This window comes from Larus michahellis, chromosome 10 (genome assembly GCF_964199755.1).
Source record: "Larus michahellis chromosome 10, bLarMic1.1, whole genome shotgun sequence".
Lineage (NCBI taxonomy): Eukaryota > Metazoa > Chordata > Aves > Charadriiformes > Laridae > Larus > Larus michahellis.
Window position 1 is genome coordinate 10998396 of NC_133905.1, and position 72089 is coordinate 11070484.

The 72089-nt window shown below is 41.6% G+C and overlaps 1 protein-coding gene across 1 annotated transcript; it reads right to left on the reverse strand.

Annotated features, from left to right (window-relative positions):
- Positions 1–1644: 1644 nt before the first annotated feature.
- MDFIC2 (MyoD family inhibitor domain containing 2) lies at positions 1645–48809 on the reverse strand. Its single transcript, XM_074602700.1, has 5 exons — positions 48722–48809; positions 20846–20884; positions 12059–12127; positions 6797–7018; positions 1645–1904 (listed from the first exon to the last, which is right to left on the reverse strand). Exons 1-5 carry the CDS (start codon positions 48807–48809, stop codon positions 1645–1647), a joined length of 678 nt encoding a protein of 225 aa, XP_074458801.1.
- Between the last annotated feature and the right edge of the window lie 23280 nt (positions 48810–72089).

Here is a 72089-nt window from a genome sequence, read left to right on the forward strand (position 1 = left end):
ACAGGTCTGGCAATTAAGGACTAATGACTTTGTTCCTTTAGGTGGCTACAACTCACAACGCGACGTCACAATTAAAATGAGCAAACCTCTTTTACTCCCCACCGATGTCCTGGAAGGAGCACAGAAAGAAGGTAGGCTGGCTGCTTGCTGTAATTCCAAAGTTTGTTGTCCTTAGGTCACTGAGCCTTGTAAGATACCTGTACAAAGATCACTAACAGTTATACCTTCTTCTTACTTTCTGATTTTTTTAAAGCATTAATTTTTCAGAAGTTGGGGGGGGGAAGGAAATTCACATGATTTATTTTTTTCCATTAAATATCCATGTGTCAGGACTACAGATTTGAAACTCAGATTATTAAATGAGTGGCTTCAATGCTTTCAGCAATGCTGAGTATCCCGGCATCTTGTCCACGATTCTTGTTTGGGATTCCCCAGGCGCTTCTGCACTGAGATCAGTGGGGACTTGGGGAGAAGTTTTAGCGCCTGTACAAAGCAAACACTCTCTTTGGTGTTAGTCTATAAATATCAAATGTGAGCAAGGAACTGTATTTTTCTGTGTGCTTGATACCTGCATTCTGCACCCTCAGGCAGCTGAATTTACATGCTTTTGTTGTCATATGTGTAATGTGCAATATGTATTTCCTTTTTATTAATCAGACCTGCCATCAGAAAAGAGATAGAGGGAGTTTGAAAGCACAAGCAGGATAGATACTGTCATTTTGCAATCTTTTGTGCACAGGTGGAGCTGGCTGTTTCCAGTAGAATAGGTGGCAATATTCTGCTGCTTGCAGAAATCTTACAAATGGAAATCAGGCAAAGGAGTTCCTGGCTATCCATGGGGTAATTCTCCTCTGGAAGTGTGCACTCAATTCCCATTTAGGCTAATTACACTTAAGAAGCCCTTTCCTATAACTAATGAACAATAGGCATAACCTGTTATTACATAACCATAGGCACGCACATTAATCCACTGTTGAATTGCACTACCCTGTTAAAATGCTTCCTCTACAAAATTCACTGGAGATTTTTAGAGGCATTTGCTGTAATTACCACTAGCATGGTTTCTAATTCATTTAATTTTCTTTTCTACCTAAACTGAGCATATAAGTGTGTTTTAAGAGATTGAATAAATAAATTTTTAATTATAAAATGATGTTATGTCATACATTATTAATAATAACCAACAATGTGTAATACATGTTTAGGTATGAATCCATTAGGAAGATGAACTAATGTATATATCAGTCCTAAAATAACATCCTAATTTGTCCTGTGTTTATGAATGGGGAAATCTGTGTTTAAAGCAATTAGAGGTTTATAAAAGCCTTGGATTGACAGTGGGTAAAGCATCAAGCATGCTTGGCACTTTGGAATTCTGTTGTTGTTTATGGCAAAGGAAAAAAACCCTTTTCTGCCCTTTATTGGTTTCAGCAGTTTGTGAAATCTTACAACCAGAATGGGACAGATATACGGACCTCCGGGGTGGGAGCAGTGTGATGCACGTGGTCCTGTTGGCAAACACTCTGGTTATTATTGTTATCTTTTTGAAAAACAAACAAACAAACCCCAAACAAACCCAATTCATTTGTACTCTGTCAGTTCACTTTCAGGCAGTTTTGTGGAATTTTGTCACTTATTTTCCTATTAGCGATAGCAGACTTCAGAAATCTCCATGGCAAGTTCCAGGCATTCACCAGTCTCGTGGCAGGACTCAAAAAGGCTGCAATCAATGTCACAGTCGCAGTTGCAGTCGTTGTTGGCGTGGTCTTCGTTGGAGGTCTGGTAGTATCTATTGGATGGACAACAGGTATCTGTCAGCCAATGTTCACAGGTATCAGGCAGCATTATAAGAAAGTCCCAAAATTGGCAGAACAAGCAGGCCAGGATAAGTGTTGCGCATTCATCTAAGAAAAAGGAAAAGCAGTGAGACATAAGAAAAAGGGCGTGCTTGATTAGCCAGGCTCAGGCTAGTCCGACTACACAGAAATGAGATGCGAGACAGCACACAGGGCAGGCTAAAAATACATTGACGGCAACTACTCCCGTAAAGTCAAACGAAAGGATTTGTTTGCTGTGTTGTTTGCCCTGGAAAAACAACGGCGGCGTGAAAATAATTTGAACGAAAATATTCAGTGGTAGTGAATTTCAGAGGAACAAGTATGCTGAACCAACTTTCCCTTTGAACGCGATGATCTCAAAGGTCTTTTCCAACCTAAACGATTCTATGATTCTATACACCTAAAGTGTTTGGGCTATATAATTCAGCACAGGAGTGCACCTCCCGCAGCAGGGATGCTCTGCTGGAGGGGTTGCAGCCCCGCAGGCGTTTGGAAGTGCTGCTGCTTTGTGGTGCCACATGCTCTACCTGACCATCGCACGAGACACTGGAATTTATTTACTTTTTCACAAGAGTTTGCAATTAAAGATAAAAATCATGAGGCTGCTCCTGCTAATTCTAGGAAGGCAAAAAAAAAAAAAAAATCAATGAAAAAAAAACCCCAAAACCTTTCAGGGACGCTTTTGTCTGCATACAAAGAGTTCAGAACTGAACCCTTATTTAAAACAATTGATTTCTGGGCTGTATGTCTGTTACTGAATCAATCCTTGCTGGAAGTCGGTGCACAAACACCCACAGCTTTTGTGGAGACAGAATCTGACCCTCGGGCTCTCCAGGTCTTACTTTTCTACATGGTCAGTCTGGATCCGTGGGATAGTGTGTCCCTGGCTCATGAATTCGATGTGGCATCTGGATAATGACTGAGATGCTCTTATGAACGAGACCAAATCCGCAGGGGAAAAAAAAAAAAAAAAAGAGTACAGATTCATCATCTGCTTGTAGTTTGATTTCTGTAAGTAGTCTGTTTCAGTAAAAATGTTTAATGACATCTAGATTGCCAAACCAAAGACAGGGAGGAAAGGCATGTCCGGAGAAAGCATTTATGGAGGGCAGCGAGCTGATCAATTCTCAGCCCAGGGTCCTTCTCCTTCCCCACCGAAATGGGTTTCTCACCCTTTCATTCACACGCTTGTTAATTTTCAAAAGGAGACAAAATTTTGGAAAATAGCATCCACTAGGACGTGTGTCTGGAGCCAGCGAATATTCCTGAAAACTTGGTCACCGAGACAAAAACTTTGTGTAATGTTTGTTCCCCTCAAAGATCAACTAATTAACTCCCCGCCGTTCAATCTACAGCATCTGGGGAGGCTGCCTCCGGGTGCAGCAGGGCTCGGAGCAGGTGTGAGATCCTGACGGTGTGAATCCAGTTGGAGCGCAAAGACCCAGACCTTTCAAATTTTATTTTTTTTTCCCTCCTTGTTTTTGGAAAGGAAAAATGCCTTCAACAATATGAATGCCTTTTCATTGGTTCTTTCAGGAAAACATATGGTTATAACCACATTTCTTGCCCTAGGATGACTAACTGTGAACTCATTCAACTGCATTGGTTCTGTTGTGGCATTTTCTATCTCACGTAACATAAAGTTCACTGCCAGGAAGTTTCCAGAATTATGCTCTTTTTTCTTTTTTTTCTTTTTAAGAAAGCTTTCTTGATGAAAAACAAAATTAAAAAATCATTCCAGATTCTTTATTAAAAAAAAAAGGCAGTTAAAGCAGGTAGCAAGAATAAATAGCATGTGATTGAACTTCTTTCTAAGTAGCATATCATCACCAATGTTATCAATTTTAATACGTATTTAAATATGTCAAGATCTATTTAAGTTCAGACAAGCACAACTAACTTCTGAGTCAGTCCTGTAGAATAAGAATGACTAGATTTCAGTGATACTTAGTAAATTCGTGCTTATATTTTTTTCTGACTAAATGAACTGAAATAATTATAAAATTGAAACATTTTATAAGGTGACACTGCTGCATTTAATTGTATGAAATTTACACTGTAGAAAATGCAATCATTTTATCCAGTAGTCCTTGGTGTAATTAAGACTATTCTTTTTAGATATCTTCTGTTTATGAAATTTCCTTCCTATACATAGATGTGAGCGATGAAATTCAAAATTATATAACAATTAAGGACCTCTCAAATTTTTTTTTCCCCTCTCCGAAGATCTGTTTTCTAATAACAGGGTTTTTTTTTTTTTCATGGATATGTTAACCACAAGGGTGCTTATGTAACCTGGAGAGAATAGATACGATTCTTAGGGCTTCATCCAGGAAAGAGAGCACACAAAAAAGCACAAGATTTTAATAATAAAGTAATGTTTCAGCACAGAGTCTGTGATGTGCAGTAAAGATGCTTTTAAATTCCCATCAGAGCACACACCATGAACTGTGATAATGGATGTAACACATTTCGAAAAATCTGCATGTGTGAGGCTTTTTTGTCCTGTTTTAAGTGGGGTAATGTATATAAATAATAGATATTAGCAATTAAACATCCATTCCTATGCATTCATTTATATATTTGGAAATAAATTAGCCACAAACTGCATAAAAGAAGATGCAATCTCCTGTTTTCTCCTCTGTTTTCCCTGCTGTTTGCAGAACGGCATTACTGCATTCATCTCAGTGAGAACGACGACCTCGGCTCTCATTCTCGACATTAGTTGATTAATTAGCACAAAAGTAGAACTTCTAATAATCTTGCTAGCCTGCCTCATCTCTATGTTTTCCTGCTCTTGTTGGGTGGCTGTCAGCTCACTCTCTGCCCGTGCAGAGGAAGTCCTGCGCAAACCTGGTCCAAAGCTCGCTGAAGCCACGCTGATCACCCTTGGTGAGACCTATGAGCTTTGGATCTGCTCCTCTCTGGGAGCAGGGAACAAAATAATTGCCGATTTCCTCAGCTACCCCTCTGCCTTCAGAGGTTCTCTGTGCACCAGCGAACAGGATTTGGCCTCGTGTGTGTGGAATAAGCAGTAACTTGTCAGAGTAGAGTGAGCGGAGTATGCAGTGACAACCACAAATCTGGCTTCCTTGGGTTTTCTTGGCTTCCATCCAGCCCTTAACATTATTAATTGAGCACAGATTGGTTTTTTTGTTAATTTCCTTCACTTTTTGCTTTTTTAAGGGGTATGAAATCTGTTGTTTGCATCACATGGTACACACCTGTGTGCCAGTAATGGTTGAGGGGCCTGATCAGATAGTCAGCAAACTGAGAAATTAGTGAGTGTCTGGACTAGAGGACAAGCCCCCTAAATGAAATAAATACTTCAGGTCCTTCATTGAAATTAAATGTATTCTAATAGATGTATCGGACAGATCCCTTTTATTACAGGATCAGTGACACAATAGAGATGGCAATGGTTCCTGGAGAGCACGGTGGTTTACTGTGTTGATCTGTATTTAGAAATTCTTAATTTAGGAATTGTTAAATGGTATACACGATAGATCTCAACTCCATTTGGTATAACACACTAAGCCCATTATTGCCAAAAGCACACATAAGAAACTTCAGAAATGCTTCACAGAAGCCCTTTTTTTTTCACATCCGCTGGAATAACCAGGAATAGCTGCTTCTCAGCATAATTCCACTAAAATCAGGGATGTTATATTATTTAGATCAGTGGGAGCCATGCCCCTTGGTCTGTAATGAGTGTCCCCCACCAATACTATCCCTTAACTCTTGGTTATACTATTGCCTCTGAAACTCTTAAAAAATAATGCAGGTATTTGGCTCTTAAACTTGTGCTTTTACACAATATAAAGGATCAGCTCCTTTTTGGAAAAGGTAAGACAGCTCTGATTATTAGCCCCAGAGCAAGCTCTGTTTTAGCAATGTTCATTTGTGAAAATGCACTTGGACTATTGCTGCAATTTTGGTTTGTAACTACCTTTCAGAGTGCTTTGTTTTCAAAGACACTTTTTCAAAACGCAGAGCATACTGAACTAACCAGAAGCCCTACCCACGTGTATCCACCTGCCCCAGCCATCAGAGACAGTTCTCTGCAGAAGCAGGGTAGAAGAGAGCTCCTCATCCTCACCCAGGTGGGTTTTGCAGTGTAGACAGCAGAGGGAGGGTTTGGTGATGGGTCAGCAGAATGGCAGGGCTGGATGCAATGGTCCATACGTGACTTGCATATGAGTCCATGGAAGTCATATGCCAACCACCAAACACAGCATCTGTTCAGCAACCACAGCAGCTGCGGCAGTACCAATGTCAAAAGCAACCCCGTCTGCTGTTGGGGAGAAAGGTGTCCATAGAATCATAGAATGGTTCGGGTTGGAAGGGCCCTTAAAGATCACCTAGTTCCAACCCCCTGCCATGGGCAGGGACGCCTCCCACCAGACCAGGCTGCTCGAAGCCCCATCCAGCCTGGCCTTGAACCCCTCCAGGGATGGGGCAGCCACAGCTTCTCTGGGCAACCCGTCCCAGTGCCTCACCACCCTCACAGTAAAGAATTTCTTCCTAATATCCAATCTAAATCTACCCTCTTTCAGTTTAAAACCATTACCCCTCATCCTATCATTACACTCCCTGATAAAGAGTCCCTCCCCATCCTGTCTGTAGGCCCCCTTTAGGTACTGCGAGATGCTCTGTTTGTCTGATACCGACACTCATACCTCTGTGCAGGTATGACACTCATTACAAAAGTACAAATGCTCTGTTGTGTATTAGGCTCTAGGCTCCTCTTCTATGACTTTAGTATCACTGACAATTTAAGATCACCTTCTACAGGTTCTCATCTATCACAAAAATGTCTGCAGGGCAACTTAATGCTGCTTTTGGCTATGTTCTTGAACCTCCTGTTCAATGCGTAAGCAAGTTAGATACACACAGTCCTCTTGCAATGGGCATTATTTAAAAATCAGCTTAAATGTGATCTGTTTTATAAAACATACCGTCACTGTCTCTCTGATGTACTGATGCGTCATCTTCAATGTAAGTGAATTCTCTGCATTTCTCCAGGGAAGCGATGGATGATGTGCTCGCATCCGAGAATTTCTTCCCATTTTTGGTACCTTTTGATGAAGTGTCTGTGATGCTGAATTCTGCGACAGAACTCATAACGATACCTTTCATAGGCTTTTCATCTGTATGTTTTTCATTTGTAAGCTGGTTATCTGGTGGGATTAGGAAAAAAAAAAAAAAGACTTGTTTGCGATACTAAGACAGAGATCTGAAAGAATAACATATGCAGAATTTCCAAGCCTACAGTTGTTTACTTCCAAGGCCTAACCCTACTTACCTAATGATTTCTGTCTCTTTATGCAAGTCGAGTTTACTCATAGTGTAAGTATTTGTGAACTTGCATTCCAAGGTTTTCTCTTAAACCCAGTGGACTTAGAGACTAAGTAATAATTCGCTCCCACTGGGTGGGATCAGGTTAGGAGAGAGAACAGAACTATTGCCGCAGTCGACATCTATTTTGAGTGTGATAGCCTAAATTCAATTTGTGATATAAAAGAAGGCAAAAGAATTATCACGTTTTTTCAATGGCAGCTCCGTTTCCCTAAATTTTCAGCCAACGATGTGTGTGTAGGTGGTACCTAGATGCAGATGTGCCAGCTCGCCATGGCACATAGTCTTGTAGCAAAGAAAGCCAGGTGGTCTTTGTTTAACATCCAGATTCATTATTTCATAACTTCATCCACACTTGTGTTGTTGGCCTGGAAGTCAACTAGGAGATGGGACACTTCACATGCTGTCAGCATGCCAGAGAGGCAGCTGAAAAACCAGAGGGAGAGCTTAATTTTAAGCCCAAACTAGGGGAAGGGTTAAGAAGAGTTCTGAGCTCAATTTATTCTTGAAGAACTTCTCAGGCACAGATAAACATGGGTTGATATACAGTTTCACTTACTCTCCGAAGTGATCAAGAGGCCAAGAAACACAGTCATTCTCTCTATGGTTGGGATGATAAAACCTCATCAATTCTTATCTACAGCTGATTAACTCCTGTGCCTCACATCAAGCACAGCCTCACTTTTTATCTTACTTAAATCTTGTGATATGCCTGCTCTTGAGCTATATACAGAAAATCAATCTTTACAAACACCTCAGTTTTGCAAACATTGCTTTCTGAGAGGAACAGTAAGTCTGCGCTCTGCTGCAAGGAGCCAGAAGAGAGACCCCACGTATGTCTTGTTTTTCAGGTACCTTTGGCCCCTGACATATATTAAAGAAAAGCCAAGAAAAGATTGATAGAGAGTGAAACCTTGATGAGACTGCAGTTGTGTCCCACAATATCCTTGCAGCCAAAAGGAGGACATGTGGATGGGACGGATGGATTGCAAGGTAGGTGAAAAACCACTGGGACCATTGGGCTTGAAGTAGCAGGAAGCAAGGATTTGAGGTCTAACTGGTACCTGGAGCAAGTCCGGTGAAAGCCACCAAGGTGGTGAGGGGTCTGGAGCATCTGATGTATGAGGAGAGACTGAGGGAAGTAGGCTTGGTTGGCCTGGAGAAGAGAAGGCAAAGAATGGTGCTGGATGCTGTCTTCCACTTCATAATCAGGGTAATGCAGAAGCCAGACCCTGACTCCTCCCAGCAGTGCACAGAGGTAAAGGGACAAGAGGCCACTGTCACAAGCTGCAGCAAGGGCAATTGGGATTGCATATGGGAACAAAATCTTCATCGTGGGAGGTGTAAAGCACCGTGGCAGACCCCAGTGAGGATGGGGAATTGTGGAGAGCTCAGCTGGGCACGGACCCCAAGAACCTGCTCTTTCTGCAGTTAGCCCTGGTTTGAGGCAAAGGCCAGACGAGGTGACTTCTAGGAGTCCCTTCCAGACTAATATTTCTATGATTCTATTTACTTACTGAATGAGCGAGCAATTCATTTAAATTTTTACTCATAGTCACATTTCATGCCGTTTTAGATGATCTTCACGTGGTGAAATACGTAGAAAGCAGAAAAGCTGGGTAGATGTTAGCAGTGTAAGACTTTGGGAGAGGATAAGAAGAAAAACTAACTTTTTAAACTTTAAATCACTGCTTTAAAAATGTATGTTGGCAGATGTTTGGGCTTGATGTTGAACTTGTAATAATGACAAACTCTACTATGAAGGAAACGTGGATTTTCCCTGTCCTGAAGAGTTTACAGGTTGGCCTTAGGCAGGGAGCAACCGGTGGGACAGAGAGAAGTGGAGGGAAGGAGACAGTAAGACAGCAGTGGCACAGAGAGGAGTCTCAGAAACCTACAACTGTCAGGTTTTGTGAGTGTTATGATGAAGGAAAGCCACAGGCGAGACTTGGGAAGGGCAGGAGAAGCAGTGGCTCCTCCGGGTGTGAACCAGCAGTGCAAAGCACAGTGGTGCTCGCCTGCAGGTCGTACACTTGGTCGTAGGAAACCAGCATCCTGGGCAAAGCATGTCTGATTTTGCCCATCTTTGATAATTTATTTGTGGTTTTTCCCCCAGAGTAAGCAAGTATACCTTTTCTTTTTTTTTTTTTTTTTTTTTTTTTTTCCTCTGGTGACTTCTTGGCCAGCCTCTTCAGTCCAAAATGTGAAAATTCATGCATTTTGAATGCAGGTACTTCCATGTACAGTAACCACTATTTTCCAGTGTTTACAAATCAATGACATACCATAATTTTTCCTGCACTTTCATTCAATAACATACTGTCTCCAGGAAAAGTTGTGCTAATTGAAGTTGCAGAGGTCTGGAGGAAGCAATGTCCCGCTTATGCATTGGATTTATTGGATAATAATTGATCTGTGAGTCCAAAAGACACATGCCCCACCTATTATTCAGGTGCCAATCTTACAAATGGATCTTGTTTGTCCAGGCTGAGAGTTGCACTCAGGCTGAGCAGTTGAATACACATGGATCAGACTGAAAGGCCTAGGCAAGAATGACGATTTCTATCATTTTCCACTTTCAAAATTGGCCCAAAAGTCTAAACCGGATATATTTTAAATTGCAATATATCTGTTGAGTTCCCCATTTCTGCAACAGTACAATGGCCCACAGAATGCATTTAAGCATTCAACAAACGAGACTGAAAGAAATCAGACGCAAGTAATCAGTAAATGCCAGACTAACATTTACTGTATCCACCGACTTCTACTATTCATGCTTCGAGTCAATTTTTATGCTTGAAGTGCTGTTGAAGAGAAATCAAAACCAGAAATAGAAAGGCATAGACATAACCTGAATTTTTCAATGCAGCACCATCAAACAAAAGGGTAACAAAAGCTGTCATTCAAGGACTCTTCTGTTTGTTAAAGCATACTACATCTTTGAAAATACAATACATTTTAGTGTCAGACTCTTAGTTTGAAAGGCTCCCTTTAAGTAATGTTATACTTGTCTTGTACAGCTAGATCAAGTCTTCATGCAATCACTGTAACAAGCAACTTGCTATGACAAGCGAGATCCTTGCTTCCAGAAAACAGTGCGATAGAGGCTAAAGCAGTGTACAATTATAGGTCTCCATTTCATTTTTATGCAATTACCTTCAGTTCAGCTGTGAGTCCATCTACATTATGTCTTTTATCAATTTAATGTTTGCCCAAAGTGTCTAAAGAAATAAAGATTATGCTCAGCCAGCAAGAAAAAAAAAAGTGTTTAGCACTTTTTTTTTCTTTTATAGTTTGTTGCTGTGTGGAACAGTAGTAGGTTGAGAGTTTGGAACAACTAAGCGGAGCCAAATAGGCTTTAAAAATATATTATGTACAACTGATATTATTTATGATTACTGTTAAATGAGAATGTGAAAAAAAATTAAATTACAATTAGAGATGGGCAGAGGGTCAAACTTCGTTATCGTCTTTTAAGAGCCTGTGTTCAGCTTCAGATATTCACAAATGTCTGTGTTTTTAATGTGTATAAATCATCCACTGAAGTGAATTGAAAGGGAAAAATAAGTATATCGTGATGAAGAAAGCTCAGATTATTCAGTGTTAGACTGCGAGGCAGAGGGAGCTAGAGGTGAACCCCCACAATGTGCCATTTTTAAATAGTATCATGAAGTAGCGACTTTCTTCCTCATACAGGGAAGCTGGGGCTTGCCTTGGCTGCTGCAGTAGAAGACTAGGATTGTTCACCCATGTTTGTTTTGAAGATAGAGATAGTCTCAATACTCACACGAAATTTTTATTTTTGTTAAGGTGGGTGATTTGAGTGGCTGACCACAGCGTCTAAATTCATAAAGGCACAAACTAAATCACTTCCTTTCCACTGATGCCAGCCCCAGATGCCCCTGGTTTAGCGAGGTGCAGTGATACCAAGACTGGCATCTAGGGTAGGTCCCCTGATATCTGTTTCTCTTCATTGGCTTAGGCACAAACTGGGGTCTTGCAGCCCTGGAGAATAGGAGGGTGGCGTTTCCTAGCACACTTTTGAAATTAGCTTTTACACAGTGGCATATAAGAGCTGTAAGTCTGGTTTTGGCAAGGGACAGCGGGGATAAGAGATGCTCTATTCTGGGGGATGACTGCAGCAACATGGGTAATGCCAAAGACCTGTTAGGAGCAACTGGTTAGGGGGAGCTGCCACCGAAAGAGGAGGAAAAGAACTGACCTATCACCCTGTGTAGGGCTCATACGCATCTTACAAGCAAAGGACAAGGGAGCCTGCGGCTCTACTCACTGGTGCCATTTGTTCCCAATCCATCCTGGCAGTGGCCTTTCGCCTCGCACCCCTGTGACAAGGAGTCCCAAGGGTTAATGGTGAACTATGTAGAAAACTCTAGCAGTTTAGGATGTGTAACTTTTTAATTTCACCGTGAGGCATCTTCGTGTATCAGTGCAGCAAAAGAACCAAAGGAATGCCTGGCTGATCTGCCTGCCATTCGTTATTCCATGCACCGCTATCGCTACCTGTCTATTTAATATATCACATGCTTGTCACTGAAAGAGCTGTGTGCCATGTCCATTCAGTCCTGAGATGAAGCAGGCAGAGCTACATCAGACCTGATGGATGATAACTTGTAAGTATGAAGGCTTGAACTGAACTCACTTGGTTTGAAAAGACTCATAGTAAAATGAAACCCAAGCCCCAGGTTTCAATGGCTATGCTTCAGAAAAGGAAAAGTAAAAAGTAAAACAAAATACTTTTTCTTGGCAGTCCAAAGGACACAATTTGTCTGCCGGTAGCAGTGGGAAGGGATGCCAGGGGTATCTCTGCACGATGTGACACATGCACGGGGCCAGCAGCTTACCTGGATGGTCCTCGCTGCTCAGCGTCACCCCAGGACGCGCCGGGAGAGGCAGGGAGCTGGTGCAGCTGTCTTGGTGGAAGAACAAAACAACATTGCAGAAGGACACTGTAAATAGATGTGGTTTGGCACGGGTATCACACCCAGCCACTTAGTGACAGTCACTGACTTCAGGAGTTCTTGCTTTGGGGGCAAATAGAAGCAAGTGTGCTCCCTTGCAGCGGGAGGCTACATGGGATGGTGCGCTGTTTCTGCCACCCTCTGTCTCATTGCTGAAAAGGAACCCCAAAATCAAACAAATTGCTAAGAGAGAAAGTTTCATCTGGGAAGACAGTAAGAGGTTCACTGGCAAACACAGAAGTTACTGTTTCAGGTAGGTACAGAAAATTTGAGGGTTGGGAGGTCTGCAATGAAATGTGGGGCATCACCTTAGATGAGAAACCTTAGATGAGATTCCCAGATCATCAGCAAAGGAGGAAAGAGGAAATTGCAGCCCAAGCTCCAACCTCTATTTCTTAGCCATCTTGGGGGACAAGATGCCCACAGTCCTCATGGTGGCAAGCCCATGTCCCCACATGGGTGCCGAGCTCCTCCACCTCTGCTGTGTTTGCCAGGCCACCTACTCCATGCATAGGACTTGGAGGCTTAACTCTTCCATCTTTCTCTCTCCCAGGGTCAGGAAGGCAAAGTAGGGGAGGGGGTGTGGGACCATCCCTACAGTGAGCGCAGCAGATGGAACAAACTCCATAGGAACTGCCCTCATCCACGTAGGAGAGGCCAGAGGGAGGTTGAGCGTCACAGCCAACCTGAAGCAAGCTGCTCTAGACTAATATATCATGGGCGCTTTCATAGTTTTGTGCCCATTACATTTTGCTGAGCTCAGGCATAAGGATACAGGGGATTTAGAGACTGTTTATTTTTGTCGTAAGGAAACAGGAAATAGTACACAAGGCTATAAATATACATTGGGCTCCATATGACATCATGAACTTGTGCAAGTGCTTCTCTTCTGATTTATGATGATGGACTGGTAATTCACAGGAGCTTTGGGTTTACTTTATTTTGCTGTTGCAGTAACAAAGCTAATGGTGCAATCCCGGGAGGGGGTATTCTATCAATAGTGAATTTTTGACCTCATTGCATACGTTTTAACTTCATGAATTAGTGACCCAGCTGACTGTAAAGCCTTCTATAGGCTTATTATAAATCTATCACAGGACTGGCAAAAAATTTTGGCCCAGATCCTAAACTCTGACAGGCATGTGTTGATGGACTGCATAGCAAGCACTTCCACTAATATTTCTCACTAATTACACCATATATTAAGAAAAATGAATGAAGCCAATGTTTATATGCAGCTTTAACTGCTTTTGATATAAGAAAGCAACACAATCCCTAATAAATTTTCACCTTCAACATTTCTATTCATTATAATTTTTACCATGATGAATGAAGTTAGAACTGGAGAGGGAGGGGGTTCATCTTGAAATCTGTTCAGTGAATGACTGAATTTACTTCCCTTCCCCAACTTGTGTTGAGGAAGGAGGGAACAGATGGACACAGGAAGAAGAGGGAGGCGAGTGCGGAACGAAGGAGATGGGTGAGGAACAGATGGAGTCGAGGGAAAGCGAAGAGGAGAGTCAGCAAGGATGGTAGGAAAGTTTTCCACTTGACCTTGAGTTGAAATGAAGATCTGCATACACCATGGGGCAGCTAGATTTTAGGATGCATCCTTTTTTTTTCCTCTATGGCACTTATGTCTCAAAGTCCTGTGGGCCATCCCAGCAGTTCAGTCCACCCCAGGGGATCTGCAGAACCAGAACCTAGATTTTCTTGAGGGGATGGCTGCTGCAGAAGGGCGTCTGCGCTGTGTTCAAGTCCCGTAACGGTAATAGCATGGGAGAAATGTGTGCAAATGCCGTACCCAAAATGGGTTGGGATGCGGTAAGTCTCCCAGCCAACCCAGAAATTGGAGCTTATGATTTTGAAGAGGTATCCTACGCCCTGTTTGTTAGGAGCCAATGGCCAAAATACTCAAAGTGATTTATGATTTTACCTGCTTAAAGTAAGACATTTGAGATGGCCTGATTTTCAGAATATGCTGAGCATCTGCGCTTTGAGGTGTATTGAATTATATAGCTCAAATCACTAGTAAGTCCTGGAAAATCTTGATTATATTCTTAATTCTACTAAATTGCCTGCATATAGTCCATTGGTTCTGGCTTTGCTAGCTGAAGAATGGAAGAGGTGAAAGTTAAATATTGGCCATGTGTGTCATTCCCTTTGAAGAAAATGGGAGCCATGTGCACTCACCTAACAGCAAAGTTTGGCCCCAACTATGATTTCACAGCTGGGCCCTAACTTCAGGAATGCCAAAGCACTAAATGACTCAATTGGAGTAATCCGATCAATGCTGTATTTTCACTGTGGATTTAAATTGCATACACAGCGAGAGCAGAGTTCGTTTTCTTCTCTCTCAAAATCAGTTTTCTCTGCAGATTTGATAGCATAAATACGAAGTTTTGCTCTCATCACACAAATAAGTGAAATGGCAGAAAACGTATGTCAAATAAAATGCACAACATTACGTCCTTTTTACTTTTTGGAGGCTGTTTAAGAAAATGGCTTCATTAATTTTGACTGAATAAAAGGTTCCTTTAAGGGGTTTCAATAGGTGACACGAAAAATGTTAATACGAATGATCAAGACAATGGAGGTTAAAACTGTTTTGAAAATATGTTTCTTTTATAGATCTCAGCTGTTGGAAGAGTTACAGAATAAATATATGGTAGTGCTGACATTCAGTGCTGTTTCATCTTAGCAAAAGAGTTTTTAATAAAGAAAATTCTTTTCAAGGAATGCTTTCTGCAGCCAGTCTTCAAAAAGAGGTTTTCCCCCCTCCTAGTTTAATAAAATTAAAGTAATTTATGTCATATTGATATGTCGATATGTTTTTCAATAAACTTTTTCACAGAGATTTTTTTTAAATTCTCTTCACTTTAAAAATTATAATTATATGTCTTCCTCCCACTTTGAAAATGGCACAAGGTGCTCATTTGCAGAGCTCTACTGTTCAAATCTTCACTGAGAATAGAAATGTCATGACTCAGTTAACAATGCCTTATTATTCACATTGATCTTTTTTTATAGTGTTCTTTATCTCAAAAACATTGTAAATCAGATATCTTCCTCCCACTCTTTTGTTCATTTGCAAATTTTTATTATTCTAGTTTAAAAAAGCAATGGAGTGTCAAGAGTCAGTGTATATTGTTTATGTTCTTTTTTGCTTTAAAATTACTTTTAACTATAAAAAGTAAGATGTACAGCAGAAAAAAAAAAGCTGGATTTAAAGATGCTTAAAAAAGAACTGAAGGGATCAGTGAGAATTTTATGTTGTTCGCTTACACGTTAGAGTTGTAACGGACTTTGCAAGAAGGGGAACCAAACATTTTATGAAAAGGTTTTTATGTGCTAATTCCACAGTCTCTATGGCATCAGACATCACCATCTGCATTAGACACCGGACATAATTCATGCTCTCAACGAACACAACGGCAAAATTCACAACTGCTTTTGTAGCGTGTTCACTGGCTGGTTTACAGGTGCCTGCCCAGAGACCTGCACTCTCCATCGCTCTGTGTCAGAGCTTGGCGCCGGGTCCTCAGGAGCCCTCGGCTGATAAAATCCAAGATAAATCACCGGGTTTTTGCAGGAACTTCACAGCTTTGGTATCAAGTGTTAACTGCAGCAGAAACGTAACCTCAGCTGGTCAACAGGCAATGCAGTCACTGAAACCCGTGTGCCAGGCTGTGGGATACAGCCGTGCGTCCTCCAGGAGATCTATGCCAGACCTCCCAGGGTTTGTTTCTAGACTGGATCTTCCAAATTCTCCTTCAGCCACTGTTTTCTTTCCTACCGAGTTTTTCTGTAGGTCTGTATTTATGTCCTGGCTGTTGTGACTGCATGAAATGGCCTCCATGAAATAAATCCATTATAGTAATTGGGGTTAGTCCAGAGAGCAGCAGCATCTCGTGGCATTTCATGTACTGCTTGCTGATAGGTTTTTCCTTTTTTCTTTTGCCTGTTTTGAACTAATTTACTCTAGTTTATGATCAGGGCATCCTGGCACCCTGTTGTTGCTCCAGCAGTTCTTGAAAGAGATCATCCCCTCTGAGGGTCCCCGAGAAGGCTATTTCTGAAGTTGAATTTAAGCCCTAGACTGGGTTTTTGGATCTTGTAGGTGGTGTGCGGCTCTATCACGTGAAACAGTCCTAAAAAGCTTTTGTAAAGAAAAATAAAACCTTCTTTCCATATTCTTTTGTTGCTTGCTTTCTTTCTGTTTCAAGGTTCCGCTCTTTTGACATTTTGCTAAAAAGGGATAATTAAACAAACTCGGAGCAAGTAGGTCTCAAATTGAACCCACACAGAAAACACAGAGCCCCGTCCTTCCCCCTCCAAGTGGAGGGCTAAGCATCTATCTGTTTTTATTAATGCTAGTACTCACCCCAGCCACCACAGGGCCCTGCCAGTCCCTGACACCTCCCTGGGCCACAGGGATTTGGGATGAGCAGCCCCATTCAGAGCCCCCGAGGCCACCCAGCTGATGGGGCTGCATGGACACCCCCACACGGGTGCTGGGGCAGGGACATCCCAGCGCTTGCGGGCAGCTGCTTGTTGTATTGCAGGGATAATTCGAAACTCTCAAATTCCCTTTATTCCTCACTGCAGAGTGGGAAGCTGGAGATTTTGATGCAGTATCTTATCTGAATTTTTCACGTTGTTTTCAAATTAAAGAAAAACTAAACCTTATTATTATTGTTATTATAGTCCTTGCCTTGACAGGGCTGCGGCATTAATTCAGTCTTCCTTCCTCGCTCTCACCCCATCATTGAGGTTAAGACTGTCTGCCAATATGATCAAGTTTCAGAAACAAAATTCTAACCAGAACAGAGTAGCCAGAAGTGGACAGGCCTTTATTTAATACGTTTGCACAGTAACTAAAGGTAGGTCTCACCCACGGACATGCTTGTGTAATTGCTCGCTCTGTTTAGTTTGGGAAATTTATAGATAATGTAAACCAGAAAATACTGAGTTTATTACAAAAGATTTTTTTTTTCCACATAAAACTCTGTGTCATTGAATTTAGAAAGCACATAAAATTCTCAGTTTTATTTTTGGTAAGCACTATCTATTGAAAAGTGAAAATATCAGAGGGATCTCTAGGCAGAATTTGTGAGCTTCCCAATGAAAAGACAGCACAGCGCCTTCCTTTCATGTCCCAAGGTCTTTGGCAACTGTGCCACTTTCTGAATGACACTGAAGGTATGTGCCAAGAGTTCATTCCCAAAGCAGGTATTATACGTGGTTATGGTCACAAAGATATCCTTGCACAGCATGAACGCCAGAGGAGCTCTGAGGCTGTCAGCATTTTGATTTGGTGGGGGGAAACACCATCAAAACCACATATATTCTTAAAATATACCCAAACAGTTTAAATGCTGTCAAACAGAGCGGCAAATCACAGAAGATGTAGCATTTCTCATAGGTGGTCCTTAAAGTTCTACTCCGGGTAAATTGGCATGTGATAATATATGACTACAAAAAACCACGTCTTCTAATAAGTTATAAAAGCTTTTCTTTGATTCAAATCCAGCGATAAGTGGCAATCTGTGAGAGTCTTATCCTTCTAGAGACTTTCCTAGCAAATACTTCCATTTTTTTCTCTCTCATCTGCACGTCATACTGGAAGACAACTGGGAGCTGGACTTGTGCACTATAGGAAACATTATTAATCTTATTACCATCTGAGCACCTCCCCGGGTGCTGCTGAGCAGCCTTTGCTGGACCGTGCTGGAAAAACCATTTATTTAGCTCCTCAAGGGCCAGTCCAGTATCAGCAGATGTCAATGGAAAGACTTCCAGGGAGCTCAACAGATCAGGATCCCAAACAACCTCCAATATGGTAGCCTTCTCTAGGTTTCTTTGCTCTTTTCCTCAGAAAGAGTCATAGCCAAAGCAATTAGGAATATCTGAAGTAGGAGATGTATCATGCTATACATCTTTTCACAAAACATCTTTTTCCTGGGGGACGCCGAAGTTGCAGAACATCTATTCTGGGGGCACACAGATGACACCCAATGTTTCTTAATTATGTAATAAGTACTTTTAGGACGGTGTAGTCTTGCCGTCTCCGGCAAAGGCAAACATGGTAACTGTTCTGCTCACAGTATTAAATACACTTCTCTCGCTATGCAGTGGAAGGATGTGTTTAAACTCGCAGTCTATCACTATTCCTGGATAGTGTAGGAGAGTCCAGGAACACTCAAGATGTCTTTTCCTGTGTATATTAACTTGCTGAGAACAAAATAGTGTTCTTAGAAAACATGAGTCTTACAGCAGAAGAAAGTTTCCTTCATGACTGTGCTACAAAGGTTTCCCAACAGCTGCTTGTTCATTTGGGTGCATGAAATATTAGGTTCAGCCTGCTCACAAGCGCAAACACGTAATTTCTTCTCACTGTGGCACCTTCACTGTGGTCATTTCCACCTGGCTTTGTAAAGTTGGCAAGTGCAGTACTAGCACAATGTCTTCATTGTACGAGCTGTCAGAGGAGAGCTGCGGAGTTCCTGCGACCTCAGTGAAATGCCAGCCTCCCCCCAACGCCAGCTGTTTGTCCTGCCTTGCAAGGAACCACAAGGAACCCAAAGAGTTTTGCTGGTGTCCGATGTGAGTGGTGAACACCAGCGGCTTCAGGTGTTGCTAGGTGGTAGGTCAGCACACCCAGGGATCAAAGGGTTGGTTGGGCGACCTTCAGCACACTGAGCTCGCCAAAGCCCCCAGAGCAAAACCCCTCGTCTGCCCAAGCAGGGGGGTGGGTGAGAACTCAACCCTGCTCTCAACACTTCCTCACGTCAAAACTTTCATGGAAGCTTTTGCTCAAGGCTCAGGTGTACAACCCCTTCCAAGCAAGGAGGTCACAGCCCAGGCCCTCAGAGGAAAAAGTGAGTGTCAATGAAATGGAAGAGGTGTCACTGTTTTAACACTGAGATTAGGCAAAATCTAACCCCCATTAATCCTTCAGAGCAGGGCCTCTGGTTTGTTCTTTTTTCAATCTATTCTGTATTCAAAGCAAGTACATTTTTTCTGTCACTATACCGCTATTGTTAACAACTATAAATGTATTAAAAACACAGGGGCATTTTAGTATGTGTATTGTGCATAAGAAATATTGTTACATGACAAGCTCCAATTGGCAAGTGAAAAGAGGTTTTATTGAAGGAAATAGCAGTAGCAAACAGTGAACTATGCAGAATAATGGTAATTGTTCCTTTAACATTGGCAGCGCGCGTTCACTTAATATGACTGCTCCTCTGTCTCTGCCTCATCCAGACCCAGAGGACCTGTTAGACAAGCAGGCAGCCACCTCTCTCTGGGATCAAGCTGTCAATGCAAACTTGCTTTCTTTCTATTTCTCGGAGCTAAGCTATACCCCCAGAGCTCCCGAAGCTTTTCGTGAGTGAAAGCTTTAAAAAAGCTCCATTCTAAATTACATCACACGAGCTGTTCTCTTCAGACTGACAGAACAAAAGCGGGGGGGGGGGGGAGAAATGCCAAAAGTACCATCTGAATGACTTCTGAGTTGCACAAAACGATTTACCTCCTCATGCTTTATCAGAGCAGACTAGTTGTCTTGACCTTGCCTACCAAACCCCCAGCAGTGTCCCCTAACTAGCAGAGAAAGTTTTCATTGTCTGTGTTCGCAATACAAAGAAATACAGAGCTGTTGGGTGCAGGCTTTTTGCTTGCAACAGTGGGGCCTTGGATGCCCCATTAAGAAAGGTCCTAATGGGGGCATGGTGCTTTCTAAACTTTTTTAGATGACATGGTCTCTAACACAGCCAGTTCATTGCTACCGGTAGAGACCAGCCTGTGGGTGCTGCAGAGCCTGGTGTGCTCGCCCTTTAATCAGGGACATCCCAATTAATGGTCATGGTGAAGACTGCTGAGGGCCACTGGCAAAATCTGAGAGGTCTCTCAGGTTGGCTCCAGCTGGGACTCTCCAATTAAAGGGCATCAGCAGAAGTGAAGGGAGCAGATAAGCATTACCAACTTCTGTTGGGGTTGAATAGGAAGAAGATATTGGCCTATCTCCCCTTTCCAAAGGCTTTCAGGTGGTACCAATTGGTTGGAGAACCCACACTCAGCAAAACATCCTCAGCTGGGAAGGGAGGCGGCCATAGGCCTTTCTCCTTCTTCAGCAGATAAATAAAGGTAAGAAGAAGAAAGCAACATTGTGGCTGTTCTCCAGGTAAGGGTGGAATCAGGGGCCTTTGTAGGTGACTAGGTGTCAGTTTGGGGGTTGCCTGATCCCAAAGTAATCTACTGAGATCCTGCAAATAGAAATGAGCAGGTTCTGAGTGGCTCATAGGCTGGCCCTTTTGGGATTCTTACTCAATTTTCATAAGAAAGTGGTTGTGTGGTTAAGAGCTTGTTATCCTCATAGTCAAAAACTTGTAGGCTTAGCCCGCAGCACTTGTTCTGCTGTTTTGAGTAAACCTTAAAATGTTTAAGTCATTAATATAAAGAATAGTCTCATTTTAAACATGGCCTGAAATCTGAAACAGATAATGGGCTAGTACTAAGGCAAAAAATATTACTCACTGTCCCCATAGGATTAGAATAATTGACCTTGTTTTCTTGCATGAAAGGGGCAATTTCAGTAGCTGCAAAGATATGGAGCCATGCCCTACATACTGTGGGGAGAAGGAGCTGAGAAGGTGGGGGACTTACCTGAGCCTCCAAGGGGATGTAGAATGGGGCTGTCCAGTTCTGGAAAACAAGAATGGAAGAAGAAGGCTTGACTAAGCAGAAAAAGCTCCTCAGCTGCTGAGGTAGCTTTGTTGTCCCCCATAGGCTTCAATGTTTTGTAAACTGCTCAAAACAGTATTGTTATCACAGGAAAGAGAACAGTCAAGGTACTGGGGCTGGAGACTTAGTTTCCTAATTAACTTCACAAATATGGAAAAAAATAGATATTAATAGAAGATGGGATATACCTCTTCCCCTTAGGGATCCGGTGCCCTCTGGCTCTCATTGAGATGATTTCTTCCCCCCACAGGGGACGCAGCCAGTTTTCCTGTGGTCAACACAACTTGTCTTGCACAGAAGAGCAGAGACTGCCCAACCATCCTGATTCACTGGTGCAGCTTTCATCCCTGAGTTGCTGGTGAGTAAAGCTTACATTTTTTTGCTATGCCTTTCTGGTGGCTCATGTCTGAGTTGTCTTCGTGTACCTGATCAGCAAAATGGCTCTGCCTTGATCCATAAGGGACCATCCTAATGCCCATTAAAGCTGATGGAAATGCTTGGCTTCAGGGCATACTATATCAGGTGTTGTATCTGCTTCCTACGCCAAATCGTGAAAATCTTAATTAGGCAAAATCTTCATTAAAATAATTTCAACCGAGGAAAACACTGGTAATAAACCTGAATACAGACCTCATCACTGTGTGCTTCATCGCATCCCTGTTCCTGCCACTGGTACATATGAAGATGCTGGTCTTTCAGTTTTTGAAGCTAGCAGAGTAAGTTATTCAACATAACCACTGTAATACACGCAGCCTAGTTTTCTGAACCATGGTTTTAGGATATGCTGGGGGTTCAAGTTTAGCTCACCCATCTTTATTTTTCTGTTGCAGCATGGCAATACTTGCTATGCTTTAGGTATATTGAAGCTTTGCAGTGCCTTTCACCACCGTGGTATCTGAGTATCTCAAAAATGACGGCAAAGCAGAAAACTTCATGGTGTTTGTAGCATTACACACTTCTCGTTTGCTTGGTGGGGAAGACATAGATCTTATCTAAATGACTGAATACTTGGGTGGCGTTGTGATCCCACTGGATGTGGGATTTTGTGCCGTACAGGTCACTCAAAGAATGTTCTGCATTTTTTCAGTATATGTTCTGCAGTTTTTTCAGTAAATCTGGATTTGGGTGCAAATTGTGGAAAAAATGCTAGCCTACCTTGTAAATTTGAAGTTGTGCTTGTAACAGTGGCAACCAGAAGCTTGCTTGCTTATCAAATGAGGAAAATATGATCTGGAAATAACTTTCAGACATCAGGCAGGGTACCATGGTCCTATTTCCAGGCTCTTGATTCAAGCACAGCTGGTGTCTCAGCAGGACAGCAGCAAAGCTCCCCATGGCATGGGGACAAGTGTGCTTGTAGGCGAAGGCTTGTGAGTCTCTGACAGTAACACAAGCAAGACCTGGAGTCCCTGGGGCACTGTGTGGCTGAGAAGAGATTAATTTGCTTATGCCACTGTGCAGACCACGCTACCCTCCACTCCTACCCTGCAGTGATTCATGTCCTGTATTCCTCTGCCTGGTACGCTGCTACGTGCTTTGGGGATGTACGTTGTGAATTACTTGCTCTCATCTGGACCAAGGTCCAGAAAGCTTACTTAAAAACCTGTAGATAACTCTTCTCCCTTTTCTTCTACAAGTATGTGTAAGCCAAGCTTTATGGTCTCTTTGAACTTTACTAAAAAGAGAACACAAACATTTGCCTCTTCCCATGTGTCTGTTTCAAGCCATGACTGTTCTGGAAGTGTGATTTGTTTACATCTTTCCATAACAAATGACAATGGTTAAGGTTGCATCTCTGCCAACCTCTTTCAAAGTGGTTTCAAGTAGTTTACTTAAAGAGGGATTATTTCATCTGCCACAGCATTTGAGGCAGCTCTGAGGTAGTGTCTAGCTTGCACAGAACAAGACCACTAAACATCAGCTTGAGGTAGGAAATTTAAGGTCCAATAGACAGTAGGATCACAAGAGCATAGAGTGATAGTTTCAAAGTGTGCTGCACCTGAAGAAAAAAGAAATTGCTTGACTTTTCCTTTCCTGATAGTAGCAGAAAGACTGGAAAAGGCTAGCAACAGCAACTACCTGTTGGAGGTGATGACTGCTTAAATCCTGGCTGTCCCTCAATGGTGCTTGCAGTAACCACTTAATTCTCTTGTGCCTCAAATAATCCCCTACAAAGCGGGGACATGTATAGTTCCTGATAACACATGATTGTTTAGGTGCTGAAGTCATGTCTGTAAGTTAATATACGCTCTGTAAATGCAGTTGTCAATGTCTTGTGGTTGCTTTGTTCAGCTTCCGAGAGAGTCTTAATTTTTTACGCAGTGAGCTTCTACAGGTATTACAGCTTATGGTCACTAGTTAGCTACAGCATGAGGGTCAAACTTTGAAAACTGTAGTTTTTTTCCAGCCTGTAGGTTTCCTCCCCCTTCAAGTCTGTTTTCTACTCTTGCCAGTACCCTGCCTTCTGTTTAAAGGCATTAGTAATACCAAATAAAGCTAAAGATGCTCGTTATAACAACTAAGTTGTTTCCTTTTTAATCAGATCACATGCTCATGCCAAGTTTGGCACGAAGAATCTGTGTATGTGTCTGGTTTAGGGTGCAGTAAGCTGATCGTTTGTTAGAAGACTAGTGCATTTCATAAACTTTTGCTTTTTGTTGTACAATTTACTGGGAGGTTGGTATGAGCATTGGTAATCTAATCTTTGCTTGGCTGGAGGTGGTGGAAATACAAAGAATGGGAAACAAAAGGCTATTTCCATGTGTGCTGAATTGTGGTTTGGTGGCAGCAATTGTCTTGTAGCTAAGTGGCCATCAAAACCTTATTTGGGGTGGCAATAAACTTAAAAAAAAATCTTCAGAAAATATATCAGTTTTCAAAGAGTAAAGAAAGATGCAGCAATTATTGTGACACAGGTTTGCAGTCTGTTTCTGATTATCCTTTTGGCTGGAGAGCAGGGGTTTCTAATTGTAAGGTTAAGGAATCCTTTTTATCTATCTCTTGCCTCCTAATCCTATGCTAGACAGTATTGTTTTCTGTGCCTTTTGTCTTCTGGGGAAGGAGACAATCTCTGGCTCATGCAAACATCTTGTTAAAGTCTGCCGAGGATTAGGGGGTGTGACAGTTTTCTTGCTGAGCCTTTTTATTGGGGATTTTTATGCCTGCTTTTCTGGGAGGTCTTTGAAATGTCTTTTATGTAGCAATCATTTCACTCTTTCTTTGTTGTCTCAAATGTTGAGGCTGTATTCTTCTCATCTGTTCCTGTTTATATTCCATACTAGCTGGTCATAACAGTTTAGCTTGAAACTATCATCGCGCCGTGCGCTTCTGAATTGCAGGAGCGCTGTTCACTGCTCTAGGACAATGGCAAGTTTGAGCTTTATTTCAGGGCTTCTGAAGCTTTAGCATGGTTGTTTGGTATGAAATGCTGTTAAAGAGGTTCTAGATGAAAAATAATAACCTAGGAGTTGGACACTTCCAGTGTCCACAGGCACTTAAAAATGTTCCTGCTATGAGGTTCCCCCTTAGAGTGGAGTTCATTACCAGCTGTTTGGTACGATAGGTGCTCAGTCTGGTCTAAACGCCTGCAATAATAAACGGAAGAGACAAGCCCGCCCTGCTGGCAAGTCATCCCATCTTGGCAGAAGGGTTTAAGCCAGGGAAAAAATTGCTCTTTGGAAGACTTGTCCCTGTTCTCAACCCCTGCAGTTGCCTACAGACAAAATATAGGTAACGACCTGCACCAGAAACCAAACTTCTAGGTAACTGAAGTTAGAAAATACAAAGACTAACCCTGGCCAAAGAAATGAAAGAACTTATCTTTTCCAAGTTTTTCCAAATTTCTTGTGAAATTTCACACTTCAGTTTCAGAAAGCTGTGGGGTTGGTAAAGGTACTTAAGGACAGATAAAACACGAGATTTTGCTTCCTGAAGTTTTTATTAAATCAATGTTTCTATATTTTGAGTGGCTATCTTAAGGCACATGGACTTCTCGTCTCACTTTTAATGAGATGGTAAGCACATTATTGCCTGTTTCCCACAGTGCTTATTTCTGATGCTGTGTACACTCGGATACCAGCTGGGGAGATCCCAGGTTCAATGCTAAGTAAGAAGCCAGGGTTATGCAGCCTTGATGAAAATGAAGGTATCAGAGGCATGTTTCTGAGACATTTGTATGGAAAAACTGGTTGCGTCACCTCCGCCTTAAGAAGATTAAGGTAAAAATTGTGGGGTTTGTGAAGTCGTTACTAAAACTGACTAATGTGCACAAGATGCTGTTTCAATTTTTTAATCTATCTAAACCCTTATTTATTTCACTAAAGAGTGTATTGTATCTTCACAGAGGAAGAAGCTACCAGCTTAGATGTTTATCTTTTGCGTCAATAAATACCTTCCTAAAAGCTGCGTTTTCTCTCCCTACCAAAAATTTGCCCCATGTAACACAGCATTTCCGCCTGCCTTTGCTTGCAGCCTCTCTAGCCTAATTTTTAGTGTCTAAAGCCATATATATCGTTCCATTTCACACTCAACCACAAAATCCACTCTTCCAGATATGACCTCAGTTTATTTTATGTTGCATGTCTTTTTCTTAAAGTATTTTATACATAGCATAATATGCAATGATACGGCACTGATGTTTATCAAAATTGTTTCACACTATACTTATTTCGATTCCTGTCTTTTTGGATCAAGTACAATACAGCTGCAGATTAATACCACCTTTTAAAATAGGTTTAATGTGTTTATTTTCTTAACACATACACTCCATCCACTAACTTGTTATATGGATTATATTCAATGGGAATCTTGTGGGACTATCAAAGGGCATTTATTTTCTATTGAAATAACAATTAAGATAACACGCAAACTAATACAGTAATCAAATAAACCTGGCAAATAACAAAAACTTTTTTAAAGCTGCAGAGGCACGCTAACAAATCTATTTGATCAATATATGGGATGTGAAAAAAGAGGAGACAAGATTGACTGATGAATAAAATGGAACTGACACAAATAGGCTGACAGCCAGTCGCAAGTCTCTTTAGGGCAAATGCAATTAACTTAGAATAATAGACTCAAATTTGATGGTTAGAAATGCATTTTTATTAACAATCACAGCCTGAATCATTATGCACTCTTATGAATAAAATTGTAGTTATCCTGAAAGTCTGTGTATATGTGTATGCATGTACATACAAAAAAGCCTTGTTGAAGGAGAGCTTTATTTTTGTGACAGAATAGATGTACGAGATTTAAAATATAAAGCATACACAAGTATAAATCTAAATATTCAAACCAGCAACGTAAAAATCACATATGTGGTGTGCTAGTGTTAATGATAAAGGCAATAAGCATCGGTCCCAGGACTGCTTGTTCTTTTGGGATGTGAAATTGCAATCAGGGATTTACAGATTTCATTCTGAGGCAGAGAAGTCATTACTAGAAACATAAGCTCATTCTCTTTACTTTAATAGCTATTTTAAATCATTCATTTAGAAAATACATTAACTGTTTATTGTATAGGCAGTACACTTCTATTGGTATTCCATTTTCATGCCTTTTTATAATCCTTTTTAACAAATTATTTTATTAAAAGAAGATTAGAATTAGCAAAAGGATTCTACCAGTTTTTGAAAATTCTACTCTTGAAGAAGGATATTTCCCATTATTAACAGGTATGCAGTATTAAAACTTTAAAGGGAGGGAAGATATTCAATTGCTAATGTGTCCTTTTTCTTTTGACCTTCATTGCGGAGGCTGATTGCTATTTGTAAATTACTTTCAAAATTACTAATCTCATTTAATTTCTGAATAAATACATAATCTTCTCTTTTTTTCCACAAAAAATCCTTGGGATTTAGATATGAAAAGAGCTGTCTGTAGGATATGTTATGGTGCAGATGTCTCTTATTTGTGGGAAACGATAAAATACACCACTTAATGCGGAGAAACTCTACATGGTATTAGGGAAGTATAACACGAATATGGAACCATGATACCTGCAATGCTTGGTGCTGAAATATCTTGAGGAAAAAGGTGTAATGGTAGGAAGTAAAACTGCACTGGAAATGATTTAAATCTAGTGTTCTCCAGCTCAGCGTCCTTGGTGGACCACTGGCTGGCCAGGGACAGGATAGCCGCAAAACATGGTGCTCTGTAGCTGCCTATAGCATGAAGAAGCTGGTGTAAAACGTCATTGTGGTTCTCAGACAGTTTCTGGGGTTGCTGAGCTCGATCCAAGAAGCAACCACACTTGGTTTTCTCCACTTTGAAGGTGGTTTTAATCCTCCCTGTCTCTCAGAAGTGAGAAGTGCACAGATGTAGTGGGAAAGCAGACTGTCTAGTGCCTGGTAGGGGAGAGGCCCCTGAAACCATTGAGAACCAGGATAGCATGTGGCTGGGGAACAGTTTTTTCTGGTAAACACCTGATGTCTGGGGAATTTGTAGGTTGCCATTTTGGTTTTCTGCCTTGAATTAGCCCTGAAGTCATTGCCATGAGGGGAAAACTGAAGAACTCCAACGGTTGCTGGAGACTTTCCATCCATTTCTTTTTTTTTTTTCTCCTTTCCTAATCTATTCTAGATATTCACAGCAGCCCACCACAACAGTTCCTGAGCTGGCTTCTTGAATAGCTGGTATTGCCTAATCTTAGAGATAAGATGGATGGATCTCACATGTTGTTCTAGCACCACCAAATCTGGTGTGTGCCTAAAAAGGGAATAAACCTGTTGAGTCTCACATAGTTGTTTTACTTTGACACAGAAATTGTTGCAAAATGCTCAGACTTGGACTGCTAAAGACTTCTCACAGGTCTACATTTGGTGTAGAGGGAGTTCGAGTAGTCAAATTTATGTTATCTATTCAATTCCTCCTTACTGTGTCTGTAGATGTGTCACTGGAGACTGATGGTAGAAAAGTTACTTCTTGGATGTGATGCCAGAAAAAGAGTATGTGCTCTTTTATGACCACAGTTACTTAATGTTTTAAATGAGAAACAGGTCTTAAAATAACTTAGATGAAAGGTTTAGTAGGTAAACAGACTAAGGAAGAAAGACCAGATATCGGCTGATTTAAACGGGGGCAGCTTCTTTGTAGTCAATGCACAACTAGTATAGGGGCTGGGGCTGCGGGCTCCGTTCTTCCATCTTGTTGGTTTTAGGCCAGTGAAATACTGCTGAACTTCACACAATGTTTCCTGATGTGTGGTGATGTAAGAGAAAGGAGGCTCAGGCCCTGCTTGATGATAGACTAATTCTCCACTGATGTAATCATCCAACCAGAGCAAGAATGACTCACTCCATCCATAAATATCTTGGGGCCTGCTTCTGGTCACGCTTAAATCTGTTCACACCAACCTCATCTCACTCGCTTGAATGGGCTTACTCCTGACTTAGAATGATACACGTAAGAGAAAACACAGGCCCTTAAAAATCAAATCATAATTAGTTTCCCTTAATAGCTGCTCTATTAAAAAAAGTCAGATCTTCCAAAAAAAAAAAGTATTAGAAAGCAAAAGAAGATGCTTTTAAGCACATTAGTTTTTTTTTCTTAACCCAGCAGTAGTAGACTTGGTGATATATCTTACTTACAATATGTTTCTATTGGCATTCAAATTCCATATTTTTATATTCCCTCTTCAGAAGTTTATTTCATTAAAAGAAGGTTAGAACTAACAAAATGAACTTCCATATTTTGAAAATGCTTATCCTGAAAAGGATATTTCTCCCCAGCACCTCCATCTTAAACCTGTTCAAGTTCAGAACTCTGGTTTCACCATTTCATGCTCTCAAAAATATTAAAAGATTCAATTCCCCATTGGTTTACACTTTCCTTGCTTTCTACCTTCTACAAATATGGCTTGGCCAGGATGTTCTCGATGAAACAAAAATACTTTTGCTTTACTTTCTGTTCACCTCATCCTCAAGCAGGTGCCAGGCAATCTGCAGTAGCTGTTCTGCTACCTGAGAAACGTTCATATATAGAAACACCAGGCCAGCCCCTGTTGTTGCAGCATGGGGAGCCAAAAATAGATGACATGAGAACATATTTCTTCCCATGAAGATTTCTGCAGCTACGTGATGTCTTCAGACAAGCGGGTTTTAGTGGTAGAAAAGAATAGTGTTGGATTGGAGAATCTAGATGCTTTTATAATATAAAAATAGTCTCCAGAATATATGTTTTATTAGACAGGGATAGACAGACATATTTGAATATTTCTCTTTCCCCCAGTGATGAAGAGTTGTGCCAACAACTGGTCCTCCGTGTCAGGTGTATGCCAATTCCTCCTATTAGCATGATTGAAAAGTCACAAAAAGTGAATTGTTTACAAAAGCCGCATTTGTAACTTATTTAATTGCACAGCATTGGTTTCCTGTGTGATTCAAGACTATCCTGAAGGCTGAGTTGCACTAGACATCAAGTTGTGTTAGTGCCACTGGCACGGGGGAAGATGGTATATCTTAAAGGTGAGGAATGATGACAAAAAGTGTTACAGATGATTCATCCGGAAAGGACTCCCTAGTTCAGCTAGCCCCAGCCTGCATGACACGAAAATATCTGTAGGCTAATCCCTTAGGTGTTTTCCCTCTCATTTTCTCTTGACACCATCAAGTGACAGTGCCTGAAAAGCTTCCTGGGGCAGAGAATTGCCTAATTGTCCTTGCTTGGAAGATAGTTCCCTACCATTCAAGCTATATTTTCTTATTTTCCCAAATAAGTATAAGGGCAGGCATCCTGCTGTGGAAGCCGAAAGAAACTTAATGGGGTAAGTAACTCCAAGTGGAGTAAAGCAGTCCACACTGCAGGTTTTTCAGAACTTGATTTTTCTGGAATAATTTGTTTCCTCTCTGATCTTGGTGGTGCTAATTACGCTTTTCTTCAAAATAAAGGGTCACATTTTGTTCTCTCATGTGGGTTTTTATTAAACCAAATTGCTCTTAAAGACACCAAGGCAATTGCCTTTTCAGTTAGGACCTAAATTTGCTAAGGTTTGATAGGTATTTTATTTATAATAGGCAGTGTCAGTGATGATAGAGCAAGGGATTGGTTCTGCATCGGTTTTTATGGCAGTGCTAATAAAGTTCTCTGGCTCCCAGATAACGTCTAACAGGCCCTATACTGCAGCGCAAAATTATGGTTAAGACTCAGCTGGTAGTTACTGTCCAGTAAGTGTTCGATATATTTTTAGTAGAGTGTTAGTAAAAGTTAACTCTAGTCACTGGTGATTTCTGCCATGGCCAAAAATCTGTCAAACTAGATGCTCAGTGCACATACTCTTGAAATGCTCTTGTCCCTGAAAACTTGAGTTCTACGTAGGTAGCTGAATCGGGATGATTTTACAGATGATAAGCTGCAGTGTGGACACAGGTTTGAGGTTTTTTTTTTTCCCCCTAAAGAACATAAAGGCAGCCTAGGAATAGCCAGGTATGAAACTTTGTTATTTTGAGGGTTAAATAGATAGTAAAAAGCATATTTTTCTCCAGTTTTAAATAGGCTTTATCCTCTATATTTCTCAAAAATCCTTCATTTTCTTCTGTAATCAGGGAGACAACTACATTGATACAGAGCTGGAAAGCCACCTAAAAAGTGTGTCTTTTTAATTCCTTTAGGTTCAGTTTGAACTCTTCATAGAAGAACACTTATGTAATTTCAGTGAAACTTCTAATGTTCCCAAGAGAAGGCGAATTGGTGAGGGTTACCGTTATGCTTCTCTTCAAACAATCTCTCCCAAAATATTAAGGAAGGAAAACCACGAAATTACCCTAAAATGTCAAAAAAACACCTACATAAAGTGTTACTTTCTTGTGAAACTAAGCAGAACTGTAACTACCTTGGAATTCAGAGTAGTCCATAGAGTTTTGTGATTTTTTTTTTGGGGGGTGGGGTGGGAGCAGCTAGTCCAGTACAAGTATCGTGTCTGACCAGAGCTCATAGAACCGTCCTCAGTAATTTTTCCTTCAGAGGGGTTTATTCTTTGTGCGTCAGTGAATGCAGTCAGACCCCACCGACTATCACCAGAGGCCCCCATCTTTAAAGCTAGGTGCTGCTCCCTGAAAGCCAAAGGGAGTTTTGCCATCGACTTTGATGAAAGTAGGAACAAGCCCTTTATTTGCAACTTAAAGCAAGTAGGTTAGAATTATGAAGAATGATTATTTAAAATAGCAATGATGTAATATCAGTGTCAATTCCATTATTTTAACAGATGTAAATTTGCTCTGCTCTTGAACTCTGAATTTTAATGGCAATATTAAAGAGATACTATTAAGACTACTTAAAAGAACTATTTGTAAAACGTGTCTCCAGTTAGGGGGGGAAAAAGTTTAAATTGCTTTTTTATTCAGTCTGCACAATTATTTATTTGAATGGGTTTGTATATTACAAATTAATATGTATTAGAAGCTGAAAAGATGACACAATAATTCCAGTAGTCACTGGATATGGGAGAGCTTGCACTATTTAGACAAAGCAGATAGACTTCTTAACCAACCATAGCTTAGGTAGCCTTCACTATAGGGCAAATAAGGATTTTATGATGTACGTTATGGACAATATAGATGAAGTAGTTGAAAATCAGCTGTCTAAAGAACTTTAGGGTAAACTTACGTACATTCCAAGGCAACTTCCATGTCAATAACTCCAGTGTTGTACCTGGCTGATGATGACTACTGTCACTTTCCTGGCAGTCAAAGGGAACTGAGGATTTGGAGGTACTCTACAGGATCTAGTCCTAATTTTACGCTCAATCTGCATTCCCATGGGACACCGATGGGAGAAGCAGGTCAGTGTGGCCAGTCCTGGAAACGGACGTCTTAAAACTTATGTACAAGGCTGTTAAGATCTGCTGTCTCAAAAGCGTATTTTCTGGAGGGAAAGTTTAGTTGTTTTAAAACCAATTCTAGGGCCACAGTCCAGAGCTCATAAAATTAAATGGAAGATTTTGAGCAGGCTGGCATTGTACAAACTAGGTTATCACAGGCCAAAAAAGGTGCTGCCACTTGGGTTTGGTTTTTTTTGGAAGAGCAATAAAATATACTAGAAAATGAGACTGAAAATCAGGGAAACCCAGATTCTAATAATTCAGTACTGCCTTAATTAATACTGAATAATTCAGTATTAAGGACTTGACCTTTCTGTCAGTGCCAGTCCTTTGTGATCTTTACCTCGTCTACAGCTACTAACTTTGGGTGTTAAGATTTTTTTCTGTTTGTTTCTTGGAAATATGCAGAGCTCATCTTCATTAAGAAGTGCTGGGCACTGGCAACCACAGCCAAGGGTCTCAGCTACCCAGAAAGCTGGATATTTAGAATGTCTAAGTATTATGTATATCCAATATATATCTAATTTAGTATTGGGTATAAAATTTACTTTGTTACTGTCTCAATCTGTAGGATGCCTCAGTTCCTCAAGTGGTGGCATAGGGGAACGTGAAACAAGCCTGCAAAGTTGGGATCTGAACTGTTCTGAAGTTTAAAAAGGCTCTGGGCTGAGCTTTCACTTGGCTTGCTGTAGAGCATGTTCCTGTCCCGATGCCCAAATTTAGGAAATAACTTCATACTCCTATGTAATTGTTTAATCTCAACTCCTAGTAATCACCTTCATGGAGCAAATAGGCTGGTTTAGTGGTTAATGGCTAAAAAGCATTTAAGACTATCAGATGAAAAGTAAAAATTTGTCATATTTTTTACCTGATTAGGAAAAATAAAGTGTCTGAGCGGAGCTGGACACTGAATCATTTGACCTAGCAATTGTTTCCTCTAAGTATTTGAGCACAGTCTGAGAATGCCTTCTTGGAAGTATTCAGTTTTGATCCAAGAAGAAACGTCTCTTTCCATTAGTTTTTATTTCCCCTTCTTGCTGCAGACAAACCAGAATATTACAAAGGGCAAAGCCATGAAACTTTCTCTAACTTTCCCTCGGGGGAGAAAGCAGGCTTTTTCATCTTAAAATGACAGTCGTTCAGTTGTGCAAAAAATGCCTTTCATTTCTGTAAAAGCCACCAAGTTGAAAAATCTAAGCTGAACTATTGTGGCAGGAGAGAAGGTGAGGGTGTATTTGACTGTAGCATACTTGTGTAAACTCGCATACAGCTAGATTTAGACATCACTGTGTACAAATACAGTCTCCGTGGGCAGAGAGCGCTTTTTTCTTTCAATGGAAGCACACCCTGACTAACGTTTTCTGTTGTTATCTCTGGATATAGCAAGATTTACTATGTTATGCGACAAACCATAGCGGTTAGCTGCTCAAAGCACAACTCCTTGGCCACCGGGTCACCATGGTTTTGACACAACTGGCCCAGAGCAGAGTGCTCAGCGCAGCCTGTTTGTAGCACAGTTGACCAAAGCAACTAGAGCTCAGCGTAAAGTTTTAAAGCAGAGCCAAATGCAGCCTAACAGGCAAGCTTGGAAGAGATCCCCTGCCAGAATTCAAACCCCGTTCTGCTGGTCTACTTGTAACTAACTGGTACAGTCTACACAGTGCTCTTGAGATTAATAAATATATAATCCCATAACCCACAGTCCATTACCACAGTGTTTGAAACATTTCCCATTAACAAAACACAGTTCATGCAGGTAAAAATATCAATGTGTCTCATTAGAGAGGAAAAAAAAAAATGGAAAATATGTATTATATTAAAGCTAAGTTTTGCACTCTTGTGCAAAGTTTGAGGGGGGGGGAACTGTATTTCTCCAGGTGGTCTCAAGTGGAGGGAAGGATACCGTTTCTTGGCTACAGCAGCAATTAGAAAGAAGGCAACACTATACCCAAGATGTGTCCTTTAATCTAGGCCAAGGCATTCTTCATCTTCTATCAGAAGCAGTTTTGGCAACATGCCGAAGCACAAGCCTAACATCAAGCATATGAGTAATCCTAGTGACTCTGCTCTTGAAATCTTGGTCAAAAGAATCATATCCCATGTTTGCTTTTGTCAGCGTTTCAGGTTGCACAGCAACCCATACAGTCCTGTGTTCTGATTTTCTTCAGCAATAATAAAGAACTTTTGTGTGACAAAGAGACGAAGGTGGGGCTAAAGTATGGGCGGATTGAACCCTTGGGAAAAATAATACAAGAAAACTGTATATGATGAATACGTACATTGCAGACCCATGACACGAAAAGCAAGCAGGCCAAACCACTTGAACCTTTGTGCAATAAAACCTTTTCTTACCATTTTATAGTAATTCTTGACTAAAATCAGTACTACAGAATACTGTGGGTGGAAATGGAAGAGGAACACTGACGTTATTAATGTCAATGAGCAGCTCAGTCAATCTCTAGGCCTCAGTTGTTGACCCCCTGTTGAACCAGTTTATGTCTGGGCACAGCAAAGCAGACCTTCAGTTTGTGTATCCGGTCTGGAAGGGAGCTCAGTAGTTACTAGATGCTCTGCCTGAGAGAGGAGATTCAAATGGACTAAATTCCTTTTATTCGTGTGAGTAGATAAACAGCTCTTACCTTCTCTTTCACTCCTTGGGTTGGAATAATCAAACCCATAATTCAGTGGGAATTTTTTTATGGAAGCAGATCTATTTGGTATAGATTTGTAGAATTGTGTACACATTTCTTGGATAAATGCAAGCATGTAGAGGATCCCAACAGGTTTCCTTCCATGCTTTGGGACATCTTAGGTAAAACCTGGTGTATCAGTTTCTACCTGGGATATTTCCTTTCACTGTTAATGTAGTGTTTCTGGAAAGTTCTATAAACTAGGGGAAAAAAAAAAATAGCCAAAGAAATTAGAAGCTTGGAATGGGAGGTCTGTTGGTTTTCTGCTCTCATAAATTGCCTGCAAAACACACGTGGCCCTTAAAGGGCCGTGTTGGGGGCAGAATTCCCCTGGCAGCGCAGCACCACATGTTTCTGCTAGCCCATGCACTCCGCGCAGCTGCACAACGTATCACATAACGCCGACAACGGCGAGCACGCTAGCTTGCCATTCCAGTGGGGCCCCAAAAGCTGTAAATAGCAATAGGCAAGAGAACTCTGAGATGCAGCACTCGCTTGAGCCAACTGCCCAGGGCTTGTACTCAATGCATGACACTTGACAGGCGGCCATGCCTGGCCCAAGGCACTTAGTTTGTCCCAGGTTCTTGCCCTGGTTGCGTACTCTGGTCTTGAGGCCAGAGCCTGGGCGGTAGCCAGCTTGGCTACAAAGTTGCTACGGCTTGGCTGGGGGCTGAGGAAGCGCTGTGGCCCACAGACCGAAGGCCCCACTCCTCCTAGGGCGCTGAGAATAATTGAGGCTCCAAATCCTCTTGCTGACAACAAACTGAAAAATCTTTCTGTGGGCAGCTAAGATTTTACTGTTAATCTAGTTAATGTTTTAACAGTCCAAATTCTTTATTTGAGAAAAGCCTTGATTATATAGTCAGGACTGTTGTTGTGCAATCCGCACCTAACCTTCCCAGTACCTACCCCCTTTATGTGGTGGTGTGCTCACCCTACCCATGGAGTCATCCCACCACCGGATGATGTCCTATCCCACGTGATGTCCTGAAGCTCCTGCTGTGTTTCCACCTTGTTTGTCTTTCCCTGTCTCTCGGTAGCCCAGGTAATGCCTACACAGGGATCCAAAACAGACGAGGGCACCTCTCTAGAGCCAGCAGGGCCACCCAGCTGGGGGTGTGTGACCTTGAGTAACTTGCCTGTCAGGTCAGCAGGAGAGCGTGAAGAAGCAATGTTGAGCACTGTGCTGTGACAGTGCAAAGGCAGTAATAATAGGGTGTTTTCTCCTGTCTGTCGCTTTGCCTCCATCCTTTCTCAAACACTTCAGGAAGTTACACGTGAATCAGTGCCGTGTTGCCAGTAACAGTTATCTTAGGCAGCCAGTAGTATCTCATATCTTCAGCCTGAACCGTTGCTGGTGACTGCACGCTGCACAGCGCCATTCAAGAGGTTCAAAGAGTAGAAATGGCAAATGGTAGTGACTTGGACTGTGCAGCTTTGAAGAGGACTTGCCCCAGTATTGGTGGGCAGCAGCAAAGAATACTGCAAAGAGGAAATCCTATATAGCCACCATCTGCGCTGTACGCGGTAGAGAGCGCAGTTCTCTCTCTAGATGCTCCTGTTCACATCCAAGTGGGCAGGAGGTGGGTGGAATGCAGCTGAGAGCTGTCAGAGCCTTGGCTCTGCTCCCCTGAGCTTCTTGCAAGAGTAACTGGCCAGGTATGAGACAGGAGATAAGTTAATTTACACCTCTCCAGTGCTATGGGAACATACCTTCTGTTGTGAAGCAAGAGGAGGAGGAGCGGTGCTGTGCTTGTCGGGGCTTCTGGCAGGCAGGACGGGAGCCAAGGGCAGGTTAGGTTAGATGCTGGCCCAAAAGGCACTACCTAGACATGTGCATCGTTTGTTTTCCCAAAGCTGATGAGAATATATAATTATAGTTCAGTCATTCACTGTTCAGTTATCTGACAAGTTTCTGTTTTATGAAAAAGTATGTTCACAGATTTAAAAAAAAAAACAAAAACCAACTTGGGAAAACTATGGCATTTTACATATAAAACTGTTTTATTTTGTGTGAAATTTAACTGAAATGATCTTAATGACTTATGTAAGGTGAAATATTGGGTTTTCCTTTTTCTTTCTCTTTTAGCCCTGGTCTCACACAGGCATATTAATGATTATTTGTCAAAATCACACTGTTTGCTTACAAGGTACGAAGGCTTTTTAGACACTATAATGACAGCTTTTGATTCACTTGATAATATTTAGAATAAGCCATAAAAGCCAATCTCCGAACAAACAGACCGCTTTTATTGGCTTTTAGTGCTATTACTGCTATCATAAGTGGTAAATTGGCCTAATGCAAGTAATACTGCTGTGTCATACTGTAAAAACTGCTGCTTAGTTTTATATTTTATTTATTTTTCATGAAAAATTTTGAAGGCATGGAGACTGTCCTATCCTTCTACAACCGTTGGTGATTGCCTCTGAGTGAGAACTGGGGAAGCTTCTCCTGCTGTTTGGACTTTCCTCGCTTAGTGATTCCCATCTCTGATGGGACAGGGCCGATCACCAGGTTAGGGACCAAGAGTGTGAATCAAGGGAATATCTACCTGAAGCCCATAGGCTATTTATTTAAATCATAAGTAAACTAGAAAAAAAATGAAATCATTGCTTAACTTTAAGCTGAAATGGACGTAATTCAAATACTTTATGCTAGATTTTTTATATGTCTTGTTTTGTAGTAATAGCAGCATTTTAAAAATATTGAACATTTAAAATAGCTAAAGACGACAATACATTTGGTCACAATTTCGTCTAACCAGAATGACTACCAGGTGCCATAATTGCTTTTTCCTATGGTCCTTTTGGCTTTCTTCTCCTGCCTCTCACCATCTGTTCTACTGTTTTTGCCCACTCCTGGAACATAAGCATGGACTTCAGAGATTTTAAATTCCAGTAACACAAAACTTGTCTTTTGCTTTTAACCAGGAAAAATAAAAGTTTATCATAGAATTTTATTCATTTTTGCAATAGTTATATACAAGGGAAATTGTTTAGAAGAAGCAAAGTGAAGAGGCTTACATTTACCTAAAGAGTCTCCATTCTTTTATCTTCCCCTTTGCCTACATACTATCAAACTGGGACCTCTTCAGTCAGGAATATTGACTGATTTGTCATCCATGATGTAAGTTTAGGACCAGCAGTCAATCTTAAAGCCACTAAATTTCACCTTGGTCTGTGTCAAGTTGAGAACTATTATACGTGTAGTAGCATGGATTGCCCAGCATATTGGGCTTCTGTTAACCAACAAGCGAGAAGCTGTGATTTAGCTTAGTATTGACTACTCTGGTATTCAATGAGTGTGCAGAGCAAGGGCAGCTCACGTGGTGGAAGGCTGGAAGAACAGCGTCTGATAGAATTGTGTTACACGAAGCAGTCCTACAAAATTGTAATTAGCTGAGGATGCGCTCTGTTTTTCTAAGACTCCTCTCAACTTATTTCTAAGGTCTCTGTAGTAAGAGTGAGTGTCACGCAGAGAACCAGCATGAAGCGTGGGTTAACAGTGTGAAGTTAACCTCTTAGACCCCTTTTTCTGACTGTCAACGCACGGAAGTCAGAAAACCTAGGAAGGCTGGAGATAGGGAATACCATTCTGAATTTAGCTTTAGTGATACATAATAAGAACATGTGGTTGGGGCTGCTTTATCTGAGAACCAACAGTGAGGCAACAAAGATGACAAATAATTCTTGTTTGGGGGGACAAAAAAAGTGTAGTGTGTTAAGTTTAGCTAAAACTGAATATTCCAAAACCAAATATAACTTCGTTATGGTATACTGTGTGGCCATTAAAAAATTAGTGTAATGACAGAGAAAAGCCTGTCTGAGTAATAATCACTAATTTTACTGAACGCATGCTTGAAATAATTATTTACTTTTAATGCGCTGAGGGAACAGGAAGAATCACATTCCAACTTTAATTTTGGCATCCAAATATTTGTGGATATGTGCTAGCATTTTGGCACATATTGGGTGTCATGGGCATATAAAAAAAAATCCAATTTGGTGTTAAAAGGGTTTAACCCCTTTTTAAGATAACTTTTTTTTGTGAAGATCACACAGCAGAAAACTGTAAATCTGATGTCTGATGAGCTTACTTCAGTAGAAGATACTGATTTGACCTGTATTTTACTCTGAAGAACTCAAGTGATCTTATTTACCCAAAATCTACACCTCTGCCTTTAAATTACAGTGCAGTGATATAGCAAAATACTGTTCCTATCTGCATCTTTGCTGCTGCAATAGCATTTTTCTTTCTTTTGAAATGGCATGTAGGCATATTTCAGCAAGAGGAACATCATTTGTCAGTAATCAGTTCTCACATGTCTCAACACTCTCATGGCAATGTTTGTGCTTTTCTGCGGAGCACAACAATGAGCGGTGCCTCTACTTCTGCAGCCTGCTGACATATTCAGGAAGAAGTTTTCCTTCCTGCACATATTTCTGCACTATGTATATTCATTTATACGTGAGAGAAGAAAACATTATCATGTTTAACTGCTGCAATCATAAGCACATTAAGTAGACAGATAATAAACAATCCATCTGAATTTCTGATTAAGTTAATTGTGTTTTTCTAATGTGTTTATTCAGATTAAAGACTGAAATTAGAATGAGACTATATAATCAGGAGACCCTAAAAGAATGTTTGACTCCTTTAAAATAAAAAATAATTTAGTTTAGGGGGATAACAAAGATCTCTGTATCACTTAAATATGGCTTACGTGGTAAAAAGGCCTTGTGCAGTTCTCTTCAAAGAGATGAATCTCAGTTGTAGTATGAGCTATAAAGAAACTCAGCTGACACTGAGGGCTTTGGCATCTAATTTTTGCATATGCCCTTCTGTCCAGCGGGCACCAGAGTCCCAGATTCAACCTTCTGTGCAGCTCATGCAGAGGATCAGGTAACTGGGAGAAATAAACTGATGGGAGAGGTGAGGAAACAAGAGGAATTAAAGTAGGAAAACTACTGGAAGGAATGGGGAGAAGGACCACCCCAATGTAATTACGGCTGTTCCACTTGCATTGGGCACCTCTGCCAGCCACGGCTCCTGACACAGAGCCGGAGGAGATGCTCTAATCCCTTCCCAGCTATGTGCGTGAGATCCCTGCTGGTGAGAGCAGCTAGTGGATCAGGCATGGCCAAGGCTGAAATCCATGTCTGCCTGCTCTCAGCAGTGTGTTGAGGTCGCCTGTCAAAGGTTTTCCACATTTTCCTGGATAGCTGAGTACTCTCTCTAGCAGGGACTAGAGCTAATCTCCTGCCCTTCATGCAGATGTCCTACCTGATGGGCTATGGTGTCCTTTCCTCTCTTAAAGCAATGAGCCTTAAGTAGTCCATCCGGACACAGACACTGGGGAATCTCCATACTGCGTATGTGTGATACCGCATAGAGTACCTGATAGCCGGGGACAAGAGTTTTCTTCTGCAAGGCGTGAATTTGAGTCCTCTCATACAACCATGTGCTCTCAGCCCAGATCTGAAGTCCCAGAACTACTCACTAATCACTGAGCTGTTCTGATAAAGGGGTTTATATCCAGTATTGTATTATTGGATGTTTAGAGCGGTCACTCTTAATGTCTAAGTATCTTTCATTTGGATTTAGTTCTAAATACTTATTTAAAAAATAGATGGAAAAATAATTCCTTTGAACCTCAGTGAACAATGGATATTAAAACTAATTTCAATTCTGTTCTTTCTCTAAACTTTTCCTGTAATATCCTTCCTAAGCAATAGATAACCAGCATGCCCCAGATTAAGGCCATCTACTGCATTTTGTTTGGAGTACTTAGAAGCAGTTGTATTTTGGAGAATGATTGCAAATCCTCAATGAGGACGGATGCCTATTTTTTTCATAATCTAATTATCTTTAATCTAAATATTTCATTGAACCCCTACAACACTAAGGATTTTGTTATACCTCTACACGACTGTCAGTCTGGCTCTACGTATCAGTGAATAATCTCACAGGCCTATAAAACACCTTCTGAAAACTGGCACTGACCTGCTTACATCCACGATTATCCTGCCTTCGAGCTCAGGGTAAAAGTAAATCAGGTCTGCGTAGAGGTTGTTTTGATGGGATTTCTATCAAGGAATTAAGTTCTATAAATGCACTAAATGCTCATTAATAGGTTTGAAATGTCTGTTTTTCATAGCTTTTAAACATCTAATACCCAATTATATTCAAGGTCTTACTGTCTCCCTCCAGAAGAAACTGGTAATAACCCTGAGGATGTTTGCATTACTATTCCAGATTAGAAGGAATACAAGTAATTAAATTTTTGAGCTTTCAGAAGTGTAAGGTAAAGTTGACCAAAGAAACTGATAGTGGGCTCCACTTCCACTTTGAAGGAAGAAAACCATTCTGTGAAGACGATACAGGTATTGGAATCTAAGGCCAACAACATCCGTAATAGGGAGCAGATGTACAATCAAACACTAAAAATTATCGAGGTTTCTGAGGTTACTTGCTGCTTTTATTAGTCCTGAATTTTCTTTATCATCTAGATTACTTAATTCTGTTTAGTAGAGGCATCTTTCTGGCGTGTGTTGCTGTAGAGGAGACCAATTTGGCATTTCACCCTTCCCTCCATGAGATAAAGTGGTAAAAATGAGACATGCTTCTTCATTCCTCCTGCCTTGTTGATGCTATGAGATGATTACAGGTATCCATCTTAAACATACTGGGACAAATGAAATCTTTTGCAAGCCAATACAGCTCCATTGCTTTAACAGAATTACTCATTGCTTTGACACTGACCCTTAGGCTAAGATTTTCCGTGCACCCCAGTTTGCCATTGTGGTGGGTTGACCCTGGCTGGATGCCAGACGCCCACCAAAGCTGCCCTATCACTCGACTGGACAGGGGAGAGAAAATACAACAAAAGTCTCAAGATAAGGACAGGGAGATATCATTCACCAATTACTGTCATGGGTAAGCCAGATTTGACTTGGGGAAAACGGATTTAATTTATTACTAATCAAATCAGAGTAGGATAATGAGAACTACAACAAAATCTTATAATACCTTCACCCCAGTCCTCCTTTCTTTCTGGGCTCAACTCCACTGCCGATTTCACTACCTCCTTCTCCCTCTGCAGTGCAGGGAGATGGGGAATAGGGGTTGTGGTTAGTTCATCACACATTATTTTTGCTGCTCCTTCCTCCTCAGCAAGAGGACTCCTCACACTCTTCCTTTGCTCCAGTGTGGTGTCCCTCCCATGGGAGACAGTCCTCCACAAACTTCTGCAATGTGAGTCCATCCCATGGGCTGCAGTTCTTCATGAACTGATCCAGCAAGGGTTCCTTCCGCAGGGTGCAGTCCTTCAGGAATAGACTGCTCCAGCGTGACCCCACAGGGTCACAAGTCCTGACAGCAAACTTGCTCCAATGTGGGCTCTGCTCCACGGGACCACAGGTCCTGCCAGGAGTCTGCCCCAGTGTGGGCTCTCCACAGGGCCACAGCCTCCTTCAGGCATCCACCTCTTCTGGTGTGGGGTCCTCTGTGGGCTGCAGGTGGATATCTGCTCCACCGTTAACCTTCATGGGCTACAAGGGGATAATCTGTCTCACCATGGGCTGCAGGGGAATCTGTGCTCCAGCAGCTGGAGCACCACCTCCCCCTCCTTCACTGACCTTGGTGTCTGCAGAGATGTTGCTCGTACGTATTCTCACTCCTCTCTCTGGCTGCAGTTGTGCAGGGTTGGGGTTTTTTTCCCTTTAAGTATGTTGTCCCAGAGGTGCTGCCACCATTGCTGATGGGCTCAGCCTTGGCCAGCAGCGGGTCCGTCTTGGGGCTGGCTGGCATTGGCACTGTTAGACGTGAGGGAAGGCTTCTAGCAGCTTCTCACAGAAGCCGCCCCTGTAACTCCCCCCTGCTACCAAAACCTTGCCATGCAAACCCAGTGCAGTGATCTTAAGTAGGAAGCGCTATGGGAGGCCCTTGGACATGTGGATTCTGCTTTAACATGTATGGTGCTGAGAAATTCAACAACTAATGAGTGCCTATATTGTTATTCCATGTTTTGCTCTACTGACAACTGAGGACAAAATCCTGAATATTTTGCCCAAGTACAGCAAAGAACAGAATTGCTCTGGAAAACTTCCAGGGGGTGAATGAAACAACATCTTCAGGTCTTCCCCAGCATTGGCAGTTAAATGAAATAGACTTTTCCTTTGTGGAACAAATTTACTTAAGGCAATAAAACCTAAATAAACCTTTACTTACATTTTTAGAGTCAATATCCAGCATAGGAGTGTGACTTTAAACTTAACCCTACCACCCAGAGAAGTATCACTGTCTTTTACTGTATGTTCATTCCCCTTTTGTGGCAGTACTCAAAGTCTTACATCTCCAAGGACCCGCCAGTTCAAAGATCAAGGACCACTCAGTTTATAAAACTATAATTAGGAGTGGTGAGCTGGGACCATTGCAGATTTCATATACTCCCTCTCCATTGGAAGAGAGTCTTTAAATCTGCTGTTTTACAACTTAAAGGAAGGGTTGTCTTGATTAATTCGTTTGGTCATAGTCCTGAAGCTGACAAGGCATCTTCCAGGAATTTAAGCCCCCTGGGATCCTTGTCATCAGTTTTTAAATGTGCTTTTTTTTTGTGTCTGTGTGGTGTTCTTATCTGGAAACAGTCTGCTTGGATTACAGCATTCATCTTATAAGCATTTGGCATTTTCTGTTACATGAAACTGAGAGGTATTTCTTTGCTATCAGTCTTCTATAAAGCTTTTCAATCCAATGACTTAATTCAGGCTGGAAGAAGAGAGTGAAAAAAGCTTCTGGACCCAAGTCAGGAAAATTCAGGAAACAAGTGTCCAAGCGTGTATGTAAAATTGCATTCACCGACTTCTGAGTTTTTAGAAAGAAAGAAATTCTAAAAATGTTATTTAGCTCCCCAAACACAAGGATGTATATCAGATCAGAACACTCCGCTGAGAATAATCTCCCTGAAACCAAAGTATAAGCCTTGTAATGATTACTCCAGATCCTGCAAACCAGGTAAAAAGCTGGAAGGTTATGAAAGAACTGGGAAATTCCCCGAGTGTCTCCAGGACAACTCTCCTTCTGCGAAATCAGGCTCATGGTGGTGTGTCCTCCCTGCTTTATCACTTCTTGTAAAGTCTCTTAAAGCCGCTGGGTAACCAGGGAGGGGAAAAGGTGTTTCTGAGTGCTGCGATAAGGGAAAGTTTTTCTATTATGCCCAGGAATATGACCCCGGGACCAGGCTGTGCGATGTTTTGGTGTGGTGCAGTTAGGAATAGTCTGCTCCTGTACTGGATTCCTGGGATGTACCACGAAGAACTGTGGCACAATCTCACCCAGTGGGATTACTTCTGGAATAAAGTCTTATTTGAGTAATGTGAATAATGTCACTGCCGCCAGGTCTATGATATGAGTAAATCTCCCTTTTCATATGAACTATAGTCCTTGGAGGGGTGAAATATAATCCTGAACAGAGGCTCTATTTACCACTTAAGCCCTATTTTATGGTTTAAGTGCTGACCTTGTCCTGACCCTCAGTACAGGGCTGAATTTCACCCTACAGCGAAAATCTGCTGGCTAGAGCAGCCGATTAAAGAAATTGGGGCTAGACTTTTTACTATTTGCAAGACAATGAAAACAGCCTTATTTTAGACAAAAATGTTCCTGATTTATGAGAATTTTAGCGCAGAAAGGGGCTATTTTGGAGAAAGTCTTGAGATTAGCATTTCAGTTATATTTTTGGCAGGAGAGCAAGGAAGCCATTTCATTAACTTTTCACTGGAAGTTATATATGGAGGGCATTTGTGTACACAGCTGGGCAGCATAAAACAGGAGGGCTTTGTGTGAAAATATCCTGAAATGAAATTTCATTTCTCTCCAACTTGGATCTGCGTTCCTGGGCTGCTGTGGCCAGTTTGGGATGCAACCGGTGGAGGGCAGTATTAGGCCCTCACACGTTTTCCCTTGCGTTTGCGATGGATGCAGAAATAGTCAACAGACCGCTGCTGGCCCCTGTGCAAGATCAGTGTCACCTTTTACAGCTTTATGTCAGTCAGATAAGCTCCTGCCTGCTCCCACGTATCCATATGGCTGTAATCATCAAGTGATACCAAGAGATTAAATGTTTGTAAGGAACTCCAAAAGCCACATGCTGAGGCTGGTGTGAATTTAGCTCTGCTCTGACCTCCCTTCCCACCAGATGGCTGCTAATGTGGCACTAAATCACCACCACGGTGGAAAGAGCCCTGGTCCATGTGGAAGGGGCAGCTCTGTGGTCGTGGCTGTGCTGTGCAAGGTGGGAGCATCCCTGAGTCAGCCTCTAGGAGTGTTTCTCATCCTTGGGTATGTATTTCTAAAGGCACGTCTTCCATAGCTTTCCAGATTTCCTCTAAAACCTGCGCTTGATTAGGAGCCCAGAGATGTTTCTTTCTTGGGGTGTGATCGTCTGCTTGTTGAACATCTTGTGGGTGCATGAAACAGACGGGCATGCAGGCCCGTGCAGAGGACACTTCTTCAATACTACCTCCAGGTTACGTTGGTCGTTCTTTACTTATACATGCATATTCATATTTTAAACACTTTGTCATTTTGTACGTGCCAGGGCAAAATGTGTATAAGTGGGGATAATGCGTGTGCTGAGGATTCCTACTTCAGTTTTTCAGGGCAGAAATGTAGGTAACTCTGCAGATATTTCTTTGCAAATAAGCCCATGTTTCACTCTGCCCCGATGTCTTGTAGGTGTTGGCATGGGGAACTCTCCATCTTCATCCAAAACTGCCTTCCACCTCCAAAAATGAGCTCTTCTCTGTGGGAATAGGCAAGCAGGGATAACTGCCTCTACTCCTACAGAAAATAGGAGTCATTGTCTGGTTTTAGTCTTATGTCCCAGGATTTCCTGGGTAGGTTCTCACCAGTTGCTAAGATCAGACAAGCAGAAAAAGAGGCCCACAACTGCCTTTTCTCAGTGCTCATTTGTACCGACTCTGGTTGATTTGCACGTGATGGTCTGATGCATACCCTCCAAACACAGGTTTTCTCATCTGTTGTGTGATCTTTAGAAATAATAGTCCTGAGGAACCTGCCATACTATCAGAAAAGATTGCTGGTATAAATTCTTCACCCTGAGGCATCTTGGTATAGGACTGTGATCATTTCACCATCCTCATTTGCACTCTCAACCCAGGGAGTCTCCCATGTTGTCCACATTCACACTTAAGTGCTCGGTACCTTAGGGAGGTACAGAGATGTTTTAGGACTTTCTAAAGTCTAGCAAGCCTAGAGCACGCATTTGCCGGTCTGCTTCCCTGTTTACATTTGTATTATTATTTTATTACATCTCTACGATCTGCTAGGTGCTGGGGAGGACCTCAGGCCCTTCACCAAAAAAAGGCTTGTAGGGGAAGCAAGAAATAAAAGGAGAGGGCAAATGTGCCAATGTCCATTTTAAAAATACAGTCTAGGGCCGTGATCATGTAGATGTTTCTCTCCAAGACTGTGCTGGCTTGTGCAGCATTATTTTTTTCCATGTCATCTTTGATTCCCGTCAGTCTTCTGGCGCACTCGTGGCAGGGGTGCAGGAGCACAGCAGTGGGTGCAAATGACTTACTGAGGGATAGAGGCGTGTGTAGGACCATTTATGCTCTCCCTGCTGATACAATAAGATACAATCCTGTACGCATAACCTAATGTTTTTCTGTAATACTTTTCATGAGGCTGGTTTGGTTTCTCTTTTGCTTTGTGGAAGAAGTTTTTCCTCAGAATGAGGCTTTGATTATTTTTGCTTTTAGAACCTTAAAGATAGAAGCCAAAATTTCTTCTTCCAAAACAAGTGGACGATAAATAACTGACAGCCAGATTAAGGTCCTCCTCTACCCTTCCCTGATTAAATAGCTTCTAATGCTGAAAGTCAACAAAAAAGTAATTGGTACCTTATTTTGATGTCGACCCGCTGCACTACCGGTCCACAAGTTATTACTTTGCAAAGCATTAGGAAAAAAAGAAGTCTAGGAAAGATACTAAAGCCATAGCTTAGTCTATATTTTTTGTTTATTTCTGATACTATGTGGTTCATGATTGTTTCTTTTAGAAGGAACAAATAATCAATACAAAACCATGAATAAAAATAACTTTTCTTTAAAACTGGATGCTAAAAGAACATATAGTCTTCTTACTGTGCCTGATGGAAACAGTACGAGTCTGTTCTCCACAATTCATTGTTTATTGGAATGCCTGAAATCTATACATGAGGTATTTTTAAAACATTTAAACATAGAAGTTAAGCTTCTGCTCCAGACAATTTGGTTCACCATATTCTAAAAACCTACTGTGTGCTACAGAAGTGCTTAAAGCAAAGAAACTTTAACAAAATTTTTAAAAAGTAAACTTCAATATAAGATAATGTCCACATTCTTATCTCAAGGAAAATTTCCTTTCCTTATGAGACACGTTTCAGCTATTTATTGACTCAGCTTCTGTACAAGACCTTCAAGGCCCAATTCTACTCTATGGCAGTTCAGAGAGAAGAGGATAGACACTGATAGACAGTGTTTGGCTCTTTCTGAGAGAGATCAGCTCTTCCAAGTACAAAACAGTCAAAACGTTACTAATGATATAGAAACTCTGGATGGTGTCTCTCCTTAGGAAGTGGAAAACATTGTGGATTAGCATCACTGAAGTCAAATGAACTCAGGAAGGTACAGGTGTGAGAGATGCCACCTGGCTACTGGAGTAGGTCTGGACCAGAGGATAAATAGCCGTATGGGACTCTGAGGGCCCGTGCCATCGGTCTTGTCCTGCTCAGAGGCACGGACCGGTTAAAGTCCCCCGTACCTTTTGTAAAGTTGCAAATCTCTTGTGCACTACTCTGTTCTGACGGAATGCCTACGCGGTTCGGTTACCTGTTAGCTGTTGACAAACTGAAGTGCAATGCTGTCTGGTAGGATCAGACCCAGCTCTCGCTCAGCTCTCTCGCTCTCTGTGATGCTCAAACTGCAAATCTTCTGCTTGCAGAGTTTTTACTGAAGTTAGCTGCTGCTTTGCAAGCAGAGGGGTTTGGGTGACCGGCCAAACAGAGCCTGCATGTTGGTTAGTCAGCTCTGCTCGAGAGTGCTGTTTTCGTTCTTCAGAAATGCTGCATAAACCATGAGGACTGCGAGGCAGAGGCATTAATTTAGGCCTACTTCATTGCAGCCCCTCTTGCAGCTAAACGATCTAACCTACAATTAACTACATGAGCTTAAAATAGTGATGCACACTTTACAGATGACATAATAGTGGCTATAAATGAGCCTTTTCCTCAATACCGCCGTAGTTAATATTTTCAAAATATGAGGTCACTTGTTGAGTCTTCCCCAAATACTTTTGTTAGGATTAGAATGTAACTGTTCTCATTAAAAAAAACCATAATTTGCACCTAACCACAGATATTTAATTTGTATCACATGCATCTTTAAAGTGTCTGCTTTGAGACTTTATTTAGATTCACGTTCTTGTGTGTGTATGAAATAAAATAAAGTAACTCCGCTATGACCAACAAACATACATAAAGATGTAATAAGCTATGTACTAACTTGGCAAATCGATTTTTCCAGCAAGAAAATTATCCTAAGAGCCTTTGTCCTTTATGCGTACAGGCATGTGCGATAAGAAAATCGTTACAATCGTATGTCTGTCTTCTAAATAGCTTAACTAATAGAAAGTACTATTTGAAATACCAGTATCTGACACAAATTATTTACTTAACACCTGCCATTTTTCAGCCTTTAAAACTGGAAAGGTCTCCTATACTTATTTTTTATAACTTTTCTGTTTCTGAGAGTTTATATTTCATAAAGTGCTGCTGGACCGATGCTACTTTATTCTAAGATAACACACTGCCAAATCCAAAGATTCAGGGCTGATCTTTACTCCTGTTTGTGAAAACCAAACAAATATTAATCTGATTCAGCAATAGCTTGAGTTAATAGAAACTCTTCATCAGAACTAAGGTGATGGTCCATACTTGTTAATGGCTTATAGTTCGTGTCAAATAAAACTTCCCCAGGAATGCAAGGATATTAGAAAAAAAAAAGAGCTTTCAGTTTACTTTAAAATTTGGTAATCTAGGCCTTTCTGTAAGCAAATGTACATGCACTTTTCGTAGAAGTCAAGCTATGGAATTCATGTGGTAGAAATTCCTGGCCATATTTAAGCCTGTAAAGTATTCTTATGCCTTTTTCTTCAAAAAATAATTGTCAATAAATGAGAAATATCTCTGAACACAAACCAGTAACTAATAACTCAGCAATGGAACTCACCTTTCTTCAGCCAAGAAATATTTTGCTTGTCATGCTCAAAACTTTCTGCTGGTTTGATTTTTACCTTGTCTGTCTCGGCTTCTGACATCTGCGGGGAAGAAAAGAATTTTGGGATGTCAAGTTCTTTTAAAGAAAGTTTCTGACAAAGAAATATGTTCTCTGTTTAGGTTCCTGTTATAATAAATTGTGATTACTTATACAGACACATTTTTTTTTCTGCAGATTATTGATACTAGGTAATACCTCAGTCGTTAAATTTATGTTCTGTTCCTAAATGCTTTATCAATATTACATAGTTGCTGTTTGTAGATGGATTCTGTTGTAATGTAACTATAAATTACATTATGAAACGGATGAGTGATATGCTCATAGCGTGCTGGTAATAGACGTACGTACAACACACAGAATAGACACGGTCGGGCTAAAAAGGAGGCATCCAGTCTGCCTGTTTATCGTGGTTCAAAGTTGCTGTAGCGCCTGCTGTCAGAGAGGTATAATTATGTAAACAATGATAAATATTTATAGAGGCAACGTGAACAAAGTGTGTTTAAAAAAAATATAAAATCTTTAATGCCACTTGCAACAATTTATTTGCTGTAATGCGAAGAATCACATGCAAGTTACAGTACCTGAGGGTATTACGTATACGGTAGCTATCAGCCCGTACGCTGTGGTTTACTTCCATTGCCTGCTAGGAATCAGATTAGGCTGTCCAGGCTTCTTGTAACTGCTTTCTATTTTCACTGAATCCAGTTAGCTAAAGCATTTCTCTGTTTTTACCTGTATCTTTCCAACCGGGGGTGAAAGCAGCAGGGTTCAGACGCCAAGGAGGAGTGCTTTCGGCCGAATCCCTCGCTGTGTGTTGATGTCCAGCATTCCCATACACTGACAAAACCGAAAGGATGAGCAGTGCACTCTCTGCCTGCCTGCTGTGTGGTGCTACATTTGTCTTGCTGCCAGAATCAGCCAACTTATTGCTGAGGGTTGGTTTTTTTTTTTTTTTTTCCCCTTTTTGTTTGCATGCACTTCTAGAGCTGGGTAGGGAAGGAGGGGGGTAATCAGCACCCCAGCACTAGTAGAGTGATAAAAAAATATATCAAAAGCTTTAAAAAAAGAAAAAAAAAAGAAGAAAAATTGGTTCGGAAAGGTTATTATTGCAGTTCATAACCCAGTGAATCTGCAAAAGGAGGAAGAAAATAAAAAGGGAACCAGGAAATTAATAGTGACAAATCAGATAAACGTGTCAATGTTTTGGCTGAATGTAGGTTAAAATACTGAAGGACGTAGAAATTAGACTCTAAAGGTCTATTTACAACTGCTACTTTGGCAAAGAAAAGGTCTAGTCCCGTGGTGAGCTGAGTGCTGTGACTCTCCCGAGCTCAGGAGGGTGAAATCCGTCCTTACGGAGGAGGGCAGGTCTGCAGAGATGAACAGTTGTCACCTCCATTGCAACAGGGCTGAGTGGTCTCTAGTGGGGACAGCCCTTGTGCTGGGTGGGCATGATGGTCAGCAGCACAGAGGGCAGGGTGACAGTCTGAACTGACCCCTACCTTGAAGGCACTAAAAATTTAAGGTTTTTAGTTGGTTTTAAAAAGTCTCTTGCCATAGTTACCAGGAATATTGCTCTAAGATTAGCAGGAGTATAGCCAAGACCAAAGAAAGCAAGATTTTAGGGTGCTTAGGTGTCGCATATTCCTTCTTCTACAGGACAAAAAGAAAGTGTCACTCTGCATCCCAGCACTGAATTTTGAAAGTGTTGGCTGCAGAGCACATTCAGAATTACTCAGTTATCTTACCTTTTAGCAATATTTACAAAATTTCAAGCAGCATTTGTCACCAGATACTATAATCCAAGATCCCCGTGCTTAAGTGTGGCCAATAAATAATAACATATTCCCTTTGTTATGACAATTATCTTCCTCTACTCTCCCATCACATGTCATTCTTACAAGAAAAAAAATGTTTTCTTTCTTTTTTTAAATCTCTTGTGCCAACATGACTGAGATTCTTCTACCATCTTTAGCTAATTGTGAATCGCATGGTAAGTGCCTACTTACATCTCCAAATTGCAATGATTAGTCTTGCATGGTTTGAAAACCTATTTTAAGCAGGGTACTTTGGGAGTAATTGCAACCACAGGGGGGAAACATCGAGGGCTAATATTTTAAGATCTTTGTTCCATTCCCCTTGGATGCGGCTTTGAGAATCATGTATTTTCAATTGCAGTTCCCTTCTTTCTCCCAGAAACACTTACCTATTTTTCCCATGTTATTGCACCTGCAATGCTTTAAATTTATCAGTGGTGCTGATTCTTCAGCTGGCTTTGTCAGGGCAAGCTATAGAGCTCCTGGTTGGGTCCTCATAAAATCAGCTGGGCTCCACATACACCAGCCTAGACCTGTCTGATTGCAACGTGGACCTGGTGCTACTGTGCGCTTCAGAGGCACTGTTTAAAGTGAAGATATGGGTTGTTTCCAAAACAAACTAGAGAGAAAATTCTTTCTCTCTAGTTCATTCAGCACCCCTTCCCTGCTTTTCTAGAGATTTTGTCAAAATCCTCATGTCTCGCAAAGAAAGTGAAACAGACAAGAAAAACCCCTCCAAAACCACAGCCCTGGAAGCCGCTGTCGCTTGAAATTATGGCCCCTGAAGTCTGGTCCTTAAGGGTCTTTTTTTTCCGAGCAGGAGCTAGCAGCGAGTCCAGCCTCGGCCTCCAGGGGTGCAAGAAACCAGCATCGCTGACAGCCCGTTGCAAAATGCATCCCCCAAGCCGTGACAATACCAGTTTGACAAAACCAAGCAAACACAAAGCTGGCTTTGTATCTGTGCTTCCACGAAGGTAATGCAGGCTTCTGAGACGTTCTGAGATGATCTCTTCATCTGCTGTCCTCAGCTGAGATGCCCTGTAGGACCCCTCTGTGTGTTGGTAGCATGCAAATCTGCAGAAGTTACCTAACCTGAACCTCAGGAAATAGCCCACCAGCAAGTTAAGAAAATATTAAATGAGTTTCCTATTCAGGATATTCTCCATTGCTGACATTCAGTTAATGGTCCTAATGTTTTCAATGCAGGAACACTAAATGTAACCTTTCTTAATCTCGATCAACTCCAGTTTTCTACTGAGACATGCTTCTGTGTGCTATTTTTTGCCTCATTTAATTAAGGTATTTTGGACAAATGCATCAATAATTCTGTTTCCTAATCAATCTTAAAGTAGTTAAAGGAAAGGCAGGCTTGCCATGCATCCTCGGTGATGCCAGCCTTTGCAAACGAGGAAAAAAACATTATGAGAGAAGGTCATTAAAATATTGAGTAAACTTATTTCTATTAAAGCTGTAATTGAATTTTTAAAGCCATGGCCCATTTTAAACACCAAACTTTAGTTTATGGTTTGATAATTCATTTCACTTTTATTTTATAGGTTTTATTTTATAGCTATTAAATAGCTATGGGCCATCACTTGTTAGTTTTCCTTCCAGATTGTGAAATAGGGCATTTATATGGAGGATAAAAAAAAATATAAAATCATAATGCCAAAATAGATGTGATATCAATCGGTTGCCAGATAAATGTACTGTATCAAGCGCTTGTTGAGATTTGAGAGTGTGTTTTTCTGGTCTGCTCAACTGGGAGCGCATTCAAGTCTTTGCAGAGTTGGAGAATAGGAAACTTTAACAAGTTGTAATAAACATCAAAGCAGAGGAAAAAACCTCATTGTTGGTCCTAGCAAGCATCAAAACTGCCAAGGTTTCTTTGCGTGCTTAATGTTAAGTCAGGAGTCCAGAATCAGGTCCTGTCCTGAGACTAAGGGAGGATGTGTAGTCGCAGCCAGGAGAGAGTTTTTGGTAACCTCTATGGGTACAGCATTTACAACACTCTATTTTACTACCTGAAGTGACTTTGTACTTGAGGATATGAACTGTGTGCCCAGAAGTTGAGTTTTCCAGTGTGAATTTTCCACAGCACAGCATTAGATTAAGCAGTTATTTCTTTCTTGCACTATCCAGGTAAAATTTAGCTGCTTGTCCACTGGCAAGTGGCGCTCTGTAGCTTTGGAATACCCTGCACTGCAGTAAATGTGGTTTAAAAAAAAAAAAAAAAGATGTTGAAACTATGCCTTTGCTCCCTTTTGCACCCTGGGGTGATCATTTCCAATAATAAAGTGAGTATAATGTGATGTGCCCTGTCAAAGTCAAGGAATCTCTTCTTGATCATGCATCTGTAGGTAGAATATTAAGTTGTGGGAACACGATATACAGCCAAATTATCCTGGTGATTACATGTAAAATGCATGGTTTTTTAGCCGAACCATCATGTCCTGCGAGTGCTTCAAATGCAAAGCAGCCTGTTTATAGAGACTACCTCAAACTGGCGCTGACAAATGATCTATATGCTGCAGAGGCTCTAAGCAGTACAAAGACAGTAGGATTTTACTCCCCATCACTCTGCCTCATAGACATTCTAGATAATTTTTCAATAACTCCATGTCCTGCAAGGGGAGACATGGGGCTTTATTTTACTCTTCCACTCTGTGACACTGTAGGTCGGTGAACCTCTGGCAATATGCTTAGACTGGAGGGTGGAATAAAAGCTGGAAAAGGATTGCAAAGGTGGGTTAGCATAGAGGTCACTAATAATGTAGAGGAAGCACAAACCAGTAAGATTAAGAATGTCCCGTATTTCCACTGAACAGTAAAGAAAAGAGAGAGACGGCGTGTTTTTCATCTTCCAAGAGGGCAAGAGGGGAGGTTACTTGGTGTCTGTGCTAAAAGCTATGAAGAGGATGAAGGGCAAGTGTGAAATAAAGTTGGGAGGATGATAGCATGGTGCTGGGGTGGGGAAGGCAGAAAGAACCAGTCTCCAATCCTGGAGCCATGAAAACCCTGTCCAGGCTGGGGAAGGGTCGCTGAAAGCAGCAGTACGCTTTGGCTGCTTTCCCTCCTACTAGCAGCAAACTCTTAGAGGCCCCAGTCAAAACCAAGGCCCACAGTTTATAATTGCTTTACAGTAACACGTGAGCTATGTGTGCCTTTGTACAGCCTGGCTTTAAGCAGAAAATCCTCCTGTGCTGTTTAGTGTTTTGTCCATCATGGGCCAAGTTCTCCTTTACCTCCCTGTGTGCTGTCTTTATAGGTGTTTCCGCATTGCCCTGGCACTTTGGTGGGTGTGTTTGGGTGGAAAGTGCCTTAAACCCAAGAGCTTTTAAAAAAAAAAAAAGATATATAGCGTGTTATGGGACAATTGGCCCATAGGTTTGATGTATTTGGAAAGGTGGGTAAAACAGGTCCTTCTGGGCCAAGGAACACCTCCTGCAGGAGACCTTTCCAGATGAATATTTTAAATCGTCTTGAGTATTACAGCAAAAATTGTGAAAGACTTGATGAGATGGTAAATAAATAGATTGGATGTAATTGCTCCATATCACAGTGTGTACTGGTGTAAGAGGGACAGGAATGTGACCATCGTGTGGAGGGGATGTATCCTTTGGCAGATAGGTGTAACCAACAGTAGTTACAGGGCTTTTGTTGGGGGCATACAGGAGTTTGTGTAACAGGTGTGAAAAATGAAGATTGTATCTTGATTGCAACAGTTCATTACTACTGTCTAGAAACTGTCTGTCTCAGATTATTACAAGGGTCCTAGTTGAATATTTTTACAAGAATTTTAAAGAATCTCAGGAGACTGTTTACGCCTTGTTTAGCTCAGTGCAGGATTGACTTTCTGTGTGTCTCCTTGGCAATACTCAGACAACCTGTTTCTGCAGTCCCACGAAGACATCTAGATACATGGCCTTTCCAGGCGGTTTACTCCAGGGCTTTTCTGTCCTGATAACAAATACAAAATCTTTTCTTGATGACACAAAACTCCTCCTTTGCTTCAGAGTCAACCCATTGCCTCTTGTGCTTTCTGTTCTGCCTGTGCAATGCTGAGTTTCCTGTCCCTTTGCGACAATCCTTTCAGCAGATAAAGGAGAGTTAGCACATTTTCCCTCAGCTTTTTTCCCCACTTACATGTAGATCATACTCCTTAGCCTATGATCATCTTCGTTGGGCTTCATCTTCCTAGTAATGTGGTGTCCAAAAGTGGTCATGTTCCACCTAAGACTCTGCGCAGATGGGATGGAGCAGTGAGGTTACTGGCATGTTTCACAAGTTTTCTTCCTGTTTATACATCCCAGTATGATGTTTGTCTTTTTCAGGACAGCATGAAATTGTTGACTTATGTTTGGTTTATAATCCGTCCTGTTCCCCAGATTCCCAGATTCTGTTCTGCAGCATAGCAATGTAACCACTTTATTTTTTTTTAACACAACTGATTATTCCCACCTAAGCATAGGATTGTGCAGCTGTGCTTCCTGAACTTCATCCCCATTTTCCTCATGCTGTTTCTCTGATTTATGAAGATTGTTTTGAACTGTTGTCCTGTCCTCCAAAGTGCTTGTTAGCCCCGACCTGTTGTGGTTGGGCTGGTAGAAGTTTGCAGAGTTCCTGTGAAATCACTTGCCTCTGCTATACAGGCATTTGGAGTAGGTCAGAAATGAAGATTTACATTTCCCAAACTGCACTTTCGTGGATGGCACGTGCGGCCCCGCAGTTTGTTCCCTTGCAGGAATCCGTGAATACCTTTAATCTCTGGCCCCTCGTGGTTTGATGAACTACAGATGCACCTTCTTGAGTATCAGTTGACTCATCTGTGTGCATAAGTACGTACATGGAACCATTGAGAAATATCACTCACATTTTCAGCAAGTGCAGAATGCATACTGGGATTGCTGACAGCCGGATCACTCTGTTTTTAACATTATTTGCAAGCCAGGTAGGCGCAACAGCGATTTGCTACATCTTCCATCATATGTAAAAAGCCAGTGGCAAGTATTTTTTAATGAAGAGGAATCTGAGCACTTATGGACTCCTTTGTTGACTGGCAAAGCTTGACAGCACCTCCCTAAACAGCTCTATCCCAGACAAGATGTCAGTGAAAGCACTGCACTTTTTAAACAGGGAGAAAACCGACTTAAGTGTTTTCCCTTTGTGCTTTTAAGTAAGCTGCTTCCCAACAGTGGTTGAGATGTGGTAGCCTTCTCGGAGGTGATGAGTACAGATGAGAAGGGGGGGGGTTGTCTAAATTACTCTTATAAGAAAAGGACCAAATTAAATCTGTACCTTATTTTCAGGAAGACGTCAAGGGAACTTGTAGCTGCCTTGAATTCAGCACTACTATTTCTCAGCTAACTGTTACTGAAATGAGTTTCTTGTTGTTTTGCTATGTTTGTTTGCCTTTGTTTAAATCCTTATAAGGACAGACAGAAAGCAGCAATAGAGAGACAACACCAACTTTGTGAACTCTTATGTAGGGTCTCCCTGGGGTGCAAGAAACCTCAGGTCAAGCTCCTGAATGATCGTGCTAGTTTCTAGCTGGAGTCAAACAGGACTAACAAGGAGAGATTAAGAACTTGTCCTAAAGGAACCGACAGGTTGGTGGTTATGGGAATTACTTGGGATCTTTCTTGCTAATGCTTCTATGAGATGCTTTGTAAAGGGCTGTGATTTGGACTAGTGAAAGAAGAAAAATTGTTAAGTCTTAAAGTTTTGTGGAAGAGGAAATATGTTTCCTGCCTGAGCACATACAACTGCGGCTGAAGTCAACGTGAGCTCTGGGAGTTCAGCACCCTGAAAATGAGGCCTGATGTCTAAATGAAATTGGACTTCAAAAAGAAAAGTAGTTTTCTGGCCCTTTTGGAGCCAAAACAAAAAAGTATTTATTCTATTTGATCAGCTATTCACAAATGATGCCTTTGTATCTTTAAAATAACTACAAACCAAATTTAAAACTGGAAGCTCTCATCTTTGATGTTATCTGCAGATAAGATAGAGCTTTGAAGCACTAACAGAGACTAATTGGAACAGAATACCAATACAACCGAAAAGTAATGGAAAACACAAGAACTGTTTGGAGCGCTATCACTCTAAACTGGGACCATTTCTTTTCAAATGCTATAGAATTTCAGGAAAAAAGTGTAGTTCTCTGGAGTGTAGATGAAAGAGGAGAATTGTCTGATTCCATGTAGCATGATACTTCAAAAACAATCATAGGGTTTAAAGTTATTTGTATGTATTCATTGTATTTTTGAGTATCAAATTCTTTCAAATGTGTAACAGGCTGGAGCAGGGTAGGGAAGGTGTGTCACAGGTGAAATAGTATCACATTCATATTTTTATTTGAAACAGGCTCTTTTTTCTTTTTTTGTTTTGAAGACAGCATTTCTTTCCATCCTGAGCTTGAAAAGAATTTGTCAAAGTTGCTGGAAGGGAAGGAAAAAAAAAATAGTCATGCTATATATAGAAAGCATGCAGATGAGAATAGAGCAAAATTATATCTGCAATCAACCCTAGACCTGAACATAGATAATAAATTGTCATCAGTCCTAACGGTATGCAAGTGATACAAAGGAGACTAAAATTTGCCCTGGAGTTTCAACTCCTCTCTTGTTTGCCAAGCCTGCTCTGATGCTTTACGAGGTTTGGTTGGGTCATGGTGAGGCAAAAGGGGGAGACGCAAGAGAGGAGTGGAAATGTGCTTTGGAGCTGTTCTGGGGAATGACTTGCCTTGGTGCAAGCTCAGGCAGCGCTTTGGATGTGCTGCTTTGCGCTGAGGTGGGCAACCTCAGACCCTAAGCTGGGATGATCCTTTTCAAATTTGCTGAGGAAGTGGAAGCGAATTACGTCTGTTTGCGTCCTTGCTCCTAGTAGCATCTGAAGGCAGTGTGCTCTCCAGATCTGTCCAAGAAACCCACTTGATATTAAAAGAAAACTATTCAGATTGCTTAGCCAAGTACCCTGATATTAAGCAATGCCAGAACTGAGGTTGCTCAGGCAACCTTATTTCAACTCCCTCATTCATTAACATACTAGGTGATCACATAACTGAAGGTATTAATTTTTAGTTCAGACTGTATCTTGGGTTTAGACAAGGATTTGTGCAAGATGGCTTGTCCTACCATGGGAAGTCCAGGGACCGGGTTTCAGAGAGTTTTTCAAATACTGTGCATGCTTTGCTGAAAACGTGAGGAGCAGGAGGTACATGTCTATTCTGAACAATCTGTCAAATGTGAGTGAAATCTCCTCTGAAGAGAACTGCTCATCTCCCAGCATGGAGACCCTCTGCCTTCTTGGGGCAACACTTCCACCTCCGCTGTCTCACCCTCGCAAGGGTTACCCGGGCAGCCCGGCCTCTGTACCCATGGTCCCACGTACCCCTGTCTTTAGCTGTGGTTCTCACCTTGAGCAGCATCTCTCTGACCTGACAGGTAGCCACTGACGTCTGGGGAGCGGTCAGCTCTTTATCTTGGTTTAGTTGTGAAACACCATCTATCCTTGTCAAAACTGCAATCAAAAACATTGTTGATGTCATTGCCTAAAATGTTTCAAACCACTCACAGTGGCTGTTCTGTTTTCTCAACTGGTTTTCTACCTAAATAGTAATTAGTTCTTGGCTAATCCAATGGTTGACTGTATTTTCAAGTATTTCCTAGGTGATAAAACATAACATTAGTGTATCTTTGCAAAGGTGTCCTGCTGTGCAGTTTGGACAAAAAGCAGTCTAACACTCTTATTCAACTATGCTTAGTTTTTGTCTTGAAAGCAAAAAATGTCTCTTATCTGTAATGCTAAAAAATAGTACAGTATCAGCAGCTTTTGGTTTAATGCCTTTTGCTTTTTCTTCTTGAGAACCTGGAATTTTGCAATCCTGTTAAGTGCTTGTTTTCTCCAATAAATATTCTGCACTGTTGCTATATTTCAGTTGTTAGGTTTCTCAGGGGATAAAGGCAGTAAAGAAAGAAAATGAATAAATAAACAGCTCAAGTCTTGAGTGTCCAAAAATATTGCAGTATCTTGATTTGAATAATCGAAAGTTGAGACACTTATTTGGGTACATTTCATCACATTGAAAGCTTTGCATGCAAATCTAAAGGCTGCCATTCCCTCCAATTCCTTTGAACATTTTCATTGGCGTTCTTTTTCTGTTTTGTCTGCTCCAAGAGAAGGACAAGTCTACATGTTATGTACAAATAAAGTTAACAATTCTTAAATTTAATGTAAAAAAAGATGACCCACAGAATAGAATGGGGGGGAGGATTATCTTCCCAGGTTTTTGCAATGTCTAAGTAAGATCCCTTGAGTTTCTTCTTTTGTTTTACTGTAGGAATATGAGAAACATCTACCTTTGTTTGATGTATATCTCTTTCAGAACATTTTAAGCTACACTTTTCTTAGTCTTATCTGGAAATACTGAAAATAATTAATCTAATTAAAAACAGCTACAAGACCCCCGCTCCCAGTACTTTATTGGGAAGTTGAATTTAGGGGAGGCTTAATGCAGTCATCCCAAACGAGAGCACTTTAGTGGACTACTTCTGTTTCTAATTAAACTCTGCACAAAGCCAAGGGTCAGCAGAGTCTGACTTCTCCCAACATCTGAGAATGCCAGTTGCGTTCATTCAAATTATGTCTTTGTTTCTTTCTGTGTCTGATCACAAAACCAAGGAAAACATCACAGGCAAACTTGAAGAATGAGGGGGAGAGCCTCATTCCTACCATCCAGCCAGGCCTTGGTTCTTCATGCAAGCTGTTCCCCACAGCCTCCCTCTGCCCGATCCTTTATTCCACACGCCCCATTCCCTTTAGTTTGTGCCATGACCTAAAACCCTGCTGACACAAAATACACTGAACAAACCCAGGAGCACTTCTAAATGTCCTCAGATACACCCGTATCTCCAGGTCTGTCCCAAATACGTGGAAAAGAAACCCAAACTCATGGGTTGGACGGGGCGGTGACATGAACAGAGGGAGCTGGCTGGGTCTGGGGCTGCACCGTGCGTCAGCAGGGAGCCTGACGCAGCCCTTGGAGATGATGCTGAGTGACAGGAGTACATTGCAATGGGGGCCTCCAAAGGCTCTCATTGCCTGGCCCAGCTTGTTCGACAGTACTTAATTTTTAACATGTGGAAATTTCTGAAATATGCGTCTTAGAATATCTGCTTAGCTTGCCTAGAAAGCTTTAATAATTAATGGAAATTCAGAGTTGAGGTATAGTAATGATTTATATGGGGAGCTGTCTTTACACAATCTGCTCTCAAAGCTTTCTAGAGTATTACTCTTAGTGTCTAATTAACTTCCGAAGAGTGATACCGCTCCTTTCACTACACTGATTGATCAAGGGCTTAACTGCAAGTCATATTTTCCAAGTGATTCCCCAGTGTCCTCTCAGCTCTTATGAGTTCCTGCTGAGGAACAGAACTGTCTTGGACATCAAGAATACTTTCAAGTTTTCAGATATAGTATCTTAGACGTCAGGGTGTTCCTGTTGCTGTTTAGCCCACATAGCCGTAGCATAGAAATTTCTAGTCTTTAGATATGACTTTGCATGGTGTGACCTAAATATTTTTCTTTTCCCCAGTAGCAAGTCTTCCTGCAACATCTTTTGGAGCATGTTTCTTTCACTCTTTGGAATTCATGGTGATAAAGATACACTAATGTACTGAATTACACTAAAAATTCAAGTAACTAATAATGATTTAGAGCTAAGATGTGGTATTGCAAATACCAACTACCAGCTAAGGACTTTGAAAATACAGGGTCATTTCTTTGTTCTGCCATTTGCGTGGTGAGTGATCTGGGTAAATCACTGTATTTTCTCCATCTGTAAAAGAGACAGTGATCATATGTTGTGATGTAGCTAGGAAAAAAAATAATCTATAAGACGGTTATAATTAGTGCCGTATCTGTTTTCAGGCTGTTGGGCATTTTGTGGTTAAAGCTGTGTGAAAGTGAAAAGAGAAGATGATGGGACACTGAACAGGAGAAGGGAAGGTCTCACGTACCTCAGGGCTTGTTCTTACTGCCACTAAATTTTGGCTGTTGCAAGTAATACAAAGTCCTGGAGAGCCATGTACACAGGAAACACGAAGTGCAGCACAGCTCTTTCAGACTCACTCTCTTTTGAAGAACACATCAGTCCCTTCCCAGAATAATTTTTAGGGTCACCAGAGGATGCTGGGCAAAAATGCCAATTTTCTCAGCATTTAATTCTCCATTTTAGACCTGTTTGTCCCACCACTTCCCTGTTCCTTACTTGTAATCTCAATGGATCTCTTAGTTTTTGGCACAAGTTGCCTTGTTATAAGTAACCAACGCATTTTATAAATATTTGCTCACCCATAGTTACATTTCCATTTGATATTGGCAGCTCATCGTTAGCGGGTGAAGTGGACCTTTTAGAGAGGCCATTCTTTACAAGCAGCCCAGTTCCTCTTGGGCTGCAGACAGACTGTCCTGAGCCCAGGAGATCATCCTACCACTCTCAGCTTTCTTCAAATATATTAGGTTCTAAAATCTACTGTTGTCTTAATCCGTTCCCTCCCCACTCATGGTGGTGAAAGAGTCTTCTGCAGCGCAGGCTGCTCTTACACCAGTACCGGGTGTGCCAGGTATTCCCAAGATATTTTTTCATCCTTTCCACAGAGGTACTGTCTTCACCTTGCACCTAAGGGCTTTGCGGTGATGACACTGGCTTTGGAGGCTGTGTTTGGACTCATCTATAACTGACAGCTACCAGCTTGAGAGTATCTACTTCCTTAGGATCCAAATATTCCTCTGACAGGATTAATGGCCCCACCTTTTAAGAAATTAGCTATATCTCCATTTCCTCTTTCCATCCAAACAGCGTTTCTGATACTAATAACATCAGCCAGAGCAAAAGAGGAGATAAAAGCACTGGTGGCAGAGTTCCACGTGTGAAGGAAGGTGTCATAAAGTCTTGGAGGGCTCATCCGATGTTTGTACCAAAATTAATAACTGGCTTTGTCATTTAAATCCGCCTGGAACCCTAATGTATTTATCCTGAAACTTCATCAGGAAGAAGCTAGTCTGAGAGTCCTGTGTTGGAACTTTTAGGGTGTTTAGTTTCTGTGGAGCTGGACTGAAGATATTTAGTGTATCTCCATGAGTTACAAGCAGAGGCTGTTAACTAAATTCAGGCACTTTGGAATTTTTTCTTTCTTTCTTGCATGGAGTTATGTTGTTGAATGTTCAGCTCGTTCTGTTCAGGTATGAGTGAGTTCGGGGGCTGCTTTGACAAATGCCTTATGCCGGATTTCCCCAAGGAGAGCTACACAGGGACAGATGCACATGTTAGTCTGGTATTTCTTCCAAGATGAAGTATTAAGACTTGATGCAAATTACATTAGAGCTATCCTACGATCATGCTTCAACTAAATTCTTACCTACTTTATCAACAGGAGAAAATAGATGGAAAGTATCTAAAGAAGAAATAAGGATCTTCCCCAAACAGTTGTCTTATTAAAAAAACCTAAAAATACATAATTTTGATATCTGAGTATCAATTAATGATTCATCCTCCTATTTGTACTATTATTTACAGAAAGAAGTAGCTTGTCATTATAAAAATGTGGTAGGTACAGGTGGAACACAAATATAATTCATGCCAGATAATAACGCTTTGTCCAAATATGAAAATGTAAGGCTGGGATTGTGTAATGTTCTGTGTGGGAGGATAAAACTGGGGTTAGCTCTTCTGCAGGTTTTGTAAAGCCAACCTCTTGTGAAAATCTTACCCAAAATCAGTTACAGAAATATTGCCATGTACTCAAAGATTTATAGTTGTTTCTTATATGTAATATCTTATCAGTATTGGAAGAATCCCTTTAAAGGTCTGTGTCCTAAACCAAAATTTTCTGACATCTGGCACGCCAGCCATACCGAATAGGCACACAGGCTGATATGTCGCTGCTTCTGGTGGTGCCTCCAACCTCTGAGTTACTACCGATGAAACAGTTGTGCATCCCTGTGAAAAATAAGCGTTGGCTGGGTAACAGTAAATATTAGCTCATGTAAGAAAGTAGTTTCTTGATAACATATACCTGTATCTCATGATACAGATGAGTTATCAGCCTGCCTCCCTCCTTGTGGTATAGCATAGAACTGCCTTGGCTTATAAGCAAAAAAAAGTGGGAGGAAAACCCTTACAAATCCAGGCGTACAGTTGTCTGGGTGCAAGTGACTAATTTTGAAATGCTCACGTTCCTATTACAGTAATTTTAAAAACAAAAATGCATTGCCCGTTAAATGCATGCAGCTCTTTAGAGGAGACGGGCTGCAGACAGCAACATTTAAATTATGGGGCTTCTCCAGGGTGAATCTACAGAAGAGCTGATCAGTAAAGCAAGAAATCACTGCTCTAGTGTGTGTAAGGGAAAGAGGTAATAGGGATGCTGCTACCTGAGGAAAAGGGCAAGTCCTCTTGCAGATAAGGGAAGAGAGAGCTGTAAGGGGAGAAAACCATATAAGGAAAGATTAGAGTTTTTTAAAAAGTGGAAAATTATTTAACATTGAAGTTGTATCTCAAGCCAGTCCTGTCTATCCCAAGACCACTGCACGTTTGTAACCTCAACTTTGCAGACCATGCTGTTTCTCTTAGATAACAAGGATATGCAGATAGTAAGAGGCACAAAAATAAATTAGAAAAGGATTTCTTTAATGCTTCTAATAATGTATTTGGACATGATTATCATAATGAATCTTGTAAAAGGAATTCACTGTTCCCCCTTTTGTATGATGTATTTCTGACCTTAACCCGCTTGATATGCGATTCCTATTCAGCGAAGGTGCCCATAATAGAGGGGCAAGAAGGATGATCAGAGTTCAAACAATAGGGTAAGAAATGCAGAGTAGTGGGAAAAAGCTTCCATTTTCCCATAAGCTGGGGCATAGAAGATACTGCAGCCTCAGCTCTACAGTATCTTATGAACAAACAAATTATGCATGAGTTTGCTCAGGGGACTACTCAGCTACTCAACAATAATGGGTAATTGCCCTCACAAACTTATCCTCATATCACTCATACACACCAACACTTATACTGAAAAGAAAAGACACGAAGAACAAATTTCAATATAAAACACATTATTATTATGAAAATGACACATTTCCATTTAACCCTTCTCTAACAAAAAGAACTCACTGCATTTCAGAGAAAATGGGGCTAGGAAATTTTAAATGTTAGTTTCAGTATTTTCCCTTGGAAGGCGTACTCAAGATTGTTTTACTTGGCACATTCTGTACTCTTCATTGTAGCAAAGGCTTGCGGGTATCTAATGACACAATCACAGAATGCCATAGAAATTTGGAACAAAATCCCCATCTTCGATACAATTCAGCAGATTCACGCCATATGGAAATCCTGCTGTTTAATGTAACACCATTAAAAGCCACATATTGCTAAATTCATCTCTCAAAGATTTTTGCAAAAGTTGCAGGAACAATATTATTTCTGAGTTTTTAACCTTTATTCAGCCTCCAGCATTCTTAAGAGTCAAATGCGTGTTTCATAACTGGAAATCCAACTACTTCATATGCTGGTGATATTTTGATTTCTCAAACATACGTAGTAATATAATGGTCTTGCCTCCTTCATAAAGAACTAGTAAGGTACAACTCGATCAATAACTGGGAGAGAGGTGAACCATAGCTAGAGCTCAGTGTCCTAAAATATGGTAGATTAATTTTAATTTATTATATACATCTTCACCCCAAGCATCTTATTCATTCCTTTTGTTTTCCGTATACTCTCAGTTCTAGGTGGTCACTTCCCTGGGCCTAAGATTGTGTGTTACTATTTTGAATTGCGAAGCTCTTTGGTATTTCTGGACTGCAAATGAAATCATTGATAAAGCTATTTGCTACACAGCTACTTATATGCATTTTTAGTTCGTCCCTTTAAGAAAATATTCTACTAAAGGCAGTTGTTAAGGACGTGCAATATGAATAGAGAGAAGGAGGTTCTGGCTGCTTTACCAAAGCTTCACCCAACCTTTTTAACAACATCTGCATAGATCCCAGCTGTCCTTACCAAACTGCTCGTAGGTGCAAGGATTTCCCAGCTTCATTGGTTTGCAAGAATTGCATCAGAAAGGATACCGGAAATTATAAAGAATCCCCTTGTTGCAGTGTGTTTCCCCCAAACCCTGCCGAAGTCTGAAGCAATGTTTCTACCCAGTGTGAGAGTACGTGACTAATACCACCACGGAGAGACACCATGAAAAGGGAGCGTGCATGCTGTTTGCTGTGCTAAAAGGAGTATCTTTAAACTGAGAAGCACTTTGTGTAAGATCTACGTAAGGCCTTAGAAGCACCTGAGAAGAGTCCTACATGAGCTGTAAGCTACCTTTTCAGTCTGAACCTATTTCAGATTTATCAATTTTCTTTTCCATGTCTAAAGCTGGGGTAGGGATTAGCATGAGAGTCCAGGTCAACATCTCCAGGTGTGGCAGTCATAGCCAGAATCCCAAAGACTTCAAGATGTTGAGCCCTCCTGAACATGTAGTGATCACAGGTGTCTAGAGAAGGGCCAACATCTTTCTGAAAATATTGTTCAGGAAGGATTCAAAATCTCTTCCAAGTCAGTAAGAATAATGGCAGATGACTCAAAACCTGAGGTGTTGCAGAGAATTCTGTTGTTTGCATAACCATGTCAGGGGAGAGCAAGATAAGCTGGGGCCAACACCTACAAGAGTTTAGAGAGGAGGAGTGAGTGGACCTAAACTGGGAAGGGAGAGGAGACACAGGTAGCTGTTTGTCTTTTGGTTGCAAATTCATGGTTTACAAGAATATTGACCCTGATCTAGGTGGCCAAACTTATTCTGGTAAATTTGCAGAAGTTGCTTTACACAGCTGTTGGCAGCCTTGTAAGTCTGGAGTTTCAGTTCTAGAGTTGCAACAAGAAAATTACTCTCTCTCACTTTGTCAATATGAGCAAAGTGGGCTTTGCATCTCTTTAGGGAAAACTAGCATAGGAGCAAACAGTCATAAAGGAAAGAATAGCTCTTTTAATAAGATCAGCGCACTCTGAGTAACAAATTACCTGGATGAGAGACGCACCGGTCCTAGAAACCTTCACAGATTCTGGCTGGTGCACTTCTAGCAAGTCACAACGTGTCTCTGTAGCAGGACCCAGTGAAGCTGCATTTGAGGGTTGTGATGACATTTGTACGTCCCTAATATGTTTATAACTTAGGACAGAGTACCTGTGTGTATGGCTCACATTTTTTTCCTAGTAGATATGCAGAGATTTAAGCAGGTGAAAATGTGCCCACAAAGGACCATAAAGAAGAAAAGGAGTTATAAGGTAATGCAGCAAGAGCACTGATGCATGGTTATTGAAAGTAAAAATGGTTAACATGTGGAAAGAGGTATATAAATGACTGCAAGCCACTTTTTCAAATGTCTTTCCCTGTTGCTCTTAGCAATATCACTGAGTACGATCAAATCATTTTTCCACTCCTTTGCCACAGTAACTTTTGCGAGTTAACAGCCATCTTAGAAAGCGGGCACGGGGTCCACAACAGATAATGCGCATTCTGTTGTGCGATTCTCAAACGCTGTGAGGGCTCTTCATGGGGGAGTTTAAACCCCCTCACAACTGGCTTGCCTTTGCTCCCACTGGTGTCAGTGGTTAAGCGTCGTGGGGGCTGTGCACAGGCCCCCGGGTCTGCTTATGTGGGGGCTGCAGGATGAGATAGGTTTAGTAGCACCCAGTGTGCGTCAGTTACCCATGTGTAAGCCTTGGTATAGTTTTAATTTATTTTTAAGAACACAAAGATACATGATTTAAATATTGTGAAATCCTGTATATATTTTGGCTCAGTCAGTCATATGCCTGTTTACTCACAGATTCCCCAAAATCTGCATTTCCTCAGGCATTCATGTCTTTCAGATTCTTTATGCTGCTTTTTCTGCCTCAGTTATTTGTTAACACCGTGCTGCCTGCTTTTCCTTAGACCCAGTGGAATACGGCCTTTTTTGTTAGCCTTGGTTTTAGCATGCGTGGTCAAGTGATCACTGCTGGGCTCCCTACAACAGGGAGGCCAACAGCAGGTACTGCCAAGGCGGAAAACACCTTTTGGCCTCTGCCTGCCTCCATCCCCCTCTGGGGAGAAAAAAAAAAAAAAAAAGAAACCTAATCGTGAGCAATTTCATAACCTCATGATAAACCACATGATTCCAAGCACAAATACAGGCTGGGTGGAGAATGGATTGAAAGCAGCCCTGAAGAGAAGGACTTGGGGGGGTGTTGGTTGATGAGAAGCTCAACGTGAGCCAGCAATGTGCACTGCACTGGCAGCCCAGAAAGCCACCTGCACCCTGGGCTGCATCAAAAGAAGTGTTTCCAGGAGGGTGAGGGAGGTGATTCTGCCCCTCTACTCTCCTCTGGTGAGACCCCACCTGGAGTATGGCATCCAGATCTGGGGCCCCCAACATAAGAAGGACATGGACCTGTTGGAGTGGGTCCAGTGGAGGCCACCAAGATGATCAGAGGGCTGGAGAACCTCTCCTATGAGGACAGGCTGAGAGAGCTGGGATTGTTCAGCCTGGAGAAGAGAAGGCTCTGGGGAGACTTATTGTGATCTTAAAGGGGGCCTACAGGGAAGATGGGGAGGGACTCTTGATCAGGGAGTGTAGCGATAGGATGAGGGGTAATGGTTTTAAACTGAAGTAGGGTAGACTTTGATTAGATATTAGGAAGAAATTCTTTACTCTGAGGGTGTCGAGACGCTGGCCCAGGTTGCCCAGAGAAGCTGTGGCTGCCCCATCCCTGGAGGGGTTCAAGGCCAGGCTGGATGGGGCTTTGGGTGACCTGGTCTAGTGGGAGGTGTCCCTGCCCCGGGCAGGGGGTTGGAACTAGGTGATCTTTAAGGTCCCTTCCAACCCAAACTATTCTGTGAGGAATGGCACGTGAGCCCTGGTAGCTGGGTATGGCTGAGCAATGTAGGCTTGTGTCCTCCCAAGCCAGGAGCAGGGTCAGAGCTTTCTCACATCCTGGACAAAAATATGTTTAAACTTCAAGGGGGTTTGTGAAACATCTTCATTCTTGGTGTAGTCTTTTGTGTAAGACAGGCTCATGCTACCGGATGCTGGAAGGGCTGGATTTTGGATTGTGTTTTGCTTGGAAGTACCAGATGAGGAGCACAGGTAGATTGCTGAAGGATTGGGTTTCCGTCCTAGGGGATGGGCGCCCTCCTCCATACCTGGCTCTCAGCCTCTCTGTACCACGCTTTCCTCACTGCAAAGCGGGCAAGCCTCTTCCTTACTCTCCAAACATACCATCCCAGGGACAGGGCTCTGTGCCTGTGCTGCACCCCATGTAATGGGATTCTGCTTTAGGTTGAAACATCCTGATGTTAATACATAAACACACATTAAAAAGGTTTGAACGCTTTTGGTTCCCTGGGAAAAGCGGACTGCAGGAAAAATCCACACCTGCAGACTTCAGTAAATGCGGTCTTTCCTGTCATTGAGCAATCTCTGTCATTGAATTCCCCTTTCCTTCTCTTACCAGAAAGACTTTTTTTTTTTTTTTTTTAAATAAATAACACAAGTTTAGGGCACTTGCATTATCAAAGAGTTTGCAATCCTGATTAGGAAATCTATTTAACCTGGTGTCAATTGGCCTCCTTGATGTGAAAATCCACCCGAATCCTGGGAGAGAGGGCAGGCAGTGCCCTGGTCCAGCTTTCTGCAGGAAAAACTTGTTTTGGGAAGAAGCAGAGTAAAAGCAAAGGTGTACCAAACAGTCAAGAAGTGAGGGGAATGTCTCGGTGGAGCATTGAAGGGAATAGACGCTCATGCCGGTGATGAGATTTTGTTTTAATCAGTGATAAACCTTTTAATTTTGGTGCACAGCAACAGCAGCTTTAAAAATGAAATAAAGGGTTTGTGACTAGCGAGAGTCCTTGGTGTTGCTTCCAGAGCATTGCTTGGGCTGTTATTAAAGCCCTGCCAATGGTTTCAAGTGGAACAGCTAATGTTTCAAGTGTTCATAAATAATTGTTTAATGTTCCAAGCACTTTAGGAGCAGGTTTTAAAAACTAGCCTTGCACTGATTATTTCCACTGCTGTAAAAACATTCTTTTGACAGTAGCTTTGTCTGCTACTTAGAGGTTTCTGCAAAAAGGAGAAAAAGAAAACAACCACCATCCTCTGTCAGTTGATATAGAGGGATGCACCTAGTGCTGGACCTGTAAAACAGCAGATTTCCCCTCCAAAAGTGGCCAAGAATTTGGAGTAACTTTGTGGTGTTGTGAGAGCAGGGACACATCCATGGCTGGTATTCGAGGGGTGGTGATGGCACCAGGTCTCAGGAGGTTGTGGATTGTTTTGATTTACCCATCCCCACAGGTGATGCTTTGAAGCAGGGTTAGAAGTGAGCTCTTTCTGTTGTACCCAGTGTAAAACACAGCCCCAGCAGAGCCAAGAACTGGGCTTGGTAGTTTAAAGAAAAAAAATGGTGTGCTAAAACCAAAGGGCCAGAAGTCTGTGGAGCAGAAAGCTCCTGTTTGCTGAGGCTGTGCACAAAACAGGACTGCTGGACATGGGACATATCCTGGTCCTGCTCTGCTTCCCTGGCTGGGGGGACCGGTCCCTCGGGGGCTGGGAAGGGGAGCAGGATCCGGCCTCAGAGACCAGGCGGATCTGGCAGCACCCCATTGTTGCTCCCGCGCTCTCCGGGGTTGTCAGCAGGCTGAAATTGCAGTGGGGAGACAGTAAAATGTGCAGTTTAAAGCAATCATTTTGCTGAAGGTTTGCACTCTTAATTAGTGATTTTGGTTCCTCAAACCAAGCTCTTTTTTTTTTTTTCTCTTCCTTCTTTTAAATCTGCACATGGGGGAGTGAGAAACTTTTATGAGCAATCATCCCGTTAAAGTAAAATAGGTTTGAAGACGCACCGACTATTCCTAATCACGGTGAACATTCAGAGTAGTTCAGAGAGAGCCTTGCAGTTTAACGTCCTAGGTTTTGTCTGAATGCTTTTCCGTAAGATGATGCTTTAGTGATGTTTTGCTGTTGTGCATATCACTTTCTTTTTTGATGGTTGAAATCCTGTTTTAAAAAGTAGTTTTTCCTTGAAAAGGTCTGTATGAGTATATATAAGCACACACAGTTTTTAAGGAATTAGAAATTTCTATTTTAGGAAGTAGGATTAAGAAATTTTGTATGTGTATATATATTTTTATAAGTATGTTTGTGTTTATAAATATATATAGAAACATATACGTGTGTAACCTTACTAAGGATGGTCATAGAAGCATCAGTCCTCATGTGATGAGTGCTTTCAAGATTGGACCTTAGCTCTTAGCCCTCCTGCGAGAATTTAACTAGCAGTTCTTCCGCCGCAAAAATACATCCCCCTTTGTTTGCTGTTATAATTTGGAGGTAGAAAGCACGACTTTATTTCTGCCGCTTATTAGAACTTAGTGCAGTAAGCCTGGAAGCTTGTGCAAACACCAGTTACCGCTCCGTTTGTGGCCGTTTCTGGTTTTGGGTTGGGTTTTTTTTGGTCGTGTTTTTGTTGTTTGGTTTTTTTTTCCTCCTCCTGTAGCCGTGTCTCTTAAATATCTCACGTTATGTGGGCCGTGCAGTGTCTCCTTCTCAGGTGTAGAGGGGTGGTTAAGCAAGCAGTGAGCTGCCCTGCCGGGGATGCGTTTGTCAGGAAAGAGGGGGAAGAAGGAAAAAAATCCCAATAATCTCTGTTGAGGCCAATTGTATGATCTGACAAATATCTGCAGCCAGCAGCTCCGCTGGGCCGGGATTATTCTTGCTTGGCTGCCCTCTGCCGGCAGCGCCACACGGTGCAGCGCCGGCCGCGCATCGGCAGCGCAGCGCAGCGCGCAACTCTGCGCGGGGAAAGGAGCCGGGGCGGGGGGGGGGGGGATGGTGGTGGAGGGGGACACGCGGCTGGTTTAATTAAGCATGAAAAATAGCCGGCATTTGTATGGATCAAAGAAAACAATTATGCATAATGGTTGAACAGAAAACAATTGACTATTATTGAATGAGAGGATTGCTCTAATTAATCCAAAAGATATACCCACTGCTAAATGAGGTGAAGAAAAAGCGCAAGAATAGATTTAACTCTAGAGCATAATATAGCTGAGGCAAGGGGGCAGTTTATGACTCAACACAGTAGAATTTCTGCTTGTAATTGTGATTGCTAACATCTTTTTTTTCAGTCACAATTTTCCTAACTTGCAAATGAATCTGAAATATGTAGAAATAATAGTGTCTGTCGTGTAAAATGAATGCATGTTTTTCTTCTTTAAGGTTTTATTTTTAACCGTCTCTAGTAAAAGTACGTTAGTCATATTTATCTCGCTCATGAAAGAGCCTCTTTCTGTAACTCGCTTCGGATTTAACCCCTTTAAGGTTATCTACAGTGTCAGCACGTTGTCTGCTTTAGGACGTCAGTGTCTGTCCTTAACTCTTTAGGGATGTTTTATTGACATTTGGAAGGCCATACGGTGTTAAGGAATAAATGTAAATTCAACAAGAAACAGCAGAATGTCACTGCTGTCCTGTTTGTGGTCAAGCAATTTTACCAACCCATGGGGAAAATTAAGGCCGAGGAAGGCAGTGGTGAGGGGGGTGCTGCTTCCTTCCGTCTTTCTCCAGCGTTTCCTCACCCCTCCTCACCATTTCCATTTCCTCTTATATTTCCCAGTTTAGAAGACGGATGATCAGTACCTGTGACCCTTAAATTTCTTATTCTCTGTTACATTTACGTGGAGAAGATTATTAAATCTGCAGATAGAATTAGAGGCCAAACTAAATTCTTTTGTATTGATATAATCATGGGAGTTATTTTAAATGTGATGGATGTAACCTGAGAGCAGAGTATGTCCAGGATGTCTAAAAGGCAGACGCTGTGTGAGTATTTATGAAAAAATCTGTATGCTCTTAAGATGTCACGCATAATCCGCACTGTGTGTCTCTTCAGTGTCACAAGCACATTTACATAGATTGTCATGAATTTCAAATTGCACCTCAAATCAATGCCAGAGTAAAATTACCTTTGAGCACAATGCAGCCTTCCTTTAAGAGTTAATCATACAGGTCTCGCTCCGTTTGGAGGTAGAGCTAGCCCTCCCGTGACACTCGCAGCTCGCTGCTCACGGAGTGCCAGTGTCAGGTGCCCCGACACGTTTGTAGCACCTCCATGGGACCGAATGCCACCAGCCACTGGTGCCACCTCGTACCCTCTGCAGAACACGAAGCGTGAAAACAGTGCGTTACGAATGCAGCTGTCTCCTTAACTGGTGTGAGTGGTGTCTCTGAAGGGTACTGTGTGCATGCTCAGGGCTCTGTTTTGACAAACCATTTGTAAACATCCCATGGGGACTTTGCTCCAACAGGTACAAGAGCTCTGTAGCAAGCATTTTCCCACTGCTGTAATATTATTGCCGTCATCTAATTGCACGCGCCTCGACTGTGGGGAATGATGCCTTGAGTGTGCTATT

Coding starts and splice junctions, on each gene's coding strand:
- MDFIC2 (XM_074602700.1), bottom strand. CDS start 48,809: ATGTCAGAAGCCGAGACAGACAAGGTAAAAATCAAACCAGCAGAAAGT. Junction 12,128..20,845: donor ACATCCCCTTGGAGGCTCAG/GTAAGTCCCCCA, acceptor TCTTCCACCAAG/ACAGCTGCACCAGCTCCCTG. Junction 1,905..6,796: donor ACATCAGAGAGACAGTGACG/GTATGTTTTATA, acceptor CCTTTTTCTTAG/ATGAATGCGCAACACTTATC.